This window comes from Jatropha curcas, chromosome 8 (assembly GCF_041381405.1).
Source record: "Jatropha curcas cultivar XTBG-Jc1 chromosome 8, XTBG_Jcur_1.0, whole genome shotgun sequence".
In the NCBI taxonomy this organism is placed as follows: domain Eukaryota; kingdom Viridiplantae; phylum Streptophyta; class Magnoliopsida; order Malpighiales; family Euphorbiaceae; genus Jatropha; species Jatropha curcas.
Genome location: NC_143158.1, coordinates 10947045 through 11019133, shown reverse-complemented (window position 1 = coordinate 11019133; position 72089 = coordinate 10947045). Strand labels below are relative to the sequence as shown.

The following is a 72089-nucleotide window of genomic DNA, read 5'->3' as shown; positions in this document are numbered from 1 at the left end:
GGTTAGGAGCTTGATCTATGTTTGAATGCTTCAATTTTAAAGTTTGTGATTTTCCCAAATTTTAAATATTTCTAGGGTTTTTTACATGATTTTCCAATTTTATGCTTAAATTCTTGTTCTTAATGGAATTGATGGTTCATATGTTTATCTATGTTGGTTATACATGGAAATAACTTCACTGTAAATTATATGATTCTAGTGTGCGTTTTCCTCTAGTGGCCGAACCATATGGCCTTGATTTATTGAGTTTTTATTTTAATTTTTATGAATGTGATGTTTTATTCTTATTAATTGAGTGTTTAGGACGTTATAGGTGCCCTTATTATAAATTTAAATGCTTGATCTTGCATTCTCTAGTGTTAGTCGGACCTTACATTGAGGGTTTGGTATGTATATATAGTGGATTAATAGGCTATGATGACCCCAATATGGATTTTAGACCTAATTTTAGTTACTTGGTGCCTTATTCGATACAATTTCATTAGACGACTTTTAGTCATACTAGAGTTTATTGGGGCTATACACGTGATAAGATAATTAATATTATTATGAGTTTTTAACATACTTGAATGAAATGAATTATATTATTTATTGGTAAATATGTATGAAAACTCTTAATAATATATTATTTAAGAAGTAAATGTTTATCATGAGTTTAAGTATGTTTTGAAATGCTTATATAAAGAATGCTTGAATGTATAGATTGATGAATATATATATGAATTGTAAATGATTTATGCTTAAATATGTATGCAACTTGGTTAATTGATCTTAAATGAGAATGATGCTATATGTATGGACGTGAAAAAATAAACATGGGAATTCAAGTACCATGCTTTTAATGTTTTCCTTTATCGATGATATGAATATCGCTTGATATATATTTGATGAATATTGCGTGAATGTTATATATTATGTTTGCGATTTGTATTGCCTACTAAGTTTATAGCTTAGTGCATTGAGCCTTCTCACATGCAAGATCTTGAGAGCAGGCGTGTTTAAGAAGCTTGATTTTGCACCACAATTAGAGTTATTTTTCTCTTTTCGGTAAAAGACCTTTTTGCTTTTATTTGATTAGTACCATTTATATTTGGCACGTATAAATATTGATAGTGGTTAATTTAGCATAATATGCTCTTTATTTAAATATATACTTTTTGTTTTAAAATGAGAACTTTCACTTAGTTTTCATATTTTTCTTAGATTATGCTAAATTCATTGGTAAGGAGCTTTTGAGGTTAATTCTCGAAGTTTTGGAGAAATATGCTAAGCTGGAGCTAAATTCCAAGAAACTACTAAAACCTCCTGGAAGTTGGCAATTTAGCCTTAGGCAAGGCTAAGGGAGTCGTATCTAGAACAGATCCATAATCTCCTGGAAGTTTACAAATTAAACTTTAGCAAGGCTAAGGGAGGCGCATCTAGGGCTGAGCGGGATTAAGATGTTTGCCAGCTAGGATTACTTTGGGCTTACTCCAAAAAGTCATTTAAAGCAACTGCACCACTAATCAGGGAATTAAAAAGATCAGAATCAAATGTTTTTTTTTTGTACCTGATTTGAGATTTATTTTTTTAGTTTAGGGTTTTTCCCTCTCCTTTAAATAAAATCTAAAGTCTATTGAGTAGGGAAGCCTTTTAATCTTTTCAATAACAGTTCATCCTTTAGGTTTTTCTTTTATTTTCTATGTTTTCTCCATGGCCATGAGTGGCTAAACTTTTATTTTCAGTCAAAGGTTGAATTCGAAGGAAAAGTTCTTCAATGATTGTGAGATCTTAATTTATTTATTTTATTCTTTAATTCCATCAGTATTTGTCTATTTTTCTGAATATATGAGAAACTCCATCTCCATTGTTTCAATGTGGCATGTTGTTCAATTTAATAGAATAGCATATAGCTAATCAACAAGATTAAATCTGTTTTTGTTTAGTTAATTTGATTCAAGTAGCAAATAATATAATATGATTGTAACCAGACTTTTGGATTATATTATGAAAATTTAAAATCTAATTTAAATGAACCTCACTTGTAGAGTTTGTTAATTAGGCAGGGTCTTTCTAATTCTTATTGCTATTAGCAAATTAAATTTTATCGCTTGTTTAGGGTTGTTTGCTAGTTAGGGGTTATTCGTAGCTTTTGTCTTATTTAATCTAATAATATGGAAAGATTGATCGCGACGCTTGTTCAAAGATTATAACTTGTCTATTGCTTAGAATTATTAAGTTATTTTAGAATCAATGATCAATCAAGAAAATTTCTTAGTAAGAATTGCTTTTGACTGAATTCATCACCTATTGATTTAAACCCATTTCATTTTGTTGTCCTCTTTACTTATTTTAATTGCTCTTCATTTAATTTATTCTCTATCAACAACACATCCCTCTTTTATTTTTATTATTCAATTTTCTGCTCTACAAAAAGAATTGATGAAAGCCAAGTTTAGCACTTAAGGAGTTCAAAAATAACTACAAATCCGGAACAGAAGTTTAGATTTTGAGTTTAAATGACCAGTTTTGGTGTTTAATTCATATTTTGAGTACCAGATCACCAAATGAAGTAACGATAGACCTATTGGAATCCTAAGACATATATCTACAACTTTTATAAAGGGCTAAAAGTGAAAGAACAACATTTTATGAGTCAAAAGTAGCAGTGAGTTCAAATTAAAGAGTCAGACTTAGGCCGAATGTCAAGTCAAAATCAGTTTGGATTTTTAGCCCATATCTTGAGCTATAAACCTTGGATTTAGACAAGGCTAGATGAGGAGTGACATTTTATATGAAGGGGTCAGAGGCTGATTTGATAAGAAAATTATTCAGAAATGGTCGTGAAACAAGTAGAAATATCAGCCTGGTCAATTCAAATATTTTTTTTTTCATTGATTCATAGATAGTTTTTATCTTATTAATTTTTTGGGAAAGATTTTTTTTTTTTTAATTTAACTGCAGATCATGCTTTGGAAGAGTGGTTCATTTTTTTCTTTTTAATTATTATTGTTTTATATATTTTCTATAAAAACATGAGTGGATAAGGATTGAAATTCAGTTCAAGAAATTCCAGTTGATAAGTACAATTTGTGAGACCATGTTTAATCTTACTTTATTTTTTTAATTGAGTGTCATATTGTTTCTTGTATCCATTGCATGCAATTGCTTGAGTAGTTAACTAAGGAGGCCTATTAGTTAAGTATTTATGTGATTATATTTGTTAATCAAATATTTGCACTCCGTAATTGTTATTATAATTTGATGTTAGTGGAAATTAGGTTTCTTTGATTATGATCTTAGTTTTCAAATGTAACCTAAAGAAATAATAGTATGAATTAAACATTTTATGCTTCATAAAATATTATTCATCTTAAATGCTTCCTGTTTATAATGTCGTTACTTATAGATTAGGATTATTTGATACCAAGTTGATAATTAATAAGAATCGATGAAAGTGTTGTGCTTGAATTGATGATTTTAGGGGAGTCGAAGGATTTATTGTTCTTTTTGGTAAGTCTTAGTTAAGTATTCAATTGGAGATAAAAATTTATTGTTAATGATCTTATGATTGCACTTGAGAATCAAGAAAGACCAAATTTATATGTCCTTTTGGAACTTTTGCTTTTAGAAGAATGACATTTGGATTTTGTAAGGCTCCTGGAACTTTTTTAAGATGCATGGTGAACATATTTTCAGATTATATTGATAGTTGCATTGAAGTGTTCATGGATGATTTTACAGTGTATGGTGATTCTTTTAATGCATGCATGTCTCCATAACTTGACTTGTGTGCTTGAACATTGTATTGAAAAGAATTTTATTTTGAATTATGAGAATGTCATTATTTTATGGTAGAATAATGAATTGTTTTAGGATATGTTATATAGTTCAACTAAAGGGTTGTGTTGTTTCTGATCAAAAAAATAAACTTTAAATCTTCTCAAATCATTTTATGGTTTTATTTAAGCACCTAAATAGTGGCATGAGAAATTTGATCAAGTTTTAGTGAGTGATGATTTTACTTTAAATGAAGTTGATAAACGTATGTATACCAAACTTATTGAGAATGAATGTGTGATTATATTCGCTCATATATGGATGACATTCTCATTTTTAGTACTAGCTATGATGTAGTATGTGAAACTAAATATTTTTTTTGCTTCTTAACTTGATATGGAAAATATGGGTAAAGCAAATATGATTTTGGGTGTTAAAATTATAATAAAAGGTGATAACATAACTCTATCACAAGAACACTATGTTGATAAACTTCTTAAGAAGTTTGGACATTTTGATGTCACACCTATGAGTACTCCTTATAATGTTAATAACCAATTAAAGAAAAATAGAGATGATCCTATTACTCAATCTAAATATGCACATACTATTGGAAGTTTAATGTATTTAATGAATTTTCTAGATCAGGTATTACTTATGCTGTGTGCAAATTGAGTCAGTATACACATAATCTCAATCATGATCATTAGGCTGCTTTAAGTAGATTGATTAAATATTTGAGAGGTACCATAAACTATGGCATTATGTACTGTGCACTTCCCATTGTATTAGAAGGATATAGTGATGCTAACTGGATTTCAGATTCATATGAAACAAAATTTATTAGTGGTTACGAATTCACTCTTGGTGGTGGTGTAGTCACATTGAAGTCAATCAGACAAACAATGTTTTCTAAATCAATTATAGAGTTAGAGTTTATAGCTCTAGAACTGGCTAGCAATGAGGCTGAGTGGCTGAGAAATTTCTTAGCCAATATTCAGTTAGGAATAAAATCTACACCTTGTGTTTATGCATTGTGATTGCCAAATGACAATAGCCATTATAAAGAATAAAAATTTCAATGTTAAAAATAGACATATATGGTTGAGACATGATGTGGTTAAGTAATTGCTAAAAGATGGAGTAATATCGATCAATTATTTAAAGTCAGAAGTGAATTTGGTGATCCTCTAACTAAACCATTAGCGAGAAAATTAATATACGAAACATCAAGGGGAATGAAACTTAAGCCAGTTTGGAAATTAATAGTGATAATAACCTAGCCTTTGTGACTAGAGATCCCATGACTAATGTTCATGTGGGTAATAACAGATCACTTGTTAATTCTGCGAGCACTATTTATTTTGTCCCTTCCTATGATGTGAGTTGTGGTGAGCAATATTAAATTAGAGCTTGAGTTAAAAGCTTTTAATGATTCATAGATTCCTTATGGGTGGTGTATAAAAGTGCAGTATTTATTTGACAAAATCACCAATGTAATTGTGGAGTGAGGCCACTCCTATGAGATTTCGGTACAATCTCTAGAGTGTTTATCTGAAAAACTAAGCTTGCGCATGGCCTATTAGTGCAAAACAGTGTTAATAGCGAGAAGTATAAGGATGTAGTGAGATTGGAAAGACCTCTAACATACAATAAAAAGTTTTGGATCATAAAGCTTGCTTCACTTATAATAAAAAGTCTGTATGTTATGACTTATCAGTTTAAGTCTGGTTCATAGTTTTAAAGACACCAAATTTAAAAATATTTATTGAAATGGCCCGAATTTTAATTTCACAAGTTTTTGGATTTAAATTAATTAGGTGCAAAAAATTTATAATATTATATTCTCTATTCCCAAACCGAACCAAAGGAAAATCTAAAAACCCTTTGAATCATGATCGAACCATCAAAAAACCAAGAAAAAGGGCCTTTTAGAAGCTGGTTGAGCCGAACCAGCATTAAGTTAGACCCAAACCAATTAAAAGCCAATGGGATGAGGAGAGAGAATGTTCATCTTCTTCTCCTCCTTCCTTCTCCTTAATGTCGACTCCTCCCCCATCTTCTCTTTGTTCTTCGGCCACTGGCCACCAAATCCGGCAAGTAAATACTGTAAATCTACATATTGGATGTAAGAATCGAGAATATGGCCCCTAGCTATGTCATCATTACATCGTTGGTGAGGAATTGAGGCTCAAAATTTTGGTCACTATAGTAACTCGTCTTTCTGGCGATATTGACCGATTCAGGCAGCTCCATAGGATGAGGTGGGTCTCGATTGACTCTGCATCACTTGCTTAAGGTTGCCCCTCCTTTAATTCTTGCGATGGAGCTTTGATGGGGAAACCACCAAAAATGGTGGTGGTGCAATAGCTGTCGAGGCTTATTCTAGCCAATCGGCTCACCCACCTTATAAATTGACATCATAAATGGACTCCTCATCAAATTACGAGCCAGACAATATGATCGCTGCTAAAATTTTGGGCAATCTCAATTTTTCGACCCTCATGCACAGCAGCCGATGGTGATGGTTCGGTGATCCATTAGTGAGGCTCTAGTGAGACCTTGAGAGATAGAATTTCCTCATCGTCGTGACGATCGCGATTCTACAGTCCAATTTTAATTTGGTGAGCTCTAGGTTTCTATACTATATTTTCTTGCTATATTCATCCAGAACCCACTAGTCTGACTCGGTTAAAGTTTGTTTAATTAAATAGAATCATATTCAACGAACATAGTTCATGGTAGTTGAGTTTAACTTAGACAATTATTGAACTTAGACTAAGACATATGTATATATATATATATATATATATATATATATATATATATATATATATGATTATTGAACAAGTATAATTTAGTTAAGTGTTAGTGTGAGACGGTTTTGAAGGAAGTCGTATATTTAGCTTAGCTAATTGTGTAATGTGGATTCTAAAAATGAAAGTAAAACATTTAATTTAGAATTTCCAATTCTTAATTGATATTGAAATATAAATTGGGACCTTATGTTGTGATAGGTAATATTATGCAACATTATATTCATAATTTATAAGTGTAAATACATAATAATTTTAGGATTTAAATTATTGACCTTAGAACCAAGCAGAAGTCAACAAACTTGTTAATGTAAGAGCCTAAGTATAATGATGCAATGGTATAATTATTGGCATATTTAAGAACTATGGTATATTGATAAAGCATCTACTAGTAAAGTAATTAAGCACACAAAATACTTTAGTGAATTAGGTATAAAGGCAATGGTAATGCTTGTGTAGTAAATGAAATGAATTTATGTATTTAAATTGATAGATGATGAAAAATGTATTTATGTGTAGTCATTATAATTGTATTTAGTAAATGAAGTTATAAGAAATGGACGATGGGAATTGACTGATGATTACTTGCCAGATGGATGGGCTGTGTTGGTTGTTAATACAATATAAGCATTTTATTGTTTAAAAGTGAAATTTGAAAATATAGGAATAATCTGGTTTTATGAGAGGTTCTGCCGGATTTTTGGCAAGGTATGGATGAATAATATGGAATAAGAGACTTAAACTCAAAGAAAAAATATATTAGAAAAATAATAAAGACAACCAAGCTTATCAAACATTTTGGAAAACTAAAATAGTTAAATCAAAATATAGAACTTAGGCTAACAAATATAACACATAGAGGAGTAGGAAACCGAAATAAGAAATTTATGTTAACCCAGAATATTCAGAATAATTGGTTGGAAAAAAGATAGATACACTTTTATTGAAATTAGAATCTAGAAACAACAGTTAGGCGTCATGAATGATAAACTTATTTCGATTTGTTAGATATCTTGCGGATCCCGAGGAATCAAATGTTCAGATTTGGAGGAAAAGCACAACTTCTAGTTACTAATATTATTAAAGCATTTACATTATCTACTAGTAGCAATTCTAGAATCCAAAAGATCATGAAAGCATTTACATTATCTACTAATATTATTTATTTCGATAATTGCATAATTCATGAAATAATAGCTTGTACATTTCACATGTTCTCATTTAAAATCAAAAATAAACAATAGTAGAAATCAAAATAACATGAATGGCATGGAATATGAAGAAAAGTATACCGAGAATAATTATTGAGATAGGATGAAAATAAGAAATGTTGACAAAATGAGAAAAGCAAATATTTGTAATACTTAAGCATAAAATTTGATGAGGAACAAACTCAAATTTTTTTAAGAAATTCAAACTGATAATTACTAATTGTAAAAGAAAAATTAAAACGAGAAAAAATAACCTACAAAGCAGCAAACTGAAAATGGAATAAATCTCACAAGTCAGGTGGAAACATTAAACCCTCAAAGACTATTATCAATATATACAAACACTAAAGCCTAAATCTTATAAAAATTTAACATATGGAATATTAAACCTGCAATATAGTTAGCTTTTTGTCTTATTATATATATATATATATATATATATATATATATATATATATATATATATATATATATATATAATCCTGAAGTAAAAAAAAAAATCTCAAAAAGCTTATGTGGCACTCTATTCTTTTAACATTCTTTTTTTCTTTTTTTTTTTTTTGCAAATTTTCTAATTTTTTTTAATTAATTTTGAAAAATTTATTTTTCTATATCTAATCTAATATATATCTATATCTAAAATTTTAAATAATTAATACTTTAAAACATTTGAATTTTAAAATTAGAAATTTTAAAACTTTTGAATTTTGTTGAATTTTGAAATTAAAACTTTTGAATTATTTTTTATCTACATATATACACACCATATTAATAATCATTTTCAATGATTTTCTTCTGGTTTTTTTTCTTATTTTTTTTGTTGCTTTTCAATTCTATGAGTTTTGGTTCTTTTTTAAATTGCTTTCTTTATTTTCTTCGACTGAGGTATTATTAACTCTTTGATCCCTTTGTTTTTTCTTTTAAGATTTTTAATTTTTTATGCAATTTTTTATGGTCTTTTTTTTCTGTGCTATAATGCCCTATTTTTCTGTCTGAAATAATAGTTTACTGGTCTGTAAATAGTATCACTGGTCCGGGAATCGGTATTATTTCGGTTTGGAAAGATTACTATTTATATTTTATATTTTATTTAATATTTTTGGAGCATTCATACATGATTTTTATGGGTAGCAAGTAAGTAATGAATTTATTTGGAGAATTTAGATAATTGGTGAATAGTGAATTATGGTGTTTTACTAATTAAGAAAATTTTAGAAATTATTTTTGTGGAGTAAATTTAAGAATTTTATAGCGATAAATAATATTTTGAAGGAAAGTAATTGGAGAATATTTTTAGCCATTAAATTAGAGTACCATGGACTTAATCTTAGCACCCAAATGTCACTTCTTAAGGAAGTAGTGGGAATGACTAAAATGCCCTTATGGACTTAATCACTTTTTCTTCTTCTTCTTCTTCTCCTCTATTTTGGCGTCTTCATCTTCCTCTTCTCCTCTCCATTTTTCTTCATTTCCTACTTACTAAACACACAAATTCCACTCCATTAAACCTTGAATAAGTGATTAACCTTGAAGAATTAAAGCTTGGAAAGTGATTTTGGGTGTTAGAATTCAAGAAATTAATTTGAGAATTTTCTACTTAAGACAAGTAAGTGTTTTGATGATTTTCTTTCTTATCTTTGGGTTTAGATTCCTTTTTTTGCATATTCATGCTTATTCATGCTCCAAATCTTTCTTTTACTTGATCTCTTGGTTGTGATTTTTGGATTTTTTTTATGTAGAGGTTGGAGAACCCTCCACCAAAGATAAGGGGAAAGCTAAGATTTAAAGCTTAGAAGGCTTTAATCTAAGTTTGTTTTGAGGTTAGTGTTCATAAATACACTTTTCTTCTTTCACTTTTTAATTTTGAGAAATTATGCTACTATGTGAAAATTGGAGATTTTGTATGAATTGCTTGAATTGTGACACTTTAATTGAATAAATGTGCTATTGGGTGTGTTTAAGGACTTTTTTTCGATTCTTTTTATTTTTCATCTGTATCTGAGTCCTGCATGAAAGTTGTAGGTCTACTTCTTATCTTTCCAACTTATCCTCTTGTGTCCAATTTGGATACTTATAGCTCAACTTATGATTTAGATACCAAAACTGATTCTGTCATGCTAGGCCTCTGGTATATCCGAATTGATTGCCCATTTTGGCCACTAAAATGGCAAGATTATGTTTTGAGTTCTTCATGAAAGTTGTTTCCATGTATCTTAGGACTTCACTGGATTTCGATTCATTTAATTTGAGTACTTGGATAGGTAGAAATTAAATAAACATTGGAATTGGATGTGCTAAATCAGGTCTGGACTGTTAGTCTATGTTTCTAGCTTTTGTTTACTATCTTAAAGTTTGATTTGGACCATAGTCCCTTCATAACATTTGTAGCATTTTGTCTTAACTTTCTGATGAATTAAATTCACTCAATTTCGAGACCTATAACTCAAGTTATGTCCTAAAAACAATAAAAATGGTCCAGGTTACTAAAATGCTGAAAATTTCTTGATTTTGACCATTTATTCATAAAACTCTCAAAATCTTTTCTAATTTATAAACAAACCTTAATCAAATGAATTTTACATAAAATTACTCCAAAAATATTAAAGATAATGGTAGTAAATATTTATTCTTGTACTTATTACATAGGCCATGAAACTTATTTATCTAGCATAATAATATGCTTAATTGTATTTAAGAAAAAGTTATGCTAAATATAAGCTTTGTATTAAGAAAAAAAGTCATGTTTCTGGGCTCTAATATACTTGGTATGAATTTGATGTGTGATTTGATTTACTATGTAAGATGAGCATGCTCGACATTTGATGTCATTATAATATAAAGCTATGATCATATGCTAGGCATGTGGGTGTCTTATGTTAGAGCGGACGCGCTCCATATGTTATGATAGGCTCTTGAAGCCCCTATGATTGTGTTGGCATATAAGACCATTATGAGTAAGTTATGAATGAAATCTTATCCACTCCATCTTCTCCTAACTGTATGAAAACCTCTTAAGAAAAATATTTTCAAGGAAATTAAATTAATTAAAAACAATATTTTGTATATAATTGATATTTGTTTTTGGAATATGTGTGACTATGTTATTAATTTAAATGAAAAACATACTTAAGGGTGAAATAAACATCAAGGGTAATGACTATATAATGTGATATAATGATAATTATGGTTGCTAATGATTTGTAAGAAAATATGAAATTATGTGCTATGAATGTGAAATCATGCTTTGTTATCCAAATTTTTTCTTTCATATAAAATAAAATTCTTTTAAAATTTATGTTTTAAGTATGTTGCCTTTGCAACATTGGTAAGTGTGTTTATGAGCACCACTAACTTTTATACTCAGCGCGTTGATTTTTATCACGCGCAGGTTGAAAACCGTGATTGTTGCTCGAAGACTAGAAGAGTAGCATCAGAGTAGAAGAGATTATTTTGGTTGTAATAAATTTAGTTTTATGTAATTAAGAATTATGACATGTATAATTATTATCTATTTAGAGATTATATTATTCGAGTTATATAACTTAAGTATGATGCTAAATTGTTTTGGTGTACATATTTGGAGTTAAGCATGTGACTTATTTAATGACTGGATATAAATTACTTTCTAAGTTAGTTGGCATAGTTGGAATATTAGGATTTAATATATATAAATGAATGCATTTAGTTGATGATTATTATGATGCTAATGAGAGATTCTATAGTTATGAAATTATAGAAGTGTTGTTTGTGTTGTGTTGATTATTGGAGTTTGATGGAAGTTTAGAGTTTGAATTCGTGACTGTTTTGTATTCATATGTTTGGTAAGTTCAATTTTTTAGGGAAACTCTTGCAGTATTTTCTATAGGATTCTCCCAAATCATTTTAAAAAAGAAAAATTATTATTAAATTATTACTTGCTAAATTATAATTTTAAGTGAATATTAAGTCACTTCTAATCTTAACCTGATAATATGATTTATATGTTAATTAGGAAGGTGCTTCCGGCACCAAATGTGGCATCTGTTGTTTGATCTCTCGGGACCGATCGGTTACTGTTACATATGCATTCTCTTTAATCTTTGTTTCTTTAATTATATTTTATTTGTTATCTATCACCAATCGTATGTGTCGTATGTATGTAGGTGTAGATATGAGAAATGTTATGTTGATGGAGATGAAGAGGAAAGAAAAATTAACTATAAATCTATTTATGTATTTTTGTAAAAAAAATTGTTATATTTTTAGCAAATCACAGAAAACTGTAAATTTTAATTATTTATAATTATTTTAATTCATGTAATTATTATTATAATAATATATATTTTTTTTCAGTGAGAAGGAGGGTAGTAAACCCGCTAAACATCATCATGTGGCCAAACTGCACCCACAAGGTCACCATCCAACAAACTTCTCACACCAGCAGGGGCATCATTCAGCAAATGAATACCAGAAGTGCCAACTGCTTCTCTCGCGAGGTGGTCAGCTTAGCAAGTTAGCCTCTCGAAAAAAAACTTAACAACAGACACACGCCATTGTTGTTGCAGAAGCTGGCGACACTCAAGCATAAGATTACGCAATCTCCAAGAACCAATAGCAGTGGACGAGGACTGCAGAAGATCAATAACCATCTGAGAATCGGTCTGCACAACCAAAGGATACCAGCGATTACTCCAAGCTATCCTGAGAGCATGCAGAACACCCCAAAGTTCAGCCTCCAAGGCAGAGCAAGAGCCAGAGCCACCTGAAAGCTAGACAGCCATCTTCTGTCATGGTTTCGAAAAACCCCAGCACAGGCTGACAGGCAGGGGTTACCTCTAGAAGAGTTATGTAATAGCCACAAGCCACCCAGCAGGAGGAGGGACCCACGAGACAAAGAGAGTTCGAGGACGAACTTGTTTATTGTTAAGAACTCCACATCTGGCCCAAGCCGCCATCACTTCCTTGGCCCACTACTGTTCATCAACATAAAATCATTCTTTTTGCCAATGAGAAATGGGAGGTCTCGAGTTTCAGTCCTTTCGTCCATAATTGTTTTCATCAATTTGGTAAATCAAGGGGAGCGTCATTCCTATTGTGTAGCCCGCCGTACTATTTCAGCCCATAAAACCTCCAATTAATTAAAAAAATATGAGATAATATATATTATATATAATTGAAGTATTTATTTATTTATTATAATTATTATTATTTTGCCATTTACATCAAAGAGAAATCTCTTTAAAGTTATATATACTAGTCATATGCCTGCGTGATGTGCAGACTGTATAATTTTTTATTTTTTAATTAAATTAAATGCATTTTTAAGAAAATTATTGTAATTTATATTTGTGTTATTTTAATTTAAACAATTTGCTTATTTATTTTTAATTAAAAAATAAAAGATAATATTATAAGCTTTTTTTAATTCTCAAATAATGAATTGAAATATTAATTAGCACAATTATTAAGATTATAGTTAATTAATTATTTTTTCTCTTTCAAATTCTCATATATTCAAATTAGATGAGGTATAAGAATAATTAATTTTCATGAAATAAATTTTAGTGAAATAAATTTTACTAAATTGAAATTAATATTTTAATTCTATTTTTTAATGTAACTCTATTATTTAATTAAAATTTATTAATTATGAATTTATTATAACTCCATTAGTTTTTTTATAGAAAAAATTATTTAATAATATAACAAAAAGAAATGACCCGGAAAATCCTTTTCAAAATTTTTTTAATTTAAAAATTTAATTGTAAATTTCAAGCAATGAAATTCAGTAGAAAATATTTATTTATTGCTATACCGAACCAGTAAACCAATTTGAATTTTTTCGAAAACCAAGTGAAAAACTCGTAAACCAAGCAAAATCGACCCAAATCACTGAATTGGACCAAACCAAGTTTGAATTAAACTGGAATGGACCAGAAAACTCTAGAACCACTTTCTTTCCTTTGTTTCTCCAGCTAGCGCAGGCATGACCCCCTCCCTCCTTCCTATTTCTGACCACCGTTCATGAGAGCAAGGTGGCCATCGACTTCCCTAGAGCCGTTAGTCCTTTTTTCGTTCCACTCTAGTAGAGCCTCTAGCGGCGCAAATCGAGACTGTCTCCATCAAAAGTTCTCATTCTTGGATCTCCGGTGATATTGGGCAACTTCGACGACGTGAAGCTTCAAAGTGAGTCTCGACCTACTCAACTCCTCCACGCGATCATTTTTTCTTAAATGATTCCGGCGATGGGGCATGGAGGACGAACCCATACGAGCAACGGTGAGAGGGTGACTATCGAGCCTGTTCCGGCTAGTTAGGGGACTAAGCTCGAGCAACTAATGCCAAAAACGGACTCCTGGGTGAAAACCGAGCCAGATGGTGTGAAGAGCACTCGATGTCGCGCAGCCATGGTTTTCCGGCCACCATAGACAGTGGTGGCAGCAGCGGTCCAGCGACCGGCCTGTGAGTCTCTTGCGAGGCCCCAAGAGACAAAATGATCTTCTCTTCGCACGACTCGTGGAATCATAGTCCGATTCTCAATCGGTACACTCTAAGACTTAGTTCGTCATTTTTGTTAAAAATTGCAAACTTAAACTTATTGGTTAATTTAGTTAATTTCGAATAAATAAGTAATAAAAGGACTTTGAAATACTAGGTTTTGAAGTTTGTGAAAATATTTGGAGTTTTTAGGAGAATTTGAACTTGAGATTCAATCGTTAGAACTTGTGATTTTATCAAATAATTGATAATGCAGGTTAACTAGAATTGACTATTGTTGTGAATAAAAATTTAGGAAGTTTAGTTTTATATGACTATGATATTGGGCCTTATTACCTCTAAGTGTAAATCATGAAGTAATAACAAGTACTTGGTTATCTTTATTAACTTGTGATTTAGTTGTTAGTTAAAGAATGTATTAACCTATGGTACAATTATGGATGAGTTGATCTTGGATGCTTTTGATGCAATGATGGGATGATGTTAGTAAACTGTTCATAATTAAAAGGGAATGACTAATTAGTTAATTGATTATTATGTTATTGTAATTATATAGCACTTTGGATAGGCTAATAACGTGAGGTTAAAATTTTAGAATGATTAAGTGCATATATATGTGTGTGCATGTGGTGGTTAATAAATATTGTTTAAGGTGGATAGGTTGATTTGATTGATTTGCCCGATGGATGGGCTGTGAGAATGGAGTAAATATTTAGATGAATGAGTAATGGTTATGGTGGACGGGTAGTTATTGTGAATTACTCGATGGATGGGCTTGAGAAATTATTACTGAATCATAGTTTTAAACGGGTGATGTAGCCAAATTTCTAGAGAAGGTTTCGCCGAAGTTTCGCTAGAATATAGGCTCAAAATATATATAATTAAATTAATAGGTTTATTTAGATTAATTCTATACCTTAATATTTTTAAAATAAAGTTCTTTATTTATTTTACTATTATTATATTATTATTTAATACTTTCGTATTTATTTGGAATTGGTATATGAATGATTATTTGAGCTCTTGCATGCTAGTGTTTGATTACTTGATATGCTAGCATTTAATTGCAATATTTGATTATTTGTATTGTGACATTACTATGCCTTGTTTGTGTGGAGTTGGGATGAAGTGGGTCACCATGGGTTTGTGAGGACGGTACTGGAAATGATGAAAATATGAAATTTGACCGTCAGCCAGGTATGGGGAGATCGGCGCCCCCATGTGCACCCGATGATATAATATGGATGATATGGAAAACCACAAGATGGCCTTCTATTGGTATAGAAAAGAAAAGAGAGAATGGAAAAACAATGAGAGGGCTAGTCAAGTGAGGATTAGACTGGTCGGCCATGTATGGGGGATAGGCTCCCTGGTGCACATGTCATGAGAGGATGGGCCATGTAGGAGGACGACTCATTGGGGGGTTTCGGTGACGCCACAGACCAATTTCCACTTGATGTGATTATGTGAAGTTATTAATAATTGTGAGTGCTGTTGTTATGCCATTTGCGTGTCTGTCAGCGTGATCATATAACTAGTTGGACGACTAGATTGATATATTTACACATTCATGTGAATGCATGTGTTGTGCAATAATTAATATTCTTTATAAAACTCACATGTCTTGTTTAACTTTTCAGAAAGTAGGTTCCTCTTTATTCCAATTTAAGTTCTGGTCCTTCACCGCAGAGCTAGAAAGAAGTTTTTCCTAGTTTCAGTGATTATTTTGCTATATAACTATATGTACAAGAACCTATTTATATCTATCTGTTAGTAAACTCCGCGGTTGTAGGATTTATGTACCTTTAGTTGTGTATTAATATAGGTGTAATGATTTTATGAGCCCATATTATAAATGTAATGTATTACCAATTGGGCCCGATCTATGAAATGTGTAACATGTTAAATTAGGGGCCGAAATATAATATAATTATGAGGTTTGCTGTGCATGGTAATGTGGGTTGAATGGTAGAAGTTCATATTGAGATAGTTGAATTTTAGTAAATCATGCTTACTACGGGCCTTAAGAAACTCAAGCTTACCTACTACGGGCCTTAAGAAACTCAAGCTTACCTGGGCCCTAGTGTCGGTCCGCCCATAGAAACGGGTCGTGACACGAAATCATTCATTAGATTTATTAGTTTCTAATTCCATTATTTAATAAAAAATAAACTTTTACACATCATCAGTTTAAATTCTGATACGTTGCCACATAAGCATTTATGTTTTATAAACTATATTTTTATATAGATAAATATATATATATATATCTTTTATAATTTTTTATTTACTTTCTTTTTTATAAATATTTATTATTTTTATATATACAATAAAAAAAATATCATTTAATACAATGTATAATAACAAAGTAATAAAGCAATATGCGCATCTACGTAGTTTAAAATTTAAACCTATTACAATTCATTTAAAATAAAATATAAATAAATATTACATTTCATTTGAAATAAAATATAAATAAGCTGGCTCAAGAAGAGGGCATTTTCCAAGTCTTATATTTTGAATTAAGACCTCATCTCAAACCAACTTGGGCTAATAACCTTTTTAATAGGTATCCGATTATAAGTTGCTTTTTGATTTGTATTTTTGTGCAAAGTCACATATTTCACACTTTTGTGCGAAGTCACGTTTTTAAATGACCACGCTTTTCTAGGCATAATCATGGAACTTTTGGTACTAACTTATAGGTCAAGGGCCTCTTTCTTTGTTAGCCAAAATTACTTCCTGTAAGTTCGTCCAAAGTGAAGTAATTCAAATCAAGCCGTTCAAAGAATACATTGGCCCAAAGTGGCATATTTCAGATCAAGTCGTCTTAAGTGGCACATCCAAGCCGTCCCAAGTGGCACACAAAATCGTCCCATGTGGTGCACTCAGCCGTCCCAAGTGGCGCACTCATCCAAAGTGACAACCGCACAAGTGGCGCATTTCATATCAAGTCATCACAAGTGGCGCACCCAAGTTGTTCTATGTGGCGCACTCAAGCCGTTCTAAGTGAGGCACCCATCCAAAGTGACAATCGCCCGAAGTGGTGCATTTCAGATCAACCTGTCCCAAGTGGCGCACCCGTCCAAAGTGGAACATTTCAGATCAAGCCGTCCCATATGGCTTACCCAAGTAGTCCCAAGTGGTGCACCCGACCTATCCCAAGTGGTGCACTTTCAACAAAGTTGCCAAAATGGCGCAGTCATCCACAGAAGCCGCCGACAATTACCATGGCGCAGTTTCTCCACTCTATATGTCCAAAGTGACACATTTCAACAAAAAACATCCCAAGTGGCATAATCATTAGTAGAAGCCGCTAACCACCACCATGGTGCAACTCATCTACCCTGCATGTCCAAAGTGACACCTATCCAAAGTGATGCATTTCAATAAAGCCACCAAAATGGCGCAGTCAATGCAGAAGTCGCCGACCATCATCATGGCACAATTCCTCCACCTTACATGTCCAAAGTGACACCCGTCCCGACGCATTTCAGTCAAAGCGACGCATTTCAGTCAAAGCCGCCAATTGGCGCAGTCAGCTGGAGAAGACGTCAACCACCATGACACAATTCGCCCAGCAAACATCGATAAAATGGCACTCTATATCAATAAAGCCGCCAAAATGGCGCACATCCTCCATCCAAGTCGTTCAAAGAACGCAAACCAGATAAATATTTCTTACTTTCGCATATACTTTATACTTTGACGACATCTTGCTTAAAAAGAAAAATACCATCAAAGTGGGAGGCAAACTGTAGACGCTCAATTTTTGCCCTAAAAAGACTTGGTGACGATAGCCTCTTTTGTGATAAAATGAGTTTGAGACATCCAATGAATTTGATTCTTGGACCAATGATCTGAGTTTAAGAAATGTGACCCGTCGGGTCATTTTCACGTTTTCAGGGTTCGTATCGTAACATGCTCGAAAACGTGTCTCGGGTATGCACGTAACGCGTCCCAATACACTGTCTCATTTTACGTGCCACCTAAGCTGATTTCACGAAAATAGGGATGCTCATTTTAGGGCCCACCGGTGGCACTTGCCACCTACGCCCTAAAAATTAAGGCAACATTCCCCATTTGGCTATAAATAAGGCATTGGAAAATGTGCTATTGAGAGGAAAATTGGTTGGCTAGCCAGACTTTTGAACTTTCATTTCTCAAAACTCTCTTAACCAAAATCTATAAACAAGTTATATAGATTTGTGATAGAGGAGAATATATTTCTTAAAAGAACTTCAGGGAGTTTTGGAATCAACCTTTCTCGAAAAACAGTAATTAATCAAATAAATCTTGGATTATTGATCAAAGAATAAAGTTCTTGGGTATCTCTTGTCATTTCAATCCAATCTCGAGTTTTTCTTCAAAGTAAAGTAAACTGAGAGTTTAAACCCTTATTCCTCATCTTTTTCTTTTCTTTGGTGGCCTAAGTCGTCATTCTTAAGCCTGATTGTAAGGGAACCTGGGATCAACCAAAAGAGGATTGTCTGAATCGAAGTGGCGCACTAAGAGTAGCAGTGGTGCAAGCTAGTACGTGTGATATGCGCCACAAGCAGTGGCTCTGTGCCACTTCTTCCTAGACCGCCCCATGATGCTTATTTTTTGAGTTTTCTAATTAGCGCAAGGTCTACACACCACTACGTGTGGAACACGCCACTTCTAGTAGCGCACAGACCTTCATTTCAGAATTCCAGAATTCAGAAATGAATAAAATAGTCCTGATTCGAAGTTTCCTTGAGTCTAACATTGAGCAATCTTGTTCTGAATCGCAAAAATGACTCTTAATGGACAAAATAAACTTAAACAATAACTAGTAATGAGCAGTGATGGGTATATTTATTCATCAATCATGATGAACATCAAGAATCTTTAAATTGATGCTTTTAATTTATTGTCTTTTATTTTCATGCACTTTAAATTCCAGTAGTTTACTTTTTATGCACTTTATTTTAATATTCTTTAATTTTTGTTAATCTAATCCATCTAACTTTAGCTTAAAGTATATTAACATTAACATTCATCATTTTAATCATTATGAATGAATATGGTTGTTATTTAACTCTTGTTTTGATTGTTTATTTTAAGTTTATTCATTGTTTGTAATTATTAAGCTTGATGTAAAGAACTTTAATGGGTTATATTATTGCATGTTTATAATTAATTCTGGGTTGGGTAATTATTTGGGTATTTATAAGGGTAGAATGTTTTAGGAGATTGGTTGTAACTCTTTTCTCCTCCCCCTTCTTTAGATGTTTATTTTATGCTTTTTACATGCAATTATGTGCCTGTTTGACATATTTTCTAAAATTGCATAAAAATGTATTTTAAATCTCAATTAGAGTTAATTCTATTATTAATTATTGTGAATTAATGGACAACGAAGGAGACTGGTTTAACCGGACAATTAAAGTGCTTAACACCTTTCCGAAACCATACCAAACTCCCTTACCCAGTCTTTAGATTAAAACCGAATTAGTCGATTCCAAAGAATTGATTAATTAAAGAATTTTTCCTAAAGAGGGTGACGACTGATACGGATCCACTACTGCCAACCACCTATGAAGCTCAAGGGAACAAGGACCACAACAATGGCAATCCATTAGCACTTCCTAGTGGACCAATTACAAGGAGCCGTGCAAAGAAGTATGGAGCAACCATGTCCTTATACATTCAAGAACAAATCACACAAGAGCTCCATGACCTTGCTTTCAACAAGTGCTATGAAGAACTTGGAGGAACACCTAAGTTTCTCACATTAATAGAAGCACAAGTTGAGTGGGAACCATGTTTGGATAGCACGCCCGTGCAAGGTGGCACACCCCAGGCCGTGCAAGCTCCTGCCTTTCAAGGAACAACACATGACTCGGAGCACGCCCGTGCCATTCAGCAAGCCCCAAGCCGTGCACCTTACTGACTCTCGCGAAGGAAACTCTTCCATGCGCGCACGCCCGTGCAAGCTGACACGCCCCAGGCCGTGCACTTCTCTGCCTCTCGCGAAGGAAGTCACACCATGCGCGCACGCCCGTGCGCCTTGGCATGCCCTAGACCGTGCACTAGCCTGCCTCTCATTAACATAGCTAGTTATTTTGAGTTCTTTGCTTTGTAAATGGGTTGGGCCTCCTATAATTCGACCCCCCCCCCATAATTATTTTAGCCTTGGTTTGTTTAGATTTAGTTAATCTTTAGTGGATTTGGATTAGATCTCCAAATCCTTAAGTTGTTATGATTTTGTTAGTCAACTCCTTAGTTGGTTTAGATTTGCTAAATCCTACTCCTTAGCTAACTCTAAATCCTCTAGGGATCTGGACCTCTTAGATAGTATAAATAGCTTGTTATTTTGTAATTATAGGTTAATTTATTCAATCAATTAAAGAGAGATTTTCTTCTTCCATGCCTTTGGCGTGTTCATGTTTTTAGAGAGTGTGAGATTGCATTCTTCTAATTGCATCAAGAATCAAGGTAAACTTATCAATCTAATTGTGGCGTTTATCTTATTCTTTTTCTCTATTATTGGTGTTCTTGCTTCTTTAAGCTTTGGGTGCCATAGAGAGGGGTTTAGTTTGATCTTGGATCTCTTCCAAAACTTGTCATAGAGTTCATGAAATTTATTTTCATTGGGTTCCGCGTCAGTTTGGTATTAGAGCCAAAGATTAAGGTAAATTCTTATTTATCTTAGCTTTAGGGTTTGTGTTTATTTGTTTTATTATTCTTTTGTTTTGTGTTTGTTTTCTTCTTCATCTAGTCTCTTTTGTGTTTTTTTTTTTCTTTTGTTTAGTTTCAATTCGTTTTGCTTCAATTAAATTTTATAAATTTCGTGCTTGTTTCAATTCTGGAAGTTTAGATCCTAGATCTTGTTGACCAAAAAAAAAAAAAAAAAAAAAAAAGAGTATAGAAAAAAAAAAAAAATTTCGTCCACCATTGAAATTTGTGTGTGTGGATCTTGAATTTGTTCCTGCAACCAAGGGATTTGATCCTAATTCAAAGGGATTTTACCTTATTTTGTGGGATTTTGCCATATTTTGTGGGAATTATTCCTAATCCTTAAGAGATTTGACCATATCTAGTGGGATTGTGCCTAATCCTAAGGGATTTGACCATATTTTATGGGATTTAGTTTATCCACTATAATCTTGTGATAAAATCCAATCTTAACTACTTGTGGATAAGATAACAAAATTAGTTGACCATATCTTTGGAGATTGAGCAAATCTACTACAATCCTTGTCAAATCTAAGAATCATACTTAAATTGGGTTGCATTGAAAAAGGGACACAAGGCAGCACGCTCGTGCTTCACCTCAAGCACAACCGTGCACTTTTCTGACTTCCACTTGTTGGATTAAGACCTTACACGCACGCCCGTGCTCCATCTAGCACGCCCGTGTTCAAATCTGTCCATTGTTTTCTTTTGTTTTTCTTTGATTACTTGCTTTGTTTTGGGTAGAATTAATTAGGTCCATATTTGGTTTGCTTTGTAGTAAGCTAAATTCATACATTATATCCTAATATTGTCTTTTAAAATTCTAGTTTCTTTGTTTTTTTTTTGTGTGAGCTTTCTATTGCTTCTATTACTTTGTTAGGGTGTGTTTGCTTGTTTACTACACTCTAATTAATTAAAGTAGTGCATTGTTTATGTTCTTGTGCTACTGTCCATATCGTTTTGAGTCTTCTATCTAGTATTTGTGCTTGCTTTTCATTGTTAAGTTTTATTCCTTGATTCTAAACGTGCATTTGGGTTGATTGGTTGAACTAAGATTCTGAAGTTCAATTGGAAGAATTGCAAGGAGTGATTAAAGAGAGTGTAACGCGTGAGGGAGTGATTTACCAAATTCTTTTGTGTTTTCTCTTTGAATACTAACCATGAGTTCAGGAAAATCTGGAGATGGAAGTCCAATTAATGATCCTCAAATGAAAGTTTTCATGGAAGCAATTCAAGGACAGTTTAGAACCTTCAATAACCTTTTCCAAGACATGAAGGAGGAATTGCAAGAGATAAGGGCTTCACAAAGTTCCAATGCAACAAGAGCTCGACAACAAGCTAGATTTCAACCCCATGATGATGAAGAAACTGAAGGTACTAATTTTAACAAAATTGATGGGGACTTGGGATCAATCAAGATGAGAATTCCAGAATTCAAAGGTAACAACAATGCTGAAGAATTCCTTGAATGGGAGAGAAAGGTAGAACAAATCTTTGAATGCCATAACTATTCTCAAGAAAAGAAATCCCATCTTGCTGCTGTTGAATTCAAAGGCTATGCCATGTTTTGGTGGGAACAATTGCTATTGAAAAGAAGAAGAAAGGGATTGCGACCTGTACCACCATGGGAAATCATGAAAGAATTGATGCACCAAAAGTTTGTCCCTACTCACTACTTTAGGGATTTACACAATAAATTAGCTAGAATGGTGCAAGGAGGAAGGAGTGTGGAAGAATACTACAAGGAGATGGAGATTTGCATGGCTAGAGCCAAGATTGAGGAAGAAGAGCAAATCACCATGTCACGATTCCTTGGAGGTTTAAACAAAGATATTGCTGATGCCTTAGAGATGTATAGGTATGATAGCTTAGAAGAGATGGTAGATATGGCCATGAAACTTGAAAGACAGAAAAAGGGAAGATCCAACACCAACAAGTATTCCAACAACACATGGGGATCTAAATGGCCTAAGGAAGGTGAGAAGAAGGAATTTAGAGGTTCTAACTCTCAAAGGACAGATTCAACTTCAAAAGGTAAAGAAGCTGTCCAAACTCCAATTAAAAGCAACAAAGGTACTTCTAACTCTACAACCCCTTCTAGAGAAATTAAATGCTTTAAATGTTTGGGGAAAGGGCATTATGCATCTCAATGTCCTAATAAAAGGGTTATGATTATTAAAGATGATGGGAATGTTAGTTCTGAATCTGAATGTAGTGATTATGATGACATGCCTAAATTACTTGATGCTAATGATGATGATGATTCAGAAAACTTAATACTTCCTGAACATGGAGAAGCTTTGGTTGCTAGACGTGCTTTGAACATGCATGTTAAAGAGGAAAGTCTTGAGCAACGTGAGAATATATTTCACACTAGATGTTTGATTAGTGGGAAAGTGTGTACTCTTATTATTGATGGGGGTAGTTGCACTAATGTTGCTAGTGTAAACATGGTAAACAAACTGAACTTAACTTGTCTCAAGCATCCTAAGCCTTATAGGTTGCAATGGTTGAATGATTGTGGGGAAGTGAAAGTGACTAAACAGGTACTTGTGCCATTTTCTATTAGATGGTATGAGGATGAAATTTTATGTGATATAGTACCTATGCAAGCTGGACATCTATTGTTGGGAAGACAATGGCAATATGATAGAAGAGCACTTCATGATGGATTCCACAATCGATACTCTTTGATTCATAAGGGAAAAAAGGTGGTTCTTGTACCTTTATCACCTCAAGAGGTTTATGAAGACCAAAGAAAGATAGTTGAGAGAGAGAGAGAGGTTTCAGCCTTGAGAAAACATGAGAGTGAGGTTTCAAAAGAACAAAAGAGAGAAAAGAGTAAGAGTGAGGGAAAAGAGGCCACAAAAATAACAAAACAAATTAATGGCCCAATTGTGAGTGAAAAAGAAAGAGGGGAGAAAAAGAAACAGATTTTTTATGCAAGAGCTAGAGAGGTTAAGTGTGCCATTGCCTTGGAGAAGCCCATATTGCTTCTTAGGTACAAGGAAATTTTATTTGCTGAAACTAATGCTAACCTTGATAGTTTGCCTTCTATGTTTGTTTCTATGTTGCAGGAATTTGATGATGTCTTTCCTAGTGAACTACCTAGTGGTTTACCACCTTTAAGGGGAATAGAACATCAAATTGACTTTATTCCTGGATCCACCATTCCAAATAGGCCTGCCTATAGAAGCAATCCAATGGAGACAAAGGAGTTGCAAAGGCAAGTTGATGAACTTATGGAGAAAGGTTTGGTGAGAGAAAGCATGAGCCCGTGTGCCGTTCCCGTGCTTCTAGTACCTAAAAAGGATGGAACATGGCGCATGTGTGTTGATTGTAGAGCGGTCAACAAAATTACAGTGAAGTATAGACACCCTATCCCTAGACTTGATGATATGTTAGATGAATTGCATGGGGCAACTTACTTTACTAAAATTGATTTAATGAGTGGTTACCATCAAATTAGAATGCAACCAGGTGATGAATGGAAAACTGCTTTTAAAACTAAGTATGGTTTGTATGAATGGTTAGTTATGCCTTTTGGACTATCTAATGCACCTAGCACTTTTATGAGGCTTATGAACCATGTATTGCGTGCCTTCTTAGGAGAGTTTGTGGTTGTATACTTTGATGATATACTCATCTATAGCAAGTCTCTTAATGATCATATTGAGCATGTTAGGATAGTGTTACAAACTTTGAGGACAGAAAAGTTGTATGCTAAACTTAACAAATGCACATTTTGTATAGATAGACTTGTATTTCTTGGTTTTATTGTGAGTGCACAGGGTATTGAAGTAGATGAGGAGAAAGTGAAAGCTATCAAAGAGTGGCCAACTCCCAAATCAGTTTCTGAAATTAGGAGTTTTCATGGGTTGGCAAGCTTCTATAGAAGGTTTGTTAAAGATTTCTCTTCAATTGCAGCACCACTAACAGAAATAATCAAAAAGGAAGTTGGGTTTAAGTGGGGAGAAGAACAACAAAGGGCATTCGAAACACTAAAAGGGAAGTTAACTTCTGCACCTATACTTTCTTTGCCTAATTTTGATAATACTTTTGAGATTGAGTGTGATGCTTCTGGAGTGGGAATTGGGGCTGTCCTAATGCAAGAAAAGAAGCCAATTGCCTACTTTAGTGAGAAGTTGAATGGAGCACAACTCAATTATTCAACCTATGACAAAGAGCTTTATGCCTTGGTAAGAACTTTACATGTTTGGCAACACTACTTATTACCTAAAGAGTTTGTCATCCATACTGACCATGAGGCCCTAAAACACTTGAAGGGTCAAGGTAAGCTCAATAAAAGACATGGTAAGTGGGTTGAATTTATTGAACAATTTCCATATGTGATTAAATACAAGCATGGAAAAGACAATGTTGTTGCTGATGCATTATCAAGAAGATATACTCTAATTACTGCTCTTAGTTCTAAATTGCTTGGATTTGAGTATGTTAAGGACTTATATGTGAATGATTCAGACTTTGGCAACATATATGTAGCTTGTGAGCATGGAGCATTTGATAAGTTCTATAGACATGATGGATATTTGTTTAAGAACAACAAACTTTGTGTGCCTAAATGTTCTATGCGTGAATTGCTTGTGCTTGAATCTCATAGTGGGGGATTGATGGGACACTTTGGGGTACATAAGACTTATGATATGTTGAATGAACACTTTTATTGGCCTCATATGATTAAAGATGTAGAAAGAGTTTGTAACTCTTGTATTGCATGTAAACAGGCCAAATCTAAGTCTATGCCTCATGGATTATACATGCCTTTACCTGTTCCTAGTTCTCCTTGGATTGATATATCTATGGACTTTGTACTTGGATTACCTAGGACTAAACGTGGTAGAGATAGCATATTTGTTGTTGTTGATAGATTTAGCAAGATGGCTCATTTTATTCCTTGTCATAAAACTGATGATGCCAACAATATTGCTGAATTATTCTTTAAAGAAGTGGTAAGATTGCATGGGGTACCAAGAACTATAGTTTCTGATAGGGATGCAAAGTTCCTTTCACACTTTTGGAGAGTTTTGTGGAGTAAGCTTGGAACTAAATTGCTTTATTCTACGACTTGTCATCCACAAACAGATGGACAAACTGAAGTTGTGAATAGAACTTTAGGGACATTACTTCGTGCCATTGTGGGTAAGAACTTGAAAACTTGGGAAGATTGTTTGCCATTCTTTGAGTTTGCATATAATCGTAGCATACATTCTACTTCAGGTTATAGCCCATTTGAACTTGTTTATGGCTTTAATCCACTAACTGTATTAGATCTTGTTCCTTTACCTTTAAATGAACTTTCTAATCTAGATGGTGCGAAAAAGGCAGAATTGGTGAAGTCTTTACATGAGAAGGCTAGAGCCAACATAGAAAAGAGGAACAAGCAATATGCTAATCAAGCCAACAAGGGCAGAAAGAAGTTAGTGCTTATGCCAGGTGATTGGGTTTGGGTACACTTTCGCAAGGAAAGATTTCCCAACCAAAGGAAGAATAAGCTAGATGCACGTGGAGATGGTCCATTCCAAGTCTTAGAGCGCATCAATGACAATGCCTACAAAATAGACTTACCAGGTGAGTATGGTGTTTCTGCAACTTTTAATATTAGTGATTTGTCTCCCTTTGACATGGATGCAGATTTGAGGACAAATCTTTTTAAAGAAGGGGAGGATGATACGGATCCACTACTGCCAACCACCTATGAAGCTCAAGGGAACAAGGACCACAACAATGGCAATCCATTAGCACTTCCTAGTGGACCAATTACAAGGAGCCGTGTAAAGAAGTATGGAGCAACCATGTCCTTATACATTCAAGAACAAATCACACAAGAGCTCCATGACCTTGCTTTCAACAAGTGCTATGAAGAACTTGGAGGAACACCTAAGTTTCTCACATTAATAGAAGCACAAGTTGAGTGGGAACCATGTTTGGATAGCACGCCCGTGCAAGGTGGCACACCCCAGGCCGTGCAAGCTCCTGCCTTTCAAGGAACAACACATGACTCGGAGCACGCCCGTGCCATTCAGCAAGCCCCAAGCCGTGCACCTTACTGACTCTCGCGAAGGAAACTCTTCCATGCGCGCACGCCCGTGCAAGCTGACACGCCCCAGGCCGTGCACTTCTCTGCCTCTCGCGAAGGAAGTCACACCATGCGCGCACGCCCGTGCGCCTTGGCACGCCCTAGACCGTGCACTAGCCTGCCTCTCATTAACATAGTTAGTTATTTTGAGTTCTTTGCTTTGTAAATGGGTTGGGCCTCCTATAATTCGACCCCCCCCCATGATTATTTTAGCCTTGGTTTGTTTAGATTTAGTTAATCTTTAGTGGATTTGGATTAGATCTCCAAATCCTTAAGTTGTTATGATTTTGTTAGTCAACTCCTTAGTTGGTTTAGATTTGCTAAATCCTACTCCTTAGCTAACTCTAAATCCTCTAGGGATCTGGACCTCTTAGATTAGTATAAATAGCTTGTTATTTTGTAATTATAGGTTAATTTATTCAATCAATTAAAGAGAGATTTTCTTCTTCCATGCCTTTGGCGTGTTCATGTTTTTAGAGAGTGTGAGATTGCATTCTTCTAATTGCATCAAGAATCAAAGTAAACTTATCAATCTAATTGTGGCGTTTATCTTATTCTTTTTCTCTATTATTGGTGTTCTTGCTTCTTTAAGCTTTGGGTGCCATAGAGAGGGGTTTAGTTTGATCTTGGATCTCTTCCAAAACTTGTCATAGAGTTCATGAAATTTATTTTCATTGGGTTCCGCGTCAACGACTCTAAAATAAAACTCTTATAAAAGTAAAAGACTTTTAATCCGAGGATCAATAAATGAATCTAATAACGAAAACCATTTTTTTGAAATAAAATCAACTAAGACCGTTAAATTTTGCTTTTGCGAAAATAATAACATCTTCACATATCATCAATTTCAAATTCTAATATGTTGCCATATAAGCATTTATGTCTTATAAATTATATATTTATATAGATAGATAGATATATCTTTTATAATTTTTTATTTGACTTATTTTTTTATAAATATTTATTATTTTTATATGTATAATAAAAAATAACGTTTATTATAATGTACAATAATAAAGTAATAAAACAATACGACCGTCCACGTAGTTTAAAGTTTAAACCTCTCACAATTCATTTAAAATAAAATATAAATAAGCTGACTCAAGAAAAAAAAAAAGCATTATCCAAGTCTTATATTTTGAATTAAGAACTCCTCTCAAACCAACTAGTATAACAACATCTTTAATAGGCAACTTGTTATAATTTGCTTTTTGAAGAAGTAAAACTCTATTAAGGGTAACGTGAATTTTACACCACTTTACTTTACCCTAGCAAGCACCCTATGATACTACTTTTGTTTGTGAGAGAATGTGATGGTATCCTATAATATACTAGGCATGGCCATCGGTTCATTTTGAACCGGAATAGAACTGTAACGTAGATGATCGAGAACCAAACTGAAATTGTCAATTCAAAATTTTGAACCGAAACAGGAGGTTTAAAGGCCGGTTAATATTCATGTGAATGTTAAAATCTGAACTTGAACCGGTGGTTAACTGAAGGTTTCGGTCCGGTTAAACCGAAAATTTTCTATTTTTATTTTCAAAATAATAATTACTTAGCCTATTTTATACATCTCTAAAAGTCTCAATAATATTTTACTACATGATATACTTTACTTAATATTTTTTTTTTAAATACACTTTACTTTAAAAGTTAAAAATCTAAAAAGTAAAATCGTAAAAAAAGAAAGAAATATTTAGCATAAACTTATATTGTTTTTAACTTTTTTTTTTAACCTTTTAAATTGTTTACTAAGTTTAAAATTACATTCTTTTTCAGCATTTTTCAAAATTTTCTTATAATTTATTTAATTAATAACATTTAAACAAAATAAAATGATAATTTATTTGATTATTTTATAAAATTAATTAATTTTATTCTTATATGAGTATGAGCATTCTAAAATTTATTTTACATAAAATTTACCAATATTTTTTACACTCATATATTAATATTTTCGAAGGAAATATATAACATTAGAATCGATTTTTTTTTTTAAAAAATACATATATCGCCGAAAACTGTGATCAGAATCACTGGTTCTCTGAAACCGCATCGAAACTAGCCAGAACCAAAATCGGACCAAAATCAACAGTTTAGAGTTAATTCAGGTTGAACATTTTAAAAATTTTGAAGCCTGACACGTCCATACTATACATGCAAAGGACAGAGTAATAAAACGTTGAAAACAAGATGAAGTTGAAATGAGCGATCCACTTAGCATCTTATTTATTATCGTGTTTGGCCAGATTCCCGTCATTGTCAGCGCCCTATTAATTATTAAATTGATCGCTTACCAAAATGCCGTAAAGAAAGCTGAGCTTTCTGGCTTTTCACGTCCTCTGATCAGGTCAATGTTTGGTGCTCGTCAGTCTGAGACAATGGAACTGGAGGAAAATAACAACAGAAACAGGAGGCCAGTGGAATTCCTTATCAAAAAAGCATACAGTCCTCCTTCATGGGCCTCTCATCTCAATCATATACCATCTCATTATTTCTCTCTGGCTCATCTTCCTACTCCTATTCATCTCTGGAATCTTCCTAATCTACCCGATGGAACTGAGCTTTGGTTGAAAGTGAGTATTTAATTTCAAGTTTGTAGTTTCCACTGTAGCCTTTTGTTTTGATAGAGTTTATGTTGATTATAATTATCCATTTAAGCGCGATGATCTCTCGGGCTTGCAATTGAGTGGCAACAAAGCGAGAAAGTTGGAATTCTTGATGGCAGATGCAGTGGCTAATGGCGCTGATTCTGTAATAACTATTGGAGGCATTCAGAGCAACCACTGTCGTGCCACTGCCGTTGCTGCTAAGTACCTTAATCTTGATTGTTATCTAATCCTTTTCACCTCCAAGGTCCACAAACTTCTTTCTTCTCTTTGGGTATGTATTTTAGTTGAGATTTTTCTTATTTTTGTTATTTTTCTTGTATGTGTTGCAGGTTCTTGTGGACCAAGATCCAGGATTGGCCGCCAATCTCTTGGTCGACCGTCTTGTTGGAGCTCATATTCAACTCATTTCGGAAGAAGAATTTACACAAATTGGGCGTGTGGTTTGTCATTGCTTCTTCATTACCAAATTATTCTTCTTAATGCATGCCTTTCATATTTTGTAATTGTAAGTTTTGTTGTTTTCTTTTGCTCCTTTTACTATGTAACTTTTGAAATCTTAGTATCTTAGAATGACAACGACTTTGTACCTTGTTTGGTATTCTGCTTTGTTTGCGTTCTGTTTTTTTCAACTCTACCTTCTAAACCTTTCTTTTTCATTGTACCTCTTAGTAACTCCTTCCGTCCTTTCTTCCCCTTTTTATTAATCTTTTTTTTTTTTTTTTCACGTATTCTTCTTTCTCCTTTTCTTTATGCGCACATCCTGGATCCCCACCCAGCCAAACTAAAACAACAAAAGAATGGCTGCAAAACCTTCTTCCGCTCATTCTTCCTCTTTTTTAGTAATCTTTTTTCTCCTTTTCGTTATGCGCATCCTGGATCCTCTTCTCCTGATTTCTTTATCTTTTGTTTTTTTCGGATGCTTTGCTGATTTTGTGCCTATTTTTCAAGAAGAATTCTCTGCCCATCATCATTCTAGCTTTTGTGATTAGTAGATCTCTCATGGTTTCAAGCCTTTTTAACATCTTCAGTTTCTTTTTTGAACCTCAACCAATGCTTGAACCGTCGGTTTTGGTCCGGTTCCGGTTCCGGCCAGTTCTGATCATGATTTCCGGGCGATGTATGTTTTTTTTTTAAAAAAAAAAAAATCGGTTCTAATGTTGCATTTTTTTTTTTAAATATTAATATGAGTTTATAAAATATTGATAAATTTTATTTTAAATAAATTTTAGAACGCTCATACTCATATAAGAATAAAATTAATTAATTTTACAAAATAATTAAATAAATTATCACTTTATTTTATTAAATATTATTAATTAAATAAATTATAAGAAAATTTTGAAAAATGCCTGAAAAGAATATAATTTTAAACTTAAGTAAACAATTTAAAAGGGTAAAAAAAGGTTACAAACAATATAAGTTTAGATTAAATATTTTTCTCTTTTTTTACCATTTTACTTTTTAGATTTTTAACTTTTAAAGTAAAGTGTATTTTAGAAAAAAAAATCTTAAGTAAAGTATATAATGTAGTAAATTATTATTGAGACTTTTAAAAATGTATAAAATATGGTAAGTGATTATCATTTTGAAAATAAAAATAGAAAATTTTCGGTTCGAATCAGACCGGAACCGCTGGTTCAGGGCCAATTCAAGTGTAGATTTTAACATTCTCATAAATCTTAACCGGCCCTTAAAACGTTGGTTCCGGTTCAAAATTTTCAACCGACAGTTTTAATTCGATTTCGGTTCATCTACAGTACAGTTCGGTTCCGATTCAAAATGAACCTGTAGCCATACCTAATTAATACTTGCATTTTAAATGTTCTACGCTATGAATGTAATTTTCTTTTATAGAATAAGTTGTTTTGTCTTTTACATCTTCCGTACTCTGAAGTCTAAACTTCAGGCGTGCACCGACACCTACATTCCATTTCTTGCAGCACCTATACTAAATATCAGTAAGATATTTTTTCTAGTTATCTCCATTGCGATTTATCAAGAAGCAAATTGTTGAAAAATAGTGAGATATTTTACACCTAGATGTTCTCTATCTATATGTTGTTTGATGAGAGAACAGAAATCTTCTTACATTTTATAAAGAAGGAATCTTGCTGAAAATATTCTTATCTTGTTTGCAGCAGAACAATGTATAGTTTTTGATAATAAATGTACATTTACCTCTGGAGTTCTCTACCATTTTATTTAAACCGATGCCGCAAAAAATTCAGGTTGTGAATTAAATTAAATTAAATTTTATTTCACAAAATAGCTACTCATTCTATGTTTTAACTGTCAATGTGGCTTCTTACAGGCTTAACTGTCAATGTTTTTAGATATTCATTTAATTAATAGGTTTTTTTTTTTGCTCTTTATTCAAACTTTTGGTATCAGACTCTTACTAATATATTGAAAGAAAAGTTGCTAAAGGAAGGGAAGAAGCCATATGTTATTCCCGCTGGTGGATCAAACACCATAGGAACATGGTGAGTTTAGGTGGATAATATATATCTTCTTTGACATCTTATTTTGAGTTCGCAGCTATGTTTTTGACATCTTAAAAAAATTTGTATTTTATACAAATGTTCGTGAATATATATATTCTTGTTTAAGTAACGAATTTTTATTTTTCTTGAATAATGTCTTAAAAAAAATTTCATGAATTTTCCATGAGGCTTTAATTTTTCTTTTCTGAACCATTCGTATCATATAACTAAATTAAGGTTTAATCATTATTAAAATGTTTAATCATTATCAAAATCTTCTCGGCATTGTGTTGAATATATCGCTAACATGCAAGTTTTCTTTTGCTTTCATAATTGTCTTGTATTGTTGGTACTTTACATGGAAAAATATTCATGAGAAAATTTATTATGAATTTTCGAGCGTAAGACTTTAAAGGATATAGAGGGGAAAACATTATGTTAATTTTCTTTTAAATAGGTTCTTTTTTTAGTTCCGGTAATGCTTTTTCATTCAATTATATTACAAAAATTATGAATTATTCATTCATTCTAGGGGTGTCCAACTATTTGGATCAATTTGCTCAACTCGTCTAGTTTGGTTAATTCGGTTAATTTGGTTTGATGAATCAGAGATTGATTTTGGGTTTAGAAGATAAATTTGGACTTATTCGATGATGGATTATGGTTCGGTTAAAACTTAATCTAAGCCTATTAACCAAATTGATTGAATTAGAAAACAAATATTGGCGTAGATGACTGTAAATGTGTTGATGAGAGCAAATGGAACTAGATTGACCATTAAAATCTCTTTGGTCTCGTTTATGTATGTCTGTTTCCTATTCTTATAGGATCATCTGTAGATTTTTCAGTTGGAATTAAGTTCTCTTTTTTTTTTTTTTTTTTTTTTTTTTTTTTTTTTTTGTTTAAGAAAAAAAATTGTTGTGTTCTCTTCCTCACTGTACTAATAATACAGTTTTATGTTTGAATTCCAAGCAGGGGTTATATTGAAGCAATCAAGGAAATTGAGCAGCAAGTTCTTGCTAGTAATGAGAGATTAAAATTTGATGATATTGTTGTAGCATGTGGCAGGTTCTTCTCTAATCTCCGTTCCTTTTAGATTTTTATAGCAAACCCTAATTTTTTGAAAAAAAATATTTTTCCTCCCTACTTGTCTCATATCAAGTTTGATCTGTTCCAGTTTTGGTATAACAGTTCAATATTATTATAACAGATGGACATTCCTTTCGCATAAACTTTGTTGATATCCAATTCATGTATGAGTCCTCAGTGTATGCTGAGCTTTGCACTTAAATTACACGTGTTTAGCATTGACAGTCAGTTATCTGATAACAAACATGGCACTCAGGCACTAGAATGTTTAGTGCACAACTATAATCCAGAAAGCAAAAACTAATCTTATGAGTTGCTTGTGAACATAAGATGGAAATTTTTTGTGTTTTGATTTACAGTGGAGGTACAGTTGCTGGTCTGTCGCTGGGATCATGGTTGGGTACTTTGAAGGCAAAAGTATGTCTTCCTTTTTTCCGATTCTCTCAGTCAGTCTCTTACTTTTCAATTTGACTCTTCTTGCATTTTCCTATTTTTAGGTTCATGCGTTCTCTATTTATGATGAGCCTGATTACTTTTACAACTTTGTTCAAGAACTACTCGATGGATTCGGAGCAGGTGTTAACTCACATGAAATTGTGAACATTCAAGATGTGAGTGCTTTATCATATGAAATACTAGTGAATGCATTCCTTTTTTTTATTTATTATTATTATTCCCCTCTTGGCTACGTAAATTGTATGTCAAAAAATACGATAATGTCGGTGTAAGTGCAAATACATTTAGATGCTGCAACTAGAAAAGGAAAATATCCAAAGATAACATCATCAAGCAGATAAAGATATCTATGGAAGCGCTCTTCGCCTTCCACTCTTAAAAAATAAAAAGAATAATCATCAAGTCAATTTCAGTTTTTGATACGTGTAAAACTATCGTGCTGATCTCACACTTTTCATTACAAGTTCTAGGTGGTGTTCATTTGTGGAAAACTCTTTTGTTTTCCATTTTCCATGGAAATGGAAAAGAGAATTAGAGAAAATGGAGATTAGATTCATTTATAATAATCGGAAAATTATTTCCTAATTTGACAAAAAGAAAAAATGTGTTTTTTTTATATATTTTCTATATGGTTTATTGTTTATATTTTTTTATATTATTTATTTTTTATCTTAAATTTTTAATTTTAATTTTTCAAATGTTATACTCTCTCCATTCCATATATATACGGCTGATTTTGACTTTGATGGTCCAGTTGTCAAAATAATCATATGTTATTAATCACATATGGTTAGAATGGTAATTAACCTATTTCAAAATTTTAATTTTTTTAACCTATTTTGTCCTCCTCAAAAATATTGTTAGAGTGATCAATTTAATTGTTATTTCATTTTGTTAAATTTAATATTGTTTTGGTCAATTTAACTGCATTGTCCAATAATCATATTCTTTCCCTCTTACAGGCCAAAGGTCTAGGATATGCAAAGAACACCTCTGACGAGCTTAAGTTTGTCCAGGAAGTTGCTACAGCTACTGGCATTATTCTAGATCCAGTTTACAGGTACAGTAACAAATTCTACCGCAATTCCCAAGTTCTCATGCATGACATTTTTTTAAATCTATTCTGTGATAGCTAGTCAATTGAGACGGTGAATAATCGGTCGTCTCCACAATGTGTGGAATTAGAATAGTTTCTTCCATATTTAAAAGGGCTGATGTCATCAAATTTAGTCTGGAAAACAAGCATGATTAAAATCTGAAATCTGGGAGTAGGAGTCAACAACTAGACATTTTAATTTCTTGATCTTAAAATTTGAAAATCGTCGAGTTAACAGTTCAATGGTGTGATTCTTTTTAGCGGGAAAGCTGCTTATATATGGAATGATGAAAGACATGGCAGAGAATCCAAGAAAGTGGGAGGGTAGAAAGATTCTCTTCATACACACTGGTGGATTCCTTGGACTTTATGACAAGGTCAACCAGATGTCGTCATTGGTAGAACATTGTGTGCGAATGCATATTGATGAATCTGTTTGAAGGAAAGATGATACTGCAAAAATGTTTTAGAGAAACATTATGGTTGGAACCATTAGGGGGGGAAAAAAGAGGAACATAAATTAAGATGATAATATTTAACTTTCTTAAAGGTGAAAATATATATTGGTTCTTAAATAATAATAAAATTAAGATAGGAGAGCCTTTATGTTAATAACTCATTTTGAGATTCTTAAATTATGATTTTATTAACATTTTTATTATTGCATTCAAATTAAGATACGAGAGCTTTTTTTTAGATGTTAATTGATCGAGAAAAGATGAAATAGACCTGTATAAAAAGAATTTGAAAATTGAAAGATGTAAATCGATCTTTACATTATAGCAAATTATTTATTTTATTACCATCTTGGGCATATATAAATTCATAAAAGCCCATATATTATAATATTAGCTTGCTAGATCTATATGTGCCACATTTTTTTTTCTAACTTAAAAATATATATTTTTATTTTGAGAATTTAATGATTAAGAAAGAGAGAAAAGGATAAAAATCCTTAAATTTCTAAATCCTCAAAATCGAATTCTTGAGCAATGAGTAAGTTCCTGAAGAGGACAATTGACAAAAGAGAAGAAGATAATAAGTTCCAACGATCGTTATTCGAACTCTTCAATAGCTTGAAGTCATAGTGCCTCTCATGCTTAATACGATTATGAAGGAGATTTAGTTGAGGAAGAAGAGGAGAAGAAGGAAAGAGCATTTGTGGCTTGTTTATTGAAATGGACAATGAGTTTTGTTTAGCGAAAGTGGTAGTGCCCCAAGACAAATCTTATGCGGTGAACCAGGACAAATTTTATGGGTAAGCAGAACAAGTAGACAATAGGAGATGGCAATGGCGATAGAAGGTTTTTGGTGTGCTGATTTCGTTTTGTAGGAGGATTGTGTTTCTCCTTCTACTTTTACTAGTACTAGTTCAAATTTGCATAATAATAACGAATCTGGTTCAATCAATAGAAGTTCAAGCCATTCAAGTTCTTTTTTTTTTTTTTTTTTTTTTTTTAATACATGTGTAAGTAAAAGAAGAGGAAGATTGGATTTGAAAAAAAAAAATGGAACTAATGGTTGTGATTGTACTCAAAAAAATTTTTTTTTCCTTCCCTTTTCTTTTTAAATTTTAAATCAATATAATATACGATAATTATATTTCTAGAGCTAAATGTTACGCCCCGCACAAGCAGGACAGACATAATTGCAAGGAAGCCCCTACAATTTATAAACAAGGCTTCCCTTTTCTTCAATTAACGGCTGTTTTCGCACCGCCCCGAGCGACCCGAAAAACGCGCCTTTTAGTTTTTGATTGGAAAAGTGATTTTTATTATCGAGTAATGGTGACAAAATCTTTTAAGTATGATGCCGATAAATCGGTCTTATAAAATATTTGAATCGCCACCTATTATTTCGGTAATGGGACCGTTTCCAATTTTATAAAAATGACTCCATTTTAAACCCAATTTCATTTTAAGGCCAAATTATTTTAAAAACTGGTCAGGCGCATCAAGGCGATTCTGGTTAAGGGAATTGGATACGTCGGCCCGTTGGAAGCCGACGCCCGCAAAAATCGGCCTCTTTTAACCTACAATTTCTAATTTATTTTAGTTAGAAAAACCAAATTATTTATTTACTTAAACCCAACCCGAATGAATCGAACCGAGTTCCTATGAGGAAAATTAATTAATCGTCCCATTCAAATTCATTTAAATTCAATCATCGCATCCATAATCATTTAAATCATCCACACCATCCAAACCAAAGCAGTTAAATCAAAATAAATAAAAGACCCGCTCTTGCCTTATGGTTAAAGGCGGGCTACAAACCAAACCTAAAAATACATTCTACCCGATTAAAAATTTTAAACCGAAAGCCAAAAACCTAAAATCATGCATAATTACATTTTAATATACTAAACTTAATTAAATTGCAATCTGCCCACAATTAGTTGTCTTCGGATTTATTAAAAGAATTAAATTTGATTTTTTGTATAAAACTATCATTTTTCTTAAAAGGATAAAAATCATTTCTGGAACCCTAGAACAGTCGCGTCACGCAGCTGTCTTTGGAAGAACAGTCGCGTGACCTAACTGTTCTTGAAATTCCAGATCCGTCAAACGTATATTTTAGATCCGTTAATTAAAAATAATATATTAAAAATAAAGTGAAATCGCGAATATGAACAGATCCGTCATGTAGCCTCCGGATCCGTTACGGATCCGATAGCTGCGTGCGCAACTAGTCTAGGTAAAGAAACGGTATTTTGGACATGAACAGTTCCGTCATGCAACTGCCAATTCCGTTACGGATCTACTGGCTGCGTGACGCGACTGCTCTGGTCCGTGCTTACTTTTTAAACAACCTTTTTTATGTTTTTCTTTTATCTAAACATGCTCTAATAAAATCCAAAAACGATCAAGAGTGGACAGAATACCGTTTAACTAAGATTAAACTAATAAAGCAATAATAAAATAAATAATTATGAATAAATGACTAAAAATATAAAGAAAAGTTTGAGGGAATTACCTAACCCTTAGACTAAGGATTGTAAATAACTTGAACGCCTTAAAGAGTGAAGGTTAAGCCGTTCCAGAAGTCTTTTCCACAAGGATTTAACACTCACCCTTTTCTCTCTTACTTTTTCTTCTTTTTTTTGATTTTTGTTTTTAACCTAATTGATGTCTAATGGCTGTTTTTCTTCAAGGGAACTCAGAAGAGTTTCTGGAGAAAAACCTAGTTGCAAGTGTATGTTTTTTATGCCCTAAAATTCTTGTCCCGAATAAGAGATAAAACAATGTATTTATAGAGGTAGGGCAACAGGGGATAGCTGCGTCACGCAACTAATGGCTGCGTGACGAACCCGATAGTTGCGTGACCCAACTCACTTTCTGGACCGTTGCCACGTACTCAAACATAATGAAAAACCGTTATGTCGGCTTTCACGGTGATGTCATCTAGATTGGAGCTGCGTGACGCAACTGACAGTGCCGTCACGCACCTAATAGCTGTGTGACTCAACTCTTATGCAATCCAGCCATATTTAAATTGGTCTAAATTAAATCCTGGATTAAAAAACTTTTGGACAGCCGTGACCCTTCATTCTGCGTCCTTGTATCATCACTAGGTTAGGTGGGGGTATAAAGACACGCGTCAACAGTTTGCCCCCCCACTTTATCATTAATTATATAGACGATTAATGTTAAAGTGGCCCATTGACGCACCTTCAACCTTGGATTTGAATGAAACGGTTGTCCTGATCATCTGGTCACGTTCAAAGCTCAGTCTGATCGGCTTTGTTGGCTCCAGTCAGATCGGTAACGATCTCCAAAACTCGGTCTGATTGGTTTTGGAGATACCTTTAAGGCTCGGTCTGATTGGCTCGAAGGATTTTGATTTGGTTGCCCTGATCAACTTTGTAATCCACCATCATTAACTAAGAAAAGAATCCAAACAACTTCGTAATACACCATCACTGCTTGGTGGGACCAAACGGCTTCGAGAAACCATCACCGATTGGTCATTGAGATTGCCTTGATCAGCTTCGCAATACACCATCACTAATCAGGAAAAGGATTGACTCGATCAGCTTCGCAATACACCATCACTAATCGAGAAAAAGATCCAAACAGCTTCGTAATACACCATCACTGCTCGGTGGGCCCAAACGGCTTCGTGAAATCATCACCGGTTGACCTGAAAATATTTTTTTTAAAAAAAGGAAAGAACAATTTCTGTGTACAAACAGATCTTGCCTTTGTTAGATGTTGGAGCATCACATGCCCCCATGCATTAATAATCATAAACTTTGAAATTTGAAATTTTGCATCAGGGCAAAGGGTAATTTCTGTATACAAATAGATCTCGCTTTGTGGGTCCAAAGGGCAATTTTTGTATATAAACAGATCTCGCTTTGTGCAATTTCTGTATACAAACAGATTTTGCTTGGTGCAATTTCTGTGTACAAACAGATTTTTTTTCTTAGTGCAATTTCTGTATACAAACAGATTTTTTGGTGCAATACAAACAGATTTTTTGGTGCAATTTCTGTATACAAACAGATTTTGCTTTGTCCAAAGCTCGATTTAATCGGCTTTAGAGGATTTGAAATTTGAAATTTTGCATCAGGGCAAAAGATTTTATTTTTGCCCCCAGTCCGGAATCCATCCCAAGACCAAAAATATTATCTTTTAAGCAAACCTTGAAAATTTTAATTTTTATCCATTGCAAAAATTTTGAAATTTTAGCAAAAATTTTGCTAAATTTTTCTAGTCCCCAAGTTTTCAAGTATACCCTTCCTGATGTGGTGTTTAAAGAAAAACTTACCTGAGGGTATTTGATGATTTTGATGAGCTTGCCCCCTGTGTGGCGAGTAGATAGAATTTATTTGCAGTATACGAGCCGCACATCAACTCCAAATTGCCTGAATAAGCCGACTTGGGCTTTGATGGATTCTTGACGGACTTGGGCGCTTTATTCGGATGCCAAATGCCCATCTGTTGTGTCTCTGGATGCTTTCGCCGCTATTTTTCTATTTGATTCCTATTTTCTGCACTTAGAGGCAGCAAAAGACAACAAATCTTTTCTTTCGAAATTATTTGCTTGATTAGCATTTAGGCTTCCTGCCCTTGGATTAAGAAATGAAAGCATATTGTGTAAACTCTTTTTTTTTTTTTTTTTAACTAAGAATGGAAACTTACATTATTGACAAACAATGGGGTGATCATTTTATCACCTGCAATATTCAGACAGATAAAATATGCAACTTCCTCATGTATGCATGAACCTATTTAAGTGCTAAGGTTTTTATTCATGGTTTTTTCTCTATCGATCCTTTCAAGGAAACCACCGAGAAAATAGCATTCGACCTCCTGATCGCCGTCTGAAAGAATCCAACACGTAGGCAGGACCAATAGCCAAACATCTTCAAAACAAATGAGCAAATGCTGACCATATAGGCAGAGAGGAAGGTCTTGTAGTCAACAATCATACCCCAGAAACAAAAGGGAAGAAAATTTTGAAACTCAAGCTCTTTATTGATCTCACTTCTTTCGACATTATACAGAAGTAAAGAGAAATTATTTTAATACAATGGTCATTCATTCTAACTACTCATTCACCTATTCTCCTTCTAGTCAGGTTGATGGCATTGAGCAATCAGTCGCAAGTTTGTCACGAATGCATGGCATAGATTTTGCATTTGAACTAAGCACCATGCATTAATCTCAAAAAATTTTTATTTTATTTTTTTACACTCTAACTTTTGCCTAGGCCGCCTTTTATGGGTTTTCAACCTAGCGAGCTTATTTCTTACCTAGGTCGCCCTTTCAGGTTTTCAACCTAGCCCTCTTTTTTTTTTTTTTTTTTTAATCGAAATCATCATTTCAGACATAGAACCTTTTCATTTGGTCTTGATTAATGATCCGATTAAAAGGCTTCCCTTCTGTAGTGACCAATTCAGCAGCACCTTTGGCCAATAACTTCTGAATTCTGAACGGTCCATGTCAGTTGGGTCTGAATTTCCCTCTAGGATAACTCTGGGATTCGTGGTCCAACATTCTGACCAGCATTAAATCTCCATTTTTCAAAGCCCTTGGATGTACCCGCTTATTGTAGAACGAGCAATCCTTCTCTTTCTCATCTGATCCTGGAATCTGGCATTCAATCTTCTGCCATCTAAAAGCGCCAGATCTTCATACCTTTTCTTGACCAATTCTTCTTCGGTCAGACCAGCTTCCACAAGAACCCTGAGAGACTTCTTTTCAAGCTCTACTGGTAACACTGCCTCCATCCCATATACAAGCTTAAAAGGAGAAGCTCCGTTCACTGACTTGAAAGTAGTTCGATGCCCCCAGAGCGCGAAAGGAAGTTTCTCAGCCCAACTTCTATACTTCTCTCACATTTTGGACAGAATTCTCTTAATCTCCTTATAGGTGGCTTCCACTGCACCATTAGCTTGAGGCCGATAATGAGAGGAATGGTGATGCTCAACCTTATATCTGTATAACAACTGGCCGACGTCTGCTTGGAAATGAGAACCATTGTCTGTGACTATGTGATGAGGGACACCATAGCGACAGAAAATGTTCTGCTCAATAAATCTAGCCACTTGTTTGGCAGTCAGAGTTTTGTAGGATTGAGCTTCGATCCACCTAGAAAAGTAGTCCACTGCAACCAAAATATACTGATGACCATTCGACGTTGCCGGCGTGATCTTGCCAATGATGTTTATACCCCAAGCTGAAAAAGGCCAAGAAGGAGTTGTTGGATGGAGTTCAATAGCAGGCAGTGGCTTTTGTTATCATGGTGCTGGCAGACTTTACAATGACGTACATAATTGACATAATCACCTTCCATCTGTACCCAAAAGTAGCCTTGCCTCATGATCTTTCTGGCCAAACTCATGCCACTCAAATGAGTACCACAGACTCCCTCATGGATCTTCTTCATTATCTCTTCTCCTTCCTTCTTGCCTATACATCTTAGCAGCATTTCGTCCCAGGCCCTTCTATATAGTTCACCATCGGCTAGGACATAATTCAAAGCCATTTTTCTTAAAACCGATCGGTCTTCTTTTGTGGCATCATCAGAAAAGGTTCCATCTTTCATGTACCGTAGAATATCCGTAAACCAAGGTTCTTCCTCTGACTCAACCTGATTCACAAAATGTTCTTCATAGCATGGGATATTTGCTGCGGTAATGATAAATGGCTTCTTTGGGACTTTACTCAAATCTTGCCATGCTGACGCTAGGTTTGCCAAGGCATCTAGGATTCTGTTATGAGTTCTTCCTATGTGAGTAAAGGTGATCCTGTCAAAGAGTGCTGCTTTCTTCAACAAGTACTCAACATAGGGCTTCAACCTTTCTCCCTCCACTCTCCATCTCTCGTTAGCATGTTCGATAACTAATAGTGAATCTCCTATCACTTCAACTTCCTTAGCACCTGATGCAAGAAGAGAATCAATTCCCATGATACACGCTTCATATTCTGCCATATTATTGGTGACTGGAAACAACAACCTTTTGCACATTGTTGTCACCTCGCCATTGGGTGCTTCTATCACAATACCAGCTCCAGCTCCATTTCTATTAGTTGACCCATTAATGTATAGTTTCCAGCCCCCCTTTTCAACGCATAACAAATGTTCATCTGAAAATTCTAATTCCCATGATTCATCATCTGCAATGGGATTCTCAGCCAGAAATTCTGCAACAACCCGACCTTTGACCGTCTTCTTCGTAACAAACTCCGCATCTATACTAGACATTTGAATTAGCCATTTGGACAGCCGTCCTTCTAGAGTAGGTGTCTTCTGAAGATACTTCATAGGATCAATCTTAGAAACAAAAGTGACCCGGAAGGAATCAAAGTAAGGCCTCAATTTCTTGATCGACCACACCACTGCCATACATGTTTTCTCTACCAAATTATACTTTTCCTCGATGGGCAGTATGTAACGCCCCATTTTTCTGTGTCTGAAATAGTAAGTTTACCAGTGTGTGAATAGTGCCACCAGTCCGGAAGTCGATATTATTTTGGTCCGAAAAAAAATTACTATGTATGTTTAATATTGTCTTTAATATTTTTGGAGTATGTATACATTATTTTTATGGGTAGAAAGTAAGTAATGAATATTTTTGGAGAAGTTAGATAATTAGTGAATAGTTAATTATAGTGTTAAATTAATTAAGGAACTTAGAGGCAATATTTTTATGAAGTAAATAGAGATGGTGTTATATTAAGTAAGGGAATAAGAGAACTTATTTTTAAGGATTACATTTAAGAATTTTGTGGAGAGAAATAATATTTTGAAGGAAATAAATTGGAGAATATTTTTAGCCATTGGATTAGATTACCATTGACTTAATCGTAGCCATCCAATTATGTTGAGAAAAGACTAAAATACCCTTTTGCTCAATGATTTGAGCAACCATTTTCTCTTCATCTTTTTATCTTCAACGTGAATGATTTGAGCAACCATTTCTTTCTTTCTTCTCTTCCTTGGCCGAACCATATGCACTCCTTCTCTTCCTTATTGTTTTCAATTTCTCACAAAAAAATCACTCTAACTAGACCATATGAACTCCAACCAAGACCTTCCTCTTGAAGATTCAAGGTTATTATTGAATTGGAGCTTAAAGATGTGCAGAATTTTTAAGGGGTAATTAAAAGGTGAGCTATCTAAGGTGGCTAAATGCAAGACTCAAGTTTGATTTGGTGACTTTTGGGGTGTTCCAAGCTTGATTTTGAGGTAAATGTTCATAAACACTCTTACCTTGTTTAAATTTTTAATTTTGTGAAGTTGATACTATTTTGTGAAAATTGGGAATTTTATATGAAATGTTTGATTATTGAATTTTGGTGGTATAAATGTGTTCTTGGGAGATTTCTAAGCATGCCTATATGTTAAGTTGATGAGGAAAACATTTTCTTCTTCATCTTCCAAGAGTGGCAGAACCTATTGATGAATATGATGATTATTTGGAGATGTTGGAAGTTTGGAGTTTAATTGGGAGTGATGTTAAACATGACATAATATTTAGCATACAGGATGATATCAGCATGACAGGACATAGGTTCAACCAAATTGTAGCGTCTCGGCTCAGTTCATTCGGGTTAATGGATGGATCGGGAAGGGATGTTACACAGTAGTTTCTTACTAATGTAATAAATGGCCTTTTCTACTCCAGTAGCATCCGGCTTTGCCAACATAGCTCCAACCCCTACATCCTCTATAGACAAGTACAGGATCAAAGGCTCTCCCGGTCTAGGCGAACTCAACACTGGTGGATTCATTAAGTATTCCTTTATATGATCAAAGGCTTTCTGATAATCCTCGTTCCATCTGACCGGTTGGTTCTTCCTGAGCAATTTGAAGATCGGGGCACAAGTGATAGATAACATAGAAATAAACCTACTGATATACTGAATCTTTCCCAAGAAGCTTCTCACCTGACGTTCTGTTCTTGGCAGTTCCATATCTTGAATGGCTTTTATTTTGTCCGGGTCAATCTCAATCCCGTTAGGTCCTACAACAAAACCTAACAACTTTCCCTTCGTTACTCCAAATACGCACTTCTTGGGATTGAGTCTTAAATTGTACTGTTTGACCCGTGCGAAGAACTTTTCCAAAATCTTCGTATGTTCTTCTTGCGTTTTTGTCATGATCACCATATCATCGACATATACCTCCAAACCTTTATGGATCATATCATGGAACAAAGTTATAGCCATTCTCTGATATGTTGCCCCAGCATTCTTCAACCTGAACGGCATCACCCTATAACAGAAGGTCCCGAAAATCAGTAGTGAAGGCAGTTTTATGCTTGTCAACTAGAGCCATCAGGATTTGGTTGTACCCGGAGAATCCGTCCATAATGGAATAACATCCCATTCCAGCAGCACTGTCGATCAAAACATCTATATATGGAAGTGGGAAGTCGTCTTTAGGCGAGGCTTCGTTAGATCCCTGTAGTCGACACAGACCCTTAGTCTCCCATCCTTTTTAAGCACAGGAACTATGTTTGCTAACCACTCAGGATAATGTACTACTTCTAGGAAACCCGCATCTAGCTGCTTCTGGACCTCAGCCTTGATCTTGTCTTGCCACTCTGGTCTGACCCGTCTCCTTTTTTGCTTTACTGGCTTAATGTTCGGATCAGTGGGGATGAAATGTTCGACAATTGACCTGTCGATTCCTGGCATATCGACATAGCTCCAAGCAAAGACCTCTGAATTCCTCTTAATACATTCTTGGAGATCCTGTCTGAGTTCAGGCTTAAAGTCTGATCTGATTTCAATTATTTTGGGATCTTCGGTGGTGCTTAGGTTAAATGCAAAATGATGCAATGCATTTATGTCAAATATGTGTGTGGTATAATCAATGCCATGAACGTGACAATCAGGGAAACAAGAAAACAAGTAATCAAAATTCACTTCCATTGATTGAAATAATAAAGGGAATCCATCCAAATCGTTCTCAAAACAATAATCAGAAAAACAAAAAACAGGATTAATAACTGTTCAATACATTCATCACAACTGTCTTTGATGGCTTGAATCACTTCATCAGCATCCAGAGCATCCTCTGTTTCTGGGGTAGCTTTCTCTTTCTTCTTCAGCATCTTCCTCTCAGCTTCTTCTGCATCTTCAGCTGTTAGCAATGACTGGAGGATCCTTGCCTTGGACTTCTGCTCTTGCACCATCCTTGAAGCTTCGTCCCCAATCCCGAGGAAGTCTTCAAACTCAGGTATCTTCTATGACCATTCTGTGCCATTGCCTGTTTGAACCATGCCAACCATGAACTGTGTGCCCTCTACCAACTGCTCAAAGGAAGGCTCTGGAGACTTAATGAGCTGCTCCTCAAAATCTGTCATGAAGATCTCCAAACTAAGATATGTCTTTCCTCTGCTTTGAAATTCCCCAGAAGCCTCTGGGATAAAGAAAATCTTGTTCAGTCCCGGCTCTTTTATCGGAGAGTGGACTTCATATTTCTCTTTCTTTTTATTCTCTGAGTACCCCAATCCACATCAACCTTGCTGACCATGTGATGATGGCACAGGTTCAAATCTTCCTTGTAATTCTCGGCCCAGCCCTTTACCGTATTTCCATTGCATCTTCTTCATCATTTTACAAGAGAAAGGGCTCATCCTGTTGACTGCACTCTTGTCTTCAGTGATTATAGCATCATAAATCATAGCCACCTGAAAACCAGATAAAGGCACAGCAGCCTCTAAACCTTCCACAGCAGCCACATTCAGACCTTCTTGCGCATTAATAGTTACCACATCAGTGCCCCAGGGTACCTTGACTTTTTTGTGCAATGTGGAAGGAATTGCACTCAGAGGATGAAGCCATGGCCTTCCCAACAGCAGAGCATAATTAGCCAAGATGTCCAAGACTACTATGTCCACCCAATTTTCTATGGTTCCTGTCGAAATCTTTGCCCTGAAGGTTCCCCTAGCGCTACGCATGGTGTTATCATAGGCTTTAACAACCATGTTAGATGGCTCGAGTTTCGACTCTTCAATCTTAAATTTGGACAACATCTTCAGTGGGCATACACACAATGCCGACCCATTATCAACCATCACATTGCGGGTTTCTTGTCTGTTAACAGCAACCTGAATGTACAGAGGCTTAAAGTGATTCCTACCTTCAGGAGGGAGATCAGAATCACAGAAGGTTATCTCACCAATCCTGCGTTGCAGCACATTAATCATATCCACGCTCTGGATTCTCGCAGGAATTCTGACAAACGTCATGGCCTCTAACAAAGCTTCTCTATGTTCTTTTGAAGCTATCAGTAAATCCCATAGTGAGATGTCAGCCTTAGTCCTCTGTAGCTGACTCAGTACCGAACTTGCTGTTACGCCACTTGGTATTTTGTTTTGACTACTTTCGCCCACTTCAGTAGCCTTCTTTTGTGCTTTCCCCACTTCATCTTCCTTCTTCTTCTCCTTGGGCTGTTCTTTGCCCTTATCTGTTGCTTTCTTCCCTGTCCCATCGACGACAACTCCTTTTCCTTTAGACTGGGAATTGTTGTCCGGGTTATACACACGACCGCTTCGGGTCAAGCTCTGGATGCCAACTTCATTTACATCCTCATCACTACTATAGTACCATTGGTCTTCTTGATCAGCCAAACTTTTTTGAATTGCAAGCTGAATCTGCTCATCTTCATTATCTGGTACTTCTCCCACCTGGACTGTGATGCTCTTCTCAATTTCAACTTTCACCGGTGTCCTTTCTACCTCCTCCTCACTGCTGCAATCATCCCAGATGTTCAACATGGCACACATTTTCTCCTCCTATTCTGCTTCTGCCAATACTAGTTCTTCCGACAAACCACTTCCGATTGCATTAACTGATCCACCCGCTTAAGGCTTATGAGGTGGATAATTATATTGGTATTGCGGTAAGGGATTATTCTTTGTGCTTGGCTTATTGCGTTCAGAAGGTTTGGTAATCTTCCCACTGTCTATTAGATCCTGTATATCATGCCTAAGCTTGAAGCAGTCATCAGTAGAATGACCCTTACACTGGTGATACTCGCAGTCCCGATCCAGGAACCTACCCCGAATAGGCTTAGCTGGATTAACTGGTAATTTGGACAGCATGCCATTCTTGATGCAGGATCTCATGACTGTGCTTAAAGGTCTGCCCAAGTCGGTGAACTCCCTTCTCACTTTCTCATTGACAGCTTCAACTGTATTGCTACTCCCCGATTGGTTTGTAGCATTATTTCCAGCATTTCTACTTTGATCATTGTAGGAGGACCGGTAGTTACCAAACCCTCGGCTCTTCTTCTTTTCATCTTTGTATAGCTCTTCAATATTCAGCCTGGCCCTTTGCACTAGAGAAAAATTAGTGAGAGGTTGGGCCAGCACCCTTTCCTTGAAGTAAGGCAGCAAGCTTCGACTGAAAATCCTGATCAGTTCTTGGTCCTTTGGCCTTATTTGGACATGAACAACTTTGTCCTCTATCTCCTGTAATAGTCAGAGAAGCTTTCATCCTTCTCTTGCCTCAAGCTCTCCAAATCACGCAGGCCAAATTCATCACTGTCATCTGTTTTGAAGTGCTTGAGGAAAGCAGTTTGTAGCTTCACCCAATCTCGCTGTGTTTTTGCATCCAGGCTATCATACCATCTCCTGTAGCTCTTATGCAATGTTTGAGGAAACGCCCGTAAGACATCTTCCTCGTCATACCGGTTCATCTGGGCAACCCGAATGAACTCAAACAGATGGGACCGTGGGTCATTGTCTCCTTCAAATAAGGTGTGCTTGAAGGTCTTGGCGGAAGTAGAGCTTGTGGGTTTCAGGACATATTCAGCCACATGGAAATTGGTGACTGGGTCCTTCTCTTTTGCAACAAACATTTTCTCTACCTTATCTTTCAACTCCGCTAACTGCTTAATTAGGTCATTCTCCACTGAAGCAGCATTACCAGCAGAGGCTTGATTACCCGAGGTGGGTTCTGGAATCTCCCGTTCCTCAACTATAGGCTGATTACTTGAAGCAGGAGGAACTTGATTCTGTGCCCTTTCTTGGGCAAAAGCAGCAGCTATTATCTCAGTAATAGCCCTTAGCTGAGCCGAGGAAAAACCAGTGTCATTCACATTACCGTCAGCCATCTCAACCAGATCTGAATCAGAAACTGAATTCGACAAACTTGAACGAACCACAGGACTAACCAAAGCAGGCTTGGGGATTGGGAACACTCTGACCAAACGTTGACCATGGCGTCGGTGTCAAGCTCTCGAAGTGATTTCCCGGGATGGATCAATCTTGGCTGACAGATAAAAGGACCTATGTCAAAGGAGGTTCTGCATGTATACTTGAAGAATAAAGGCACATAGAATGAAGAATGCAAGTCTAATGTGCTAATAACCGGTATGGAAATAAGATCTCGTTTTCGACGACTGGACCTAAAATTCGGTATGAATAACATAGCAATAATTTACTTCATACTCAAACATTTTTGGCATTATCTGTTGTCGACCGTTCCTTTTGGATTTTACGGTCGGCTAATTTCTCTCGAGTCCCTAATTTTTGCCCGGGAATGAAAGAATTTCCAAGCGGGATATTTCTTATTATATATATTTTTTTATTTTTGGCATCCTTGCTTTTTGCCTTGGAATAGATGGTCCCAAGCAGGATCTCATTTTGATTGGTTACAAAGCTTTTTGCAATCTCACGCTTACTTTCAGATAACGCGAGAAATGTGAAAACACAAAGGAATTGTAACCCCCTTATAACTCCCTTTTCTTTTGGGTATCAATTCACTATAAATGATTGCATTTATGTTATTCAAAACGAATTAGAGGCCCACTCCCAAAATCAAGGTCAAACGTCCATACCGAAAATTAGCTCTTATTAATGCATGGCTGAAACGAAAAGTATCACGTGATGCTATGAACCCCTCCCTCGAAAATAGGCATATAATGAATATGACTAAGGGCAGAAATGCACGTGAATGTGTGAGTCGCCACCTTGTTTAATTTTTTAGGGTAAACTAGGAAAAATCCCTAGCTGACTCCAATTTTAATTAACCTAAGTCCAGGCTAATTATCCTAATGTTTAAGGCACAATCTACGAACCCGAGGTGGATCCCGAGACTATGTCATACTGATTAACTAACCAATGAATGAATGCTTTGCAAGGTAAAAGATGTAATTCGACCAATGAAATGTTTAAGTGATTTCGACTTGCCGCTCGGGGTTAAATCTCAAACGTGCCTACGTACTTCCGTTTGAATGGAAGATCAAAGTCGACGTAGTTCAATAGGCCTTTTTAAAAGGGCTTTGAATGGGTATGCTTAATGCATGAGTGTGTGTATGCTTTGTGCATTTTGTTTAGGCATTTTGCCAAAGTTTGATTGATATGTTGTTTTAGGCATTTGTTGCCAAAAGTGTTGATTTAAGGCTTTTTAGCCAAAAAGATTGATTTAGGCAATTTGTTGCCAAAAGTTGATGTGATTTAAGCGATTGTCGCCAAAATTGAGTATTTGAAGGCTTTTAGCCAAAATGAGTTGATTTAGGCAATTTGTTTGCCAAAAAAAATGTTGATTGGGCGATTGTTGCCAAAATTGATTGATTTAAGGCTTTTAGCCAAAAGATTGATTAATTCAAGGCATTTTGCCAAAAATTGATGTGTAATTTAGGCAATTTGTTGCCAAAATGTGATTGATTAAACTGTAGGCAATTTGTTGCCAAAAAACGTGATTGATTAAGGCTTTTAGCCACAATTATTGATTAATTGGACTTAAACCGGACTGTTCGAAATAAAGACAATTATACCATAGTCATTAATTGACTAGATACTTTAGCCAATATTGTCGGATTTAGGCTTTAACACCACGATTATTAATTAACCGGGCATTTAAGCTTAATCATATTCACTTAAGGCAATTTATTTGCCAAAATGATGACGATGGTGTGAATGCAGTTGTAGAATTAGGAGTAGAAGAGAATATGCATGAAATGCTGAAATTAAATAAACAGGGTTTCGTTATTACTTGAGTTAATCGGCGGCTGCTTCTTAGCTTTAGCTTGAAAACTCCCGATTAAGCTCCTCGTTAGGGGAATATTAATTAAAATTAAATTTAATTTAAGTGACCAAGTATCACAACAGCAGAATAAAAGCCTACACTAAATGCAGAAAGGCAGTAAAAGAACCGCAAGGAGCGTAGGGGAGAAGAGAGCGTCCGTCAACACAGACTGAGTGAGTAAAAAAGTCGCACCGGGGCTATATTTATAGAAAAAATTCGGGCTGGAGGGCGGAGGCTGCCGCCGTCCAGGGCGGCCGCTGCAGCCTCGGAGGGCGGCAGCCGCCGCCTTGGCCGGCGACCGCCGCCGCCGGTGCCGGCGGGCTCAGCCGCCCTGGTCGGCGGCCGCCGCCTCCGCCCTTGCCGGTGGCCTCCGCCGCCGTGGCTTGTCCACTTTCTAGTTTTTCGTGCCGAAGGCTTTTCGGGAGTTTCGTACCTCCAAAAAATATTCCGGGACTAGTTCTGCGATCCTCGTAATTTTCCGGACGTTTCAAGTACCATATTGGCATACTTTCGGTAAATTTCTAAAATGGCCTCCGGTCCGGCCGGACTGTTTGCAGTCGGGGAAAATAGGCTTTTTGAGCTTCAAAATTTGAGTATTCACAATTGCCCCCCACCGGCAACCATAAAATGATTTATGGGCGTCGGTGGTTGTCTGAAAAGCAAATTTTGAAGGCGAAAATCGGACGCGTCCAGAAGACCCGCCTTTTGGCTATTTCCTTATAAATAGCTGAAGTTTTCATTTCTCCATTCATTCTAAACTCTCCAAATCAAAGAGCTCTCTCAAATTCTCTCAACTTCCTCACCATGACTTCTCCGGATCACAGTAGCGACGAGGATTTCCTGGAGTCTTTGGGAATTTCCCTGGACCCCGACCTTACAGTGGACGCAGACACCCACGCTTCCGTGACTGGCATCTACGCCTAGGTAAGTTTACTCTTCTTCTTTTTTCTTCTTTCTCTCGGTTGGTTCCTTTCTAATAGAAAGGATCCATTACTCAGGTTTGGTTAAAGGACCATCTCCAAGTGGTTGCTGCTCCTACTTTCTCGCCTTACAACCCCTCTCAGTATCGTATGCGGAGGATCCTGATCATTCACCCGTCTACTGACACATGGACCTCATGGCTGATTGAGTTGGGTCCAAATGAGGTACTGTGGTACATTTCCTGGTATGACATCACCTGCTTTATCCAGGTTAGCTTCCGCCATACTCGGGTTTACCTTTTAGGCCTTACACACTGTACTTGGTACTGCGCTTCGCGCGTTTTGAGGCAGATGGGGATAGACCAGACTGTTCCGACTATGGATGACATTTCAGCTGATTCAGCCATCACTCCGGGTGTTACCCGAGCCGTCCTTAGGGCTTGGGTTAGAGACCATCACATGGTTAGGCCTTTACCTAATCCTGCCGGTGTTCAGACTTCTCCTGAGTATCGGACCTGGTTCATTGTCGTTGTCTGGCCGGTTGAAAGGCTAAGGAGGAACGCACTGCTGAGTGTACTTGAAGGTTGGGCTCAGACTGACGCAGCTAACGAGGTTGGGACTGATGAGGAGATTGTGTTGGCTCCTCGGATAGGCGACGGGACTCCTAGACTCTTATAGGCCTTTGGACTTTTGTTGTTTTTTCCCTTATTTTGACTTTTATTCGGGACTTTGACTTTGGATTTTGGATGTATGTTTTTTTTTTTTGCTTTGGACTTGGACTTAGACTTCATTATTTATTTATTTTTCTTGGATCTTTTGCTTTCTGCTTGACTTCGGACTGTTTGACTTTATTGCTTTAATTGGAAATGTCATTTGACTTTTAAGCTTTCCAAGCATTTTCCAACTTTATTTATTCAAGCTCTAATTTTTGCCTAAGCCGCCCTTTCGGGTTTTCAACTTAGCCAGCTACCCATTTTTGCCTAAGCCGCCCTTTCGGGTTTTCAACTTAGCGGGCCCCGACTTTTGCCTAAGTCGCCCTTTCGGGTTTTCGACTTAACGAGTTTTTCTCTTTTTTTTTTCACTTTTTTCTTTTCTTTCCCTTTTTTTTTATTTGGCAAAGAAGAATGAATTATGAAATGATTTTTTCATTAATGTTTAGACCGCGCCCAAAGAGGGCTGCCTACATATCTCCAATACACAATTTCTTTTTTCCGAGGAGAATCAGGTCTAATGTAGCTCTTTTTTACATTATGCAATGCTTATTATACAAAATATCTTTTTAACTGATCTAAATTACATGGATTCGTGAATTCCAAACCATCCAAATCAGTTAAAATGACGGCTCCGCCAGACAATATTTTCTTCAACACAGGGTCCAGCCCAATAAGGACGAAACTTCCCACATGGGTCTATGATTGGCTGTCTAACTTCCTTCAGGACCAAACAACCTTCTTCCAGTTTTCGGTCTTTGACCTTCTTATTAAAATGTCGTGCCATTCTTCTCTGGTAAACTTGAGTTTGGTGGATCGCTTGCAATCGTTTTTCGTCCATACCCAAGAGTTGCAAATGATAATTCATAGCCCAATCTGCTTCGCTGATCTGGCTTTCGCGGATAATCCTCGCCGACTGAATTTCCAGCTCAATAGGCAACACTGGTTCCATACCATACACTAAGGAATACGGGGTTGCCCCAGTAGGCGTTCTGATTGAAGTCCTGTATCCCCATCAGGCATTTGGTAATTGTTCGTGCCAAGCTTTATGCTTTTGAACTGTCTTTTGTAAAATGACCTTTATAGCCTTATTTGCAGCCTCTACAGCCCCATTTGTTTGTGGACGATAGGGCGAGGACTTATGATGTTGGATTCTCTTTTCTTTCAACAAATCAGAAAATTGACTCTAAAAGTGGGACCCATTATCAGTGATGATCTCAAATGGCGCTCCGTACCGACAAAGGATGTTAGTACGAACGAACTGTGCCACCTTCTTGGCATTCAAAACCGAATAAGAGGCTGCCTCAATCCACTTAGTGAAATAATCCACAGCAACCAGGATGAATTGATGACCATTGGAAGCCTTTGGGTGGATTTTTCCGATCACATCTATGCCCCCAAGTTGCGAAAGGCCAAGGTGAAGTAATGGGATTCAAATTGACCGGAGGCTGTTTTTGCAGCTTAGCAAAAATTTGACACTCATGGCACTTCTGCGCGTGCCTCACGCAGTCTGCATTCATGGTTGACCAGTAATAACCCAGGTTCACGATTTTCCGAGCCAAGGCTATCCCATGCATGTGTGGACCAGACTCCCCATTATGTAAGGAATCCATGATGGTTTGAGCTTCTCCCTCATCAACGCACCTTAGGTGCAGGCCATTCCAACTTCTTTTATACAAAACTCCCCCAGTAAGGAAATATCCGGATGCTAACTGTCTCAATGTCCGTTGATCAGTCTTGGTGGATCCCTCCGGGTAGGCTTCATTCTGAAGATAATTCTGTACATCCCAATACCAGGGCTTGTCATCCACCAAATTCATGATATGTGCTGGCTGTTTCTGTAGCCAAACTGTCAGAGGTCGAATGACTTGGTCTCCCCCTACATTAACCATGGAGGCCAAAGTAGCCAGAGCATCAGCAAACTGATTTTTGGCTCGCGGCAAGTAGTGGAAGGATAAATCCTCAAATTGCTGAGCCAATTCGTCCAAGCGTTGTAGGTAAGGAACCAAACGCTCTTCCTTAATTTTCCATTTTCTCAAAGCTTGGGAGACTATTAAATTGGAATCCTCGAAAACCTTGAGGACCTTTATTTCCTTTTCCAGGGCTGCTTCTAACCCCTTTATGCAAGCTTCATACTCGGCTTCATTATTGGTGCAGTCGAAATCTAATTTGACTGCGATTGGGACGTATTCTCCACAAGGAGTTTTGAATACGACTCCAACCCCATTTCCATGGTGGTTTGAAGCTCCATCGAAGTACATTTCCCAGACTTCACTTTCCAAGCTCAACAAGTCTTCATCAGGAAATTCTACCTCCGGCATTTGGTCTTCGACCGGTAATTCTGCTAATTGATCAGCCAAGGCTCCGCCTTTCACTGCCTTCCGTTGTACAAATTTTAAATCATAGGCTGCGAGCACCGACACCCACTTAGCCATCTTACTGTCAAGAACCGGCCTCTCCATAAGGAATTTCAAGGGGTTCGATTCAGAAATAACGTATGTGGTGTAGGACGAGAGGTAGTGCTGTAGCTTTGTACAAGCCCAAACTAGAGCCAGACACAACTTCTCTATCTTATTGTATTTTAGCTCGTAGTCTAGCATCCTTTTGCTGAGGTAATACACGGCATTTTCTACCCTTGTATCTTCTGCTTGTTGAGCTAGCATTGCACCCATCGCTTCTTCTGTCACTGATAGGTACAATAGCAAAGGCTTTCCTAGCCTTGGTGGCTGTAAAACTGGCAGGGATAACAGATATTGCTTGACTTGGTCAAAAGCTTTCTGACAATCCTCGTTCCATTTGATGGCTACTCCTTTCCTGAGTAATTTGAAAATCGGACCACAAGTATTGGCCAATTGATTGACAAACCGGCTGATGTACTATAGCCTTCCCAAGAAACCCCGAACTTCCTTTTCCGTCTTCGGTGCTGGCATTTCCAAAATGGCTTTGGCTTTTGAAGGGTCAATCTCTATGCCCTTTTGACTGACCATATGCCCCAGAAATACTCCGAATGTAGCTCCAAACAGACATTTTGCCGAGTTGAGCTTTAAATTGTACTTTCGAAGTCTAAGGAAGAACTTCTCAAGTGCTGTTGTATGTTCTTCAGCTGTTTTTGATTTAACAACCATATCGTCCACATACACTTCTACTTCTTTGTGAATCATGTCATGGAAGATGGTCGTTGCCATTCTTTGATAGGTTGCCCCAGCATTTTTGAGCCTAAAAGGCATAACCCTGTAGCAGTAGGTTTCCCACTTCGTGATGAATGCCGTTTTCTCTTTGTCTGGCAAATGAATCATTATTTGATTGTATCCGACAGCAAGATCGGTCAAGGAGACCATCTCGTGTCCCGCCATTCGATCCACTAATAGGTCAATATGCGGCAGGGGGAAGTCGTCCTTAGGACATGCTTTATTCAAATCCCGGTAATCCACACACATTCTGACTTTGCCATCTTTCTTCGACACCGGCACAATATTTGCTAACCACGTCGGGTAGGCAATGGGTTCTATGAACTTATTCTCCAATTGCTTGGCTACTTCCTCCATGATTTTCAAGGACCATTCTATTTTCAGCCTTCTTAGCTTCTGTTTTATCAGTTTAGCCTCAAGGTATACTGGAATCTTGTGCATCGCTATTGCCGGGTCAATTCCCGTGATGTCACTTGCCTTCCACATGAAGCAATCGGCAAACTTTTTCAAGCATTCAATGACCTGTTCCCTGTTCACACAGTCAGATGCAATGTATGTATGTCCATTTTCTTCTTTGCCAATTATTATTTTTTCTTTTTCATTTTTTATTTCGTTTATTTGATTTTCATTATTTTTGCTTGGAAATGCTTGGAAAGATAGACACGCGGGGTAGCCAATAATTTGCAAGCTCTTATTGATTAGGACGGAATTGTCCTCAAAAATTACATCAAATTTGAAGTCTGGATTTCCTAAATCCGACACAGACGACTCAGAACTAGACCTGGACTCTGACTCAGTTTCAGACTCGGGGTCAGACTCAGACTCAGACTCAGTACAGGACTTGATTACAGACTTTGACTCTAGGTTTGACTCGGGAGGGGGTTTATCAGCAGCGCGCTCCTCCTCGGCGTACCAGTTGGTGAGAGGCCCTTTGTGCGGCTTGATCAGGCTCAGCAGGTCTTGGTTCTCATCATTTCCTGTAATGACCGCAACCTCGTCAAAGAGACTGGGCTGCATGAAGTCTTCCACTTCTAGTTCAGTTATTGCTTCTGGCTTGTTGTCCCAGGTATCAGCAAATATTTCCAGCCCGGGAAGCATTTTCTTAGCTGTCGGGAAGTAGAATGGTTCCCGGAAGCCACAATAAGGAATTGTTTCTCCCGGTTTGCAGAAATAACCATTCAAAATCAAAAGGTAAGGCCGCATCTGTATACTCTCCTTCTTTCTTCTCCTGGTCCTTTCAGCAAGGTCTTCATCAGTGGGCTCATAACCTAGTCCAAAGGTCCCTTCATTCACCGGACACTCCCAAGCTTGCAGTGTGGGGTATGTCTTTCCGGACCTTGCCATAACCATTCCCGGCAGGTAGGACATTTTCAGCATCAAAGGCACTATGCAATTTATTTGCACCGTCCCGAAATCAAAGAGAATTCGAGAGTTTGCAGTCTTTCCTTCTATGAATTGTACAGTGTCATATTGAAATCCCGAGAGGGGCAGGTTGGCATCCTCAGGGTTGACCTCAAAGAGAGGCTGACCCTTTGTCTTCTTCAGTTGGCTATTGTCATCCCCCTGAATTGTTATAATTTTACCTTCGTAGGGGAATTTGACCTTTTGGTGCAAAGAGGAAGGTACTGCCTTGGTACGGTGTATCCATGGCCGTCCTAGTAGTAGGTTGAAACTGGTGGGCACGTCAATTACTTGGAACGGTACCTCCATTATGGCTGGCCCAATTGCCAATTTTAGTGTAGCAACCCCCAATACTTCCCTCCGGGTGCTGTCATATGCTTTTACTATCTGGTCCGATGGAATGAGATCAGCTTCCTCCAACCCCAGACAGCTGGCTACCCTTAGTGGGCAGACGTTCAGTGCTGACCCATTATCAATGAGAACCATGGGCACAGTTTTATCTCTGGTCTGAACAGTGACGTAAAGGGCATCGTTGTGACTGCCTCCCTCCTTGGGCAAGTCATCATCGGAAAACCCGATGCTTTGCATCTTTGATGATTGGGTGAGGGTGGATACCAGCACTTCAGGGCTAACCTCCACCGATGTTTGAAGTTGACTCAAAGACTTGCAAAGAGCTTGGCGATGAGGAAAGGATGATGCCAAGAGTTCCCAAATCGATACCCTAGCTTGTGTCCTTTTTAGCTGCGAGAGTACCGGGTCTTCCTTTGGCTCCTCTGCCCTCTGGTAGGGCTTATTTTGGACCTTGTCCAAGACTAATGGTTCATACTATCTCCCGCTCCTGGTTATTGCATCGACCTCTTCAGATAAGTCATTCAGGTCCAGGACACAGATGTCATTCATTTCTAGGAATAGTTCGAAAGGATCGATCAATTCCTGGTCAGCAACAATAGCATTTACCCCGTGATTTGGTAAGGGATTAGTGCTAATGTTTGGCTTACTCCTTGGAATAATTGAACCGTTATCCACCAGGTCTTGGATGCGGTTCTTAAGCGTCCAGCACGCTTCAGTCTTGTGCCCGTTACCTTGATGTTACTCACAGTATTCGTCGGCTCTGTAGTTCCTTGGTAATGGGTTGGGATGCGGCCTTGCTTCCAAAGGCTTGATGTAGTTTGCCTTGATAGCCTCTCGGAATACCAAAAGGATTGGCATCCCGAGATTAGTATATGTCCTTCTCGACTGACTGCCATTTCTCATACTTCCCACACGTAAAGGATTCGTGGGGGTGATGCTTGCCACTTTGTGGACTTTGCTAGCTTGGCTAGGCTTCTTGTATTTTGAGGTTCCCGAGTCTTCTTTCAGTTGCCCCATTTGAATTAAATCCTCTACCTTTGTAGCAGTGGCAATAAGCGACTGAAACGTTTGTAGGTACTGAGTTTGTAGTTGTTGTTGGTAGACAGGCAGCAGGTTCTTTATAATTATGTCCACCTATTCTTGCTCAGAGGGCCGGTTGATCATTTGGGCGGCCTTGGCCCTCCACCTCGTAAGGAACGAGGAAAAGGGTTCATTGTTTTTCTGTTTGGTGGTTTCCAGTTCCCTTCGAGTAACATCAACCTCCATATTATAGTGGTATTGCGTATTAAACGCATTACAGATGTCTTCCCAGGTCTTCATTTTAGACCGGTCCAGGCTGACAAACCACCTCAAAGCAGCACCGGTGAGTGATTGTTAAAACAACTGAGCAAGGAGCTCGCTGTTCAGTCCGAACGGGTTGAGGGCACCCACATACATTTTCAGGTGCATTTTGGGACAAGTGGTTCCATCAAACTTGTCCATGTTGGGCATCTTGAACTTTGTTGGCAGTCTCGCTTCGGGGAACAAGGACAAGGAGTCCATGTCCACTACTTCCTTGTGTGTCTTAAGGGCAGTAATAGACCTTTCCAACAATTCCAGTTTTTCTCTCATTTTCTGAGCTTCCAGCTCAGAAGCAGTTCTGGAGGGCATGTCATCCAGGTTAAGGGCAGGGTTTGTCGGCTCAGCAGCAGGTCCCTGATTGGAGGTAGTAGGTCCACTTCCCCCAGCGGAAGCCCCATTTCCATTACCAATTCCTAGTTCAACTATTAGGGCAGTTCTCTGGGCAGCTAATGCCTCATTCATTCTAGCCTCCATTCTGGCTTCCAATTGTTCCACGAGATTTTGAATGTCAGCAAGTGATGCCATTGGTGTAGTTCAAGTTGGTGAGGTTGGTGAAACCGGTGAGGTTGGTGAAGCTGGTGAGGTTGGTGATAGCACTGTAGGTGTGACTGGAACTTGGATAGGCACTCGAACAGTGGGTACCTATAAGTATAAGGGTAATTGGATTAGGGTATAGTGGGTAGTATTGTGTAGCAGGGTAGCTGAAGTAGACCAACTCTTTTGTCCAATTGTGCATGACTAAAAAGAATACTTTGTGTTCTTTTTAATGTTCTTAATGTTTATGATATGTCGTGAATGCGCACAACAACACGTCATAATCTGTCTTAATGATATGATTCACATCATTGGGTGCATACAGCCCTAAAGGATAGGTTCCATAGGCTATGACACAAATAGAGAATTGGCTTATTAAGGGACCCTTGAACCTTGAGCATGGATATACCTAACCACATGTGAAACAAAGAGTTTCGCGTGGGTCCAATAGTACGCATACTCATGGGCCACCCCCAAAAGGATTAGGGATGGTTTGCGGTAACAGGGAGGACGCTTTGGCTGTCCGTCGACATAATCAAGGAGACCTGCCGATCAGCGCTACTTGCTATCCAGACTCAGAGGTTTGAACAGAGAGAGAAGAAATTCATTTGAAATTCGTTTTTTATGCAATGGAGAAAAAGATTCTCAATCGTGCAAATAAATCAACAAATTTAAATGTTTTCATTAAACTTTACAATTTAGTCCAAATTTCCTTATCAAGTATTCTTAAAGAAAGAATACTTGATTCGTGTTAGGGTACCCTGCAAAACAAAGCATAGTAAAATAACACCCTGAAGAAGGGCCGGTTAGTTTACACAACAATCGTAGTCCACCTTATGCAAAAATGATTACATAATAGTCCCCAGCAGAGTCGCCAAACTGTGAACCCCTCCCCCGAAAATAGGCATATAATGAATATGACTAAGGGCAGAAACGCACGTGAATGTGTGAGTCGCTACCCTGTTTAATTTTTTAGGGTAAACTAGGAAAAAAACCCTAAGTACTCCACTTTTAATTAACCTAAGTCCAGGCTAATTATCCCAATGTTTAAGGCACAATCTACGAACCCGAGGTGGATCCCGAGACTATGTCATGCTGATTAACTAACCAATGAATGAATGCTTTGCAAGGTAAAAGATGTAATTCGACCAATGAAATGTTTAAGTGATTTCGACTTGCCGCTCGGGGTTAAATCCCAAACGTGCCTACGTACTTCCGTTTGAATGGAAGATCAAAGTCGACGTAGTTCGATAGGCCTTTTTAAAAGGGCTTTGAATGGGTATGCTTAAGGCATGAGTGTGTGTATGCTTTGTGCATTTTGTTTAGGCATTTTGCCAAAGTTTGATTGATTTGTTGTTTTAGGCATTTGTTGCCAAAAGTGTTGATTTAAGGCTTTTTAGCCAAAAAGATTGATTTAGGCAATTTGTTGCCAAAAGTTGATGTGATTTAAGCGATTGTCGCCAAAATTGAGTATTTGAAGGCTTTTAGCCAAAATGAGTTGATTTAGGCAATTTGTTTGCCAAAAAAAATGTTGATTAGGCGATTGTCGCCAAAATTGATTGATTTAAGGCTTTTAGCCAAAATATTGATTAATTCAAGGCATTTTGCCAAAAATTGATGTGTAATTTAGGCAATTTGTTGCCAAAATGTGATTGATTAAACTGTAGGCAATTTGTTGCCAAAAAACGTGATTGATTAAGGCTTTTAGCCACAATTATTGATTAATTGGACTTAAGTCGGACTGTTCGAAATAAAGGCGATTATACCATTGTCATTAACTGACTAGATACTTTAGCCAATATTGTCGGATTTAGGCTTTAACACCACGATTATTAATTAACCGGGCATTTAAGCTTAATCATATTCACTTAAGGCAATTTATTTGCCAAAATTATGACGATGATGTGAATGCAGTTGTAGAATTAGGAGTAGAAGAGAATATGCATGAAATGCTGAAATTAAATAAACAGGGTTTCGTTATTACCTGAGTTAATCGGCGGCCGCTTCTTAGCTTCAGCTTGAAAACTCCCGATTAAGCTCCTCGTTAGGGGAATATTAATTAAAATTAAATTTAATTTAAGTGACCAAGTATCACAACAGCAGAATAAAAGCCTACACTAAATGCAGAAAAACAGTAAAAGAACCGCAAGGAGCGTAGGGGAGAAGAGAGCGTCCGTCAACACAGACTGAGTGAGTAAAAAAGTCGCACCGGGGCTGTATTTATAGGAAAAATTCGGGCTGGAGGGCGGCCGCTGCTGCCTTAGAGGGCGGCACCTGCGCCCTGGCCGGCCGCCGCCGCCCCCAGAGCCGGCGGCCTCAGCCGCCCTGGCCGACGGCCGCTGCCGCCGATGCCGGCGGCCGCCGCCGTTGCCCTTGCCGGTGGCCTCCGCTGCCATGGCTTGTCCACTTTCTAGTTTTCGTTTCAAAGGCTTTTTCGGGAGTTCCGTACCTCCAAAAAATATTCCGGGACCAGTTCTGCGATCCTCGTAATTTTTTCGAACGTTTCAAGTACCATATCGGCATACTTCCGATAAATTTCCAAAATGGCCTCCGGTCCGGCCGGACTGTTTGCAGTCCGGGAAAACAAGCTTTTTGAGCCTCAAAATTTGAGTATTCACAGATGCATGAATGTCACAGCATATGAACAGTTTATAACACGCAGGGGATGGGAGTTAGGAAATGCATGCCTTCCAACCTTATCTCTCCCACACACGAGTTCTGTTGGTAGAAATTCTGACATCTGTTTCCTAGGATTTGGTCTAATCTCGACAACCAACAGGGGGTTTTGAGATTGATAATATAAATTCTCGGAAATGAATGCAGCATAATAACAGCAAACAGAATCGGGTGTTCCTTAGGGGAAGCGAATAAGGCTTTCATCTACATGCATGGGCTTTAGTCCATTAGGCTTACATGGTCCGGGTTCCGCAAACAGGATTCGGGCTTTTAAATGGGCCTACTCCTTTTGACGCACCGTTTAAGGTACTAGGCTTGCGGTTGGTAAAATTGTTAATTCTTGAGTGGATGTGCCTAAAACGCGAGGTTTAGGCTGGATCCACCTTTGAAGTCAACAATGATACCAAGGGATAATATGGGTAGAAAGTGGTGAGAAGAGAGAAATGCAGTATGAATGCAATAATCTTAGAAAATAAAAGAAAGCAAATAAACAAACACGGACGATTAAAGAATTTTCCGACGACTTTCTAACCAATTTATTTACAATTTTTAGAAAATGTAGGTTTAGAGTTAATTCCTAATTGCAACCATCTAGTTATTTAAAATAACCGGGGATTAGTGGATGCTGTCCCCAGCGGAATCGCCAATCTGTTTTCGCACCGCCCCCGAGCGACCCAAAAAATGTGCCTTTTAGTTTTTGATTAGAAAAGTGATTTTTATTATCGAGCAATGGTGACAAAATCTTTTAAGTATGATGCCCATAAATCGGTCTTATAAAATATTTGAGTCGCCACCCATTATTTCGGTAATGGGACCGTTTCCAATTTTATAAAAATGACTCCATTTTAAACCCAATTTCATTTTAAGGCCAAATTATTTTAAAAACTGGTCAAGAGCATCAAGGCGATTCTGGGTAAGGGAATTAGGTACGTCGGCCCGTTGGAAGCCGACGGCCGGAAAAACCGGCCTCTTTTAACCTACAATTTCTAATTTATTTTAGTTAGAAAAACCAAATTATTTATTTACTTAAACCCAATCCGAATGAATCGAACCGAGTTCCTATGAGGAAAATTAATTAATCGTCCCATTCAAATTCAATTAAATTCAATCATCGCATCCATAATCATTTAAATCATCCACACCATCCAAACCAAAGCAGTTAAATCAAAATAAATAAAAGACTCGCTCTTGCCTTATGGTTAAAAGCGGGCCACAAACCAAACCTAAAAATACATTCTACCCGATTAAAAATTTTAACCCGAAAACCAAAAACCCAAAATCATGCATAATTACATTTTAATATACTAAACTTAATTAAATTGCAATCTGCCCACAATTGTTTGTCTTCGGATTTATTAAAAGAATTAAATTTGATTTTTTGTACAAAACTATCATTTTTCTTAAAAGGATAAAAATCGTTTCTGGAACCCTAGAACAGTCGCGTCACACAGCTGTCTTTGGAAGAACAGTTGCGTGACGGAACTAGTAGTCGCGTGACCTAACTGCTCTTGAAATTCCAGATCCGTCAAACGTATATTTTAGATCAGTTAATTAAAAATAATATATTAAAAATAAAGTGAAATCGTGAATATGAACAGATCCGTCACGCAGCCTCCGGATCCGTTACGGATCCAATAGCTGCGTGACGCAACTAGTCTGGGTAAAGAAACGGTATTTTGGACATGAACAGTTCCATCACGCAACTGCCAGTTCCGTTACGAATCTACTGGCTGCGTGACGCGACTACTCTGGTCCGCGCTTACTTTTTAAACAACTTTTTTTACATTTTTCTTTTATTTAAACATGCTCTAATAAAATCCAAAAATGACCAAGAGTGGACAGAATACCGTTTAACTAAGATTAAACTAATAAAGCAATAATAAAATAAATAACTATGAATAAATAACTAAAAATATAAAGAAAAGTTCGAGGGAATTACCTAACCCTTAGACTGAGGATTGTAAATAACTTGAACGCCTTAAAGAGTGAAGGTTAAGCCGTTCCAGAAGTCTTTTCCACAAGGATTTAACACTCACCCTTTTCTCTCTTACTTTTTCTTCTTTTTTTTTATTTTCGTTTTTAACCTAATTGATGTCTAATGACTGTTTTTCTTCAAGGGAACTCAGAAGAGTTTCTGGAGAAAAACCTAACCGCAAGTGTATGTTTTTTACGCCCTAAAATTCTTGTCCCGAATAAGAGATAAAATAATGTATTTATAGAGGTAGGGCAACAAGGGATAGCTGCGTCACGCAACTGACGGCTGCGTGACGGACCCGATAGCTGCGTCACGCAACTCACTTTCTGGACCGTTGCCACGTACTCAAACAGAATGAAAAACCATTATGTCGGCTTTCACGGTGACGTCATCTAGATTGGAGCTGCGTGATGCAACCGACAGTGCCGTCACACACCTAATAGCTGCGTCACGCAACTCTTATGCAATCCAGCCATATTTAAATTGGTCTAAATTAAATCCTTGGATTAAAAAACTTCCGGACAGCCGTGACCCTTCATTCTGCGTCCTTATATCATCACTGGGTTAGGTGGGGGTATAAAGACACGCGTCAACAAGTGCTGCACGGATAGACATAGCAAAATCCTATCTTCGTGACAGGTGGTATCAGAGCCACAGTTCCATCCTAGGTACCAAAGCCTTTCATCTTGATCTATGGTGAACAAGGAAGCTAATGTGGTTGTTGCTGAGGAACAACAACCTGAGCATGCTGAGGCTGTCCAAGGTAGGTGAGTCTCCCACCGATCCTTTGGAGCAAAGAGTTAAAGCTCTTGAGCGATCATTATCCACTCAAGAGGCCTTTGCGGGTGAACTATCCGAGCAACTTGATAATGTTGTTCAGAAAAACGAAGAGGTCACCAGGGTTGCCAAGGACATGATCACCGAGCTTGGTAGAGCCCTTCGAGAGGAGCTCCGAGCCCTTGCCAACGAGGTGATTCAGGTACGTGAGATTGCCTAATCTGAAGTTAGTGCTCTACGTAAGGAAGTAGATGTTGTCCGTTCTGAATGTCGGATGCACCACCGCATGAGTAGTCCCGCCTCAACCAATGCTACCACCGGTCCTGTGGTACATAATTGAAGTATTTATTTATTTATTATAATTATTATTATTTTGCCATTTACATCAAAGAGAAATCTCTTTAAAGTTAAATAATACTAGTCATATGCCCGCGCGGTGTGCGGACTGTTTAATTTTTTAGTTTTTTAATTAAATTAAATGCATTTTTTAAGAAATTATTGTAATTTATATTTGTGTTATTTTAATTTAAACAACTCGCTTATTTATTTTTAATTAAAAAATAAAAGATAATATTATAAGCTTTTTTTTTAATTCTCAAATAATCAATTGAAATATTAATTAGCACAATTATTAAGATTATAGTTAATTAATTATTTTTTTCTCTTTCAAATTCTCATATATTCAAATTAGATGAGGTATAAGAATAATTAATTTTCATGAAATAAATTTTAGTGAAGTAAATTTTAGTGAATTGAAATTAATATTTTAATTCTCTTTTATAATGTAACTATATTATTTAATTAAAATTTATTAATTATGAATTTATTATAACTCCATTAGTTTTTTTATAGAAAAGATTATTTAATAATATAACGAAAAGAAATGACCCGGAAAATCTTTTTCAAATTTTTTTTCATTTAAAAATTTAATTGTAAATTTCAACCAATGAAATTCAGCAGAAAATATTTATTTATTGCTATACCGGACCAGTAATCCAGTTTGAATTTTTTTCAAAAACTAAGTGAAAAACTCATAAACCAAGCAAAATCGACCCAAATCACTGAATTGGACCAAACCAGTTCGAATTAAACCAGAATGGACCAGAAAACTCTAGAACCACTTTCTTTCCTTTGTTTCTTCTTCTTCTGCCCTCTCCAGCGAGCGCAAGCGTGACCCCCTCCCTCCTTCCTGTTTCCGGCCACCGTTCGATGAGAGCAAGCTGGCCATCGACTTCCCTAGAGCCGCTAGTCCTTTTTTCGACTTCCTTCGACGCTAGCAAAGCCTCTAGTGGCGCAAATCGAGACTGTCTCTATCAACAGTTCTCGTTCTTGGATCTCCAGCAATGTTGGACAACTTCAACGACGTGAAGCTTCAAAGTGAGTCTCGACCTACTCAGCTCCTCCACGCGATCATTTTTTCTGAAATGATTCCGGCGATGGGGTATGGAGGACGAACCCATAGGAGCAACGGCGAGAGGGTTACTATCGAGCCCGTTCCGGCTAGTTATGGGACTGAGCTGGCGCAACTAATGCCAAAAACAAACTCCTGGGTGAAAATCGAGCTAGATGGTGTGAAGAGTGCTCGATGTCGAGCAGCCATGGTTTTCCGGCCACCATAGACAGCGGTGGTGGCGGCGGTCCAGTGGCCGGCCGGTGAGGCCCCAAGAGACAAAATGGTCTTCTCTTCGCACGACTCGTGGAATCGTAGTCCAATTCTCAATCGGTACGCTCTAAGACTTAGTTCGTCATTTTTGTTAAAAATTCCAAAATTAAATTTATTCTTAATTTAGTTAATTTCGAATAAATAAGTAATAGAAGGACTTTGAAATATTAGGTTTTGAAGTTTGTGAAAATATTTGGAGTTTTTAGGAGAATTTGAACTTGAGATTCAATCGTTAGAACTTGTGATTAAATCAAATAATTGATAATACAGTTTAACTAGAATTGACTATTGTTGTGAATAAAAATTTAGGAAGTTTAGTTTTATATGACTATGATATTGGGCCTTATTACCTCTAAGTGTAAATCATGAAGCAATAACAAGTACTTGGTTATCTTTATTAACTTGTGATTTAGTTGTTAGTTAAAGAATGTATTAACCTATGGTACAATTGTGGATGGGTTGATCTTGGATGCTTTTGGTGCAATGATGGGATGATGTTAGTAAACTGTTCATAATTAAAAGGGAATGAATTATTAGTTAATTGATTATTATGGTACTGTAATTATATAGCACTTTGGATAGGCTAATAACGTGAGGTTAAAATTTTAGAATGATTAAGTGCATATATATGTGTGTGCGTGTGGTGGTTAATAAATATTGCTTAAGGTGGATAGGTTGATTTGATTGATTTGCCCGATGGATGGGCTGTGAGAACGGAGTAAATATTTAGATGAATGAGTAATGGTTATGGTGGACAGGTAGTTATTGTGAATTACTCGATGGATGGGCTTGAGAATTTATTACTGAATCATAGTTTTAAACGGGTGATTTAGCCGAATTTCTAGAGATGGTTCCGCCAAAGTTTCGCTAGAATATAGGCTCATTATATATATAATTAAATTAACAGGTTTATTTAGATTAATTCTATACCTTGATATTTTTAAAATAAAGTTCTTTATTTATTTTACTATTATTATTTAATACTTTCATATTTATTTGGAATTGGTATATGAATGATTATTTGAGCTCTTGCATGCTAGTGTTTGATTACTTGATATGGTAGCATTTAATTGCAATATTTGATTATTTGTGTTGTGACATTACTATGCCTTGTTTGTGTGGAGTTGGGATGAAGTGGGTGACCATGGGTTTGTGAGGACGGTACTGGAAACAATGAAAATATGAAATTTGACCATTGGCCAGGTATGGGGAGATCGGCACCCCCATGTGCACTCGATGATATGATATGGATGATATGGAAAACCACAAGGTGGCCTTCTGTTGTTATAGAAAAGAAAAGAGAGAATGGAAAAGCAATGAAAGGGCTGGACAAGTGAGGATTAGACTGGTCGGCCATGTATGGGGGATAGGCTCCCTGGTGCACACTTCATGAGAGAATGGGCCATGTGGGAGGATGACTCATTGGGGATTTCGACGACGCCACAGACCAATTTCCATTTGATGTGATTATGTTAAGTTGTTAATAATTATGAGTGCTGTTGTTATGCCATTTGCATGACTGTCAGCGTGATCATATAACTAGTCGGACGACTAGATTGATATATTTACACATTCGTGTGAATGCATGTGTTGTGCAATAATTAATATTCCTTATAAAACTCGCATGTCTTGTTTAACTTTTTAGGAAGTAGGTTCCTCTTTATTCCGATTTAAGTTCTGTTCCTTCACCGCAGAGCTAGAAAGAAATTTTTCCTAGTTTCAGTGATTATTTTGCTATATAACTATATGTACAAGAACCTATTTATATCTATTTGTTAGTGAACTCCGCGGTTGTAGGATTTATGTACCTCTAGTTGTGTATTAATATAGGTGTGATGATTTTATGCGCCCATATTATAAATGTAATGTATTACAAATTGGGTCCGATCTATGAAATGTGTAACATGTTAAATTTGGGGCCGAAATATAATATAATTATGAGGTTTGCTGCTGTTTTCGCCCGACCGCCCCCGAGCGACCCGGAAAACGCTCGATTTATTTTTTTATTTAATTTATTGTAAGTGTAAGATGTGATCTTTATTAAACAGTCACAAAACCTTTTAGGAATACGACGCCGATAAATCGGTTTTATAAAATATTTGAGTCTCCACCCATTATTTCGCCAATGGGACCGTTTCCAATTAAAAGTGACTTCATTTAACCCAATTTCATTTAAGGCCAATTATTTTAAAAGACTGGTCAGGCGTACCAAGTACGATTCTGGGTAAGGGAATTGGGTACGTCGGCCCGTTGGAAGCCGATGCCCAAAAAATCGGCCTCTTTTAACCTACAATTTCTACTTTATTTTAATTTAGAAAAGCCAATTTATTTATTTAAACCTAACCCGAGTAAATCGAACTGAGTTCCTATGTGGAAAATTATTTAATCGTCCCAAATAAATCCATTCATTGCATTCATAATCATTTAAACCACATCAATCATTCAACCCATAGCAATTAAAATAATTAAAAGACCCACTCTTGCCTTATGGTTAAAGGCGGGCCACAAACCGAATTTAAAATACATTCTACTCAATTTAAATTCAATAAACCCTAACAACCCGAAATTATACATAATAATAAATTAACCTACTTGATTTGATTAAACCATAATTTGTCCATTATTGGTTGTTTCTTTAATTATAAAAAGAAATTGAATATTTATTTAATTACACAAAATAAAATAAAAAAATGAAATTATTCTGGAACCCTAGAACAGTCGCGTCACGCAGCTATTCTATGGAAGAACAGTCGCGTGACGGAGCTCATAGCTGCGTGACGCAGCTGTTCGTGACTTTGGCAAAACTTTCAGATTCATCAATCGTTTATTTAAATCATAATATTAAATAAGGAAATAAAAACAAGATAAAAATTATAAACACGAACAGCTGCGTCACGCAACTAGTCAGGGTAATGTCAACATATTTTGGACATGAACAGTTCCGTCACGCAGCTTGTAGCTGCGTGACGCAACTGCTCTGGTCCGTAACTACCTTTCAAACTACCTTTTTTACATTTTCTTTTTATCAAAACTTGTTTAATATACCTCAGAAACGTCCAATAATAGGCAGAATACTATTTAACCAATATCAAACTACCCAAATATCAACAAAATAAATATTTAACAAATTAATGACTAAGAAAATACCAAGAAGAGTTTAGACGATTACCTAACCCTCAGATTTGAGGATTGCACACGATTTGAACGTCTTGGGAAGAAAGTTTCAAGATCCCAGAAGTACTTTTTACCAAGTTTTAACAAAAAAATCTCTTTTTCCTTTCTTTTCTCTCTTTTTCTCTTTTTATATGATTTTTTTTGTTTTTCAATCTAGTTAATCTCTAAGGCTGATCTTCTTCAAGATAACTCAAAGGAGTTCTTGCAGAAAATCTCCCTGCAGTTCTTTTATTAACCCTTAAAAATTTTCTCTCCAAAATCTCAAAAGTCCCTCTTGAAAAATAAAAATACAGTATTTATATGGGTAGGGCAACAGGACATAGCTACGTCACGCAACTAACAGTTGCGTGACGGACCCGAAAGCTGCGTGACGCAGTTCACTTTTTGGACCGTTGCCACGTATCTACACAAAAAGCAGAAACCGTTATCTGGGTTTTTCAAGGTGACATCATCTTGGTTAGAGTTGCGTGACGCAACTATTAGTGCCGTCACGCACCTTATAGCTGCGTGATGCAACCCTAGCGCAGATCAGACTTCCTTGAATTGGTTTAAAGACTTCCGGTTGACCCTGATTCCTTATTCCGCGTCCTTATATCCTCATCGGGTTAGGTGGGGGCATAAAAACACGCGTCAACAGTTTGCCCCCCCACTTTATCATTAATTGTATAAACGATTAATGTTAAAGTGGTCCATTGACGTGCCTTCAATCTGGTAATCATCCTCAAAGCTCGGTTTGATTGGCTTTGAAAGATGTTGAGTTGACTTGATCATCTGGCCACCTCCTCAGCTCGGTTTGATCGGCTTTCGTCGGCTCCAGTCGGATCAGTAGCGACATCCAAAATTTGGTCTGATTGGATATGAAAATACCTTCGAGGCTCGGTTTGATTGGCTCGAAGGGTTTTAGCCCTGGTCGACTTCGCAATTCACCATCATTGATCCGGAAGAGAGTCCAAACAACTTCGTAATACACCATCACTGCTTGGAGGTTGAAATTGTCTGTCAGCTTTGCAATACACCATCACTAATCAGTAAGAGGATTGACTCGATCAGCTTCGCAATGCACCATCACTAATCGAGAAAAATGATCCAAACAGCTTCGTAATCCACCATCACTGCTTGGTGGGCCCTATCGGCTTCGAGAAACCATCACCGTTTGGCCTGAAAAATTGTTCAAGAGAAAAAGAGCAATATCTGTGTACAAACAGACCTTGCCTTTTTGTTAGAAAAAATGTTGGGACGTCACATGCCCCCATGCATTAATCATAAAATTAAAAAATTTGCATCAGGGCAAAAGATTATACTTTTGCCCCCAGTTCGAAATTCTGACCTGGGACCAAAAATATTAGCTTTTTAGGCATACTTTTCAATGTTTATTGTCAAAATTTGGTTTAATAGTTTTGCAAAAATTTAGCAAAAATTTAGGCCAGAAAAATTTTGAGCCTGAATTTTCAGGTATACCTTTCCTGATGCAGTGTTTAAAAGAAAACTTACCTAGGGGTAATTTGGGCAATTTGATGCTCCTGCCCCCTGTGCGGTGAGTAGACAAAATTGCTGAAGTTTACGAGCCGCATACCGACTTCAAATTGCTTGAACGGATCACCATAGGCCTAAACGGGCCATTTGGGCCATTGTGGTCTTGGAGAGGTTAATGGGCCCCTCCTTTTGGGCTTGAAGAGATAGTAAATGGGCTTGGGCCCATCGCTTACTATAAGTAAACTTCTTTAACATTTCATTTTCACTTTCCAAAACCCTAAGCTTTCTGCAAACACTCTGAACTCCAACCAAAATGTCTCAACTTCCTGAGATCGCAGCCTTCGCCTACACACCGGAGGTGAACACACTGGGGGCGATCCCAGACATCATGACTTTCGAGGGTGAGCGGGTGCCAGTCAGCCGTAATGCCTTGACCCCCAGGACACGACCGCTGCAGCTCCTCCCATTACTAGGCACCGATTTCCCGGTTCGCTACGAGACCAGCGCGATGCGCGGTTTTCAGACTGAGGTAAGTAATTTTCTTTTGAATTTCTTACTTTCAATTGCGCATTGTAGATTATTTGTTGAATTTGTTATCTGTATGTGCGTCGGCAGTTGTGTCACACAGGAAGGAGTTGCGTGACGCAACTGTTCCTGCATGAACAGTTGCGTGATGCAGCTGTTCTAGGTGAACAGTTGCATGACGCAACTGTTCGAAGCGCAGCGAACCCTAGCGCTTTTTGAACTTTGTGAACTCGCCCCTTTGCATGTATTATTGCTTTATTTGTTGATTGAGAATTGACACTATCTCCATGCGACCTATTTTTGCCCTGAAAATGCATAGAAATAACATAAACACAAAGAGATTGAACATAGGTTAGTTTCTGCGTACCTTCGACAGTTGCGTCACGCAACTGTTCTGTGGAAGAACAATTCCATGACGCGACTGTTCATCGAGGATGATATGCTTTGGACAGTTGCGTGGCGCAGCTGTTGAGATGCGTGGCGCGGCTGTTCCTCAGGACGCAATCCCTTGAACAGTTGCGTGGCGCAGCTGTTCGTCAGGGTGCGCAAATTTGGCAAGCTGCGGGACGTAGCTATTGAGATGCATGGCGCAGCTATGGCAAGCTGTGTGGCACAGCTTCGCAGTTGCGTGACGCAGCTATAGTTGCGTGACGCAGTTGTGTTTGGCCGGAGGCTTGAATACTTTATTTTTCTGTCATGAAATAAAAATAAATAATTGTTAGCTTAATTCTCATTGTGAATTGAAATTTTTCTTACACAGGTTGATCTGGGCAAGGCCCGTGCTGGCGGATCTTCCACTGATGCTTCTGCGTTCTGGGATCTGCTGGATCCTCCCATGCGCGCCAGGGTCGTTGCTGCTGGTTTTGGTGACTACGTTGCGGGGCTCCACCGCACTCAGCCTCGATTTCTACCCGCCATGCGCTATGCGCTGATGGAGCAGTGGAACGACTGCACCCACACCTTCATTTTCGACTTCGGGGAGATGACTCTCACGCCTGTCGACTACACCGCCATCACCGGGCTTGGATTTGATGGTCTATTTGCTCCTCTGGATGCTCAGTACCAGACTGCTGCTCTGGGAGCTCA

At 36.8% G+C, this 72089-nt stretch overlaps 1 protein-coding gene and 1 pseudogene across 2 annotated transcripts; one reads left to right on the top strand and one right to left on the bottom strand.

Annotated features, from left to right (window-relative positions):
- The first annotated feature begins 29412 nt into the window (after positions 1-29412).
- On the top strand, positions 29413-35286 carry LOC149494190 (D-cysteine desulfhydrase 1, mitochondrial-like; annotated as a pseudogene). Its single transcript, XR_016321961.1, has 9 exons — positions 29413-29641; positions 29727-29921; positions 30007-30117; positions 32069-32160; positions 33136-33228; positions 33609-33666; positions 33747-33860; positions 34668-34765; positions 35063-35286. The product of XR_016321961.1 is annotated as a D-cysteine desulfhydrase 1, mitochondrial-like (transcript).
- Positions 35287-41141: 5855 nt separating this feature from the next.
- LOC105641168 (uncharacterized) lies at positions 41142-47048 on the bottom strand. The gene is made up of 8 exons (XM_089725418.1): positions 45782-47048; positions 45527-45679; positions 45268-45400; positions 44372-44527; positions 43933-44110; positions 42316-42556; positions 41974-42234; positions 41142-41296 (listed from the first exon to the last, which is right to left on the bottom strand). The coding sequence occupies exons 1-8, from the start codon at positions 47046-47048 to the stop codon at positions 41142-41144; spliced, it is 2544 nt and encodes an 847-aa protein (XP_089581544.1).
- Positions 47049-72089: the final 25041 nt, after the last annotated feature.

Coding starts and splice junctions, on each gene's coding strand:
- LOC105641168 (XM_089725418.1), bottom strand. CDS start 47,048: ATGTGTGCCATGTTGAACATCTGGGATGATTGCAGCAGTGAGGAGGAG. Junction 45,680..45,781: donor ATCATCACATGGTCAGCAAG/GTTGATGTGGAT, acceptor TCTTTATCCCAG/AGGCTTCTGGGGAATTTCAA. Junction 44,528..45,267: donor TGTGATGAATGTATTGAACA/GTTATTAATCCT, acceptor CTTCTGTTATAG/GGTGATGCCGTTCAGGTTGA.